Source organism: Tursiops truncatus, chromosome 16 (assembly GCF_011762595.2).
Source record: "Tursiops truncatus isolate mTurTru1 chromosome 16, mTurTru1.mat.Y, whole genome shotgun sequence".
Lineage (NCBI taxonomy): Eukaryota > Metazoa > Chordata > Mammalia > Artiodactyla > Delphinidae > Tursiops > Tursiops truncatus.
In genome coordinates this window covers 78,009,779-78,081,867 of record NC_047049.1, presented here as the reverse complement: position 1 = coordinate 78,081,867, position 72,089 = coordinate 78,009,779, and the positions used below count along the sequence as shown (strand labels likewise).

General features: G+C 48.6%; 1 long non-coding RNA gene across 1 annotated transcript; it reads left to right on the top strand.

Annotated features, from left to right (window-relative positions):
* Window positions 1–23,911: 23,911 nt before the first annotated feature.
* Window positions 23,912–42,439, top strand: LOC141276702 (uncharacterized). The gene is made up of 3 exons (XR_012326669.1): window positions 23,912–24,255; window positions 41,476–41,608; window positions 42,132–42,439. It is a non-coding gene; the product is annotated as an uncharacterized lncRNA (long non-coding RNA).
* The last annotated feature ends 29,650 nt before the right edge of the window (window positions 42,440–72,089 follow it).

The window sequence follows — 72,089 nt, the reverse complement described above, 5'->3', positions numbered from 1 at the left end:
GCCTATTGGAGCGGGAACAAAAGTACCGTGTATTTTGGGTTTGGAAGGTTGTCCTCCTGCAAAGAAAGCGGGGAAGGACAAAGTAAAGTAAGGAAACCTGAGGGCACCTGGAGAAAAAGGCAAGAAAGGCGCTCAGCAGCGGTTTCTCTCTCTGTAGAGGAGAAATAAAAAGTTCTCAAATCCAACTTTGAATCCACTTGGCTTCCCCCAATTCAATGTTGACGCTGCCCAGGTGAGAGCAACCCAGTGTCCCCCCCAGCCCAGGGGACTCAAACCCAGGGTGGGGATGGGCCACTGCACCCAGGAGGTATTGCCACAGCTCAACCTCCCGGTCCATCCACCCCTTTCTTCCAGAAATCTTCATTTCCCTGTGCTTCCCGTGGGATTTTCTGCCTCAACTCTGGGCTGCCCATTCCGCTCAGTTCTCAAGCGTGTTATCCAGGTGGATGGGTGTTAGTGACAGAAAGTTTGGCGCGGGTAGGAAGGGGAGCCTGATCCCTGATTCTCAACACCTCTTCCAGCTCCGTGCTCCACGCAGCTGTGTGTATGAGAGAGAAAAATAAGGTGTGTGTGTGTGTGTGTGCGCGTGTGCGTGTGCGTGTGCGTGTGTGTGCGTGCGTGTGTGTGTGTGTGTGTGTGTGTGCATGCTCAGGCGTACGCAAGCAGAGTGGGCCGGAGCAGAGCTTTCATCACCGAAACGAAGAGTTCCTGTTTATAAACATTTGCTCACTATTTATACATGGGGAGGGAATTAACCACAAAACATGACCCACAACTTCAGGGCCTCCATTTTCACATCCTTCGCACCACATACACTTTCTCTCTCTACCCCAAAGCCACTGAGTAGAAAATAATTTCTCTCTATCGGAACTACCAACAGGAAGAACACACTAAGGCCTATGGAGGGGGTAGGGGAGACCCTCACGCGTGGCCTGTGGGGTTACTCTTGGAAAAGTTATCAAACGGGCAGAATGTGTGCCCCTATCGGTTAAATAGTCCCTTTTGCAGACTCTCTCTTCAACCCTTTCGTCCCGCCAACCGCCACGTAAAATGCTGTGTAGGACGGGGCGGGGGGCTGGGGGCTGGGCAGCTACATGTCAGCTCTCTGATGGAGGTGGCAATGGCTCAAGGCATTGACTCTTTCCAGACCTTTCTGAAGCCCCCAAAGAGTTTGAGATCCAAACCAAAAGTATCTCTGTAGGATCTGAGGCACCATCTTGGGCAGGGGGGCAAAGCACCTGTTTGTAGGAAGAGTGGAGCTCCGAGTGAGGCTGCCTACCGTCCATTTGTGTCCTCAGCACCACCAGGTGATGCCACCTAAATCCAGCTTCCCCTTGGGGCCGCCCCCCTGCTCCCCCCAAACCCGCTCTTACCCCCTCACCACCGCCACTCCCCAGACATCTTCTGTGGAAACGGGCCAAGGACCGGGCCTCACACCCACGTCAGCAGACCGTGGTGCATCTGACCAAATAATCCCAAACCCGGGCTGCTTTTGTAGAAACTTTTATCGATGGGACACTCCTTAGATCAGGGCCGTTTCATTGGGACATACTAAAAGTAATACAAGGCAATGGACATTGAGTGTTTAATATATGCCAAATTTGGTGCTAAACGTTTGACATACATGACCTCATCTTGTCCTTAAAACAGCCCTGGGAGGGAGACACTATTATTCTCCCCATTTTGTGATTGAGAAAACTGAGGCTTGGAGAAGTTAAGTAACTTGCCCAAAGTCACACAGTCAGCAGCAGGGCCAGGACCCGAGTCTGTCTGATTCCAAAGCTTCTTCTCCTACTCTCTCCATTTGTACACAAAACGATCGTTTTCTGGAAGGTTCTAAACCTCTCTTGCATTCAGTCCTAGACAGAATTAGCAGAAAAGCGTCTTCCATGGCAGAGGGAACCTGGGAGACAAAGCAGCAGGAAATGCACAGCAAACAGAAGGTTGGTGCTGTGGGTGAAGGTCCGCAACCTCAAAACATTCAGCAGGACCGCCCCTCACATGCGGCCCCGCCCACAAGCAGCATCCTCTCTAGACGGTATGTGGATCTGATGATGGTCCCCAGGTTGGAGCACGATCGCTTCTCCGACAGGTTTCCAGCAAATGCCTCTAGGCTGTCCTCTTCCTTCCATCTTTCCTGTCTGCCTCCTTCCTTCCTCCCCTCTGCTAGTCCTGAGGGACAGGGCTCTGCTGGGTGACCTGGAGACACGACCCCTTCTGCATCTATTTCCTCATCTGGTTTGTAAAATGAGCAGAGTAGTTCCACTCCCGAGAGAGGCTGTGTGAATTAAATATGGTACAAAAATGAGCGACACGCACTAGCACGTAGCAGGTGATCAGAAGATGCTGGTGACCTCATTCCGGTCCTTTTCTTTCCTTCTCTCCTCGCTTTATGTTTTCCTTTCCTTCTTTTGGCATTGGACCATAATGGCAACTTTTTCACCCCCAGGATCCCCCAATCACTCCCGCCATGTGTGAGTCACGCGTGGAGGGATTAACCGTGACCACCTTTCGTTTGCAACTAACGAATCTTGTGATCTGGGTGCTAAACTCAGCGTGGCCGCCGATGGAACACATGTGCTGTAAACAGGTAGAATATTTGAACTATCTTCTAAAATAATTTTAGATTTTGGATTGGAAGGTAACCTCTGAGGCTCCATCTTCTTCAGGCACCACTGGGAAGGGCGATGAATTAATGCAGCCGTGCCAGGAGCTGCCGCAAAGTCGCAGTCTGCATCCCTGGAAAGGGTCCTTCTGGGCTGGATGGCACAGTTCACTCACCCCGGCTGCATCCTTGGGAGATGGGCGGGCCCTCAGCCCCCCTCCCCTGGACCTTCTCAGCCTTGTCATTGGTGGCAGCAAGTTCTATATCACAACGGTGACTGCCCTGGTGCTTGGCCGGTCTCTGGAGACTGGGATGACCCAGGAGAAGGGGACTTGCCACGTCAACCACAAGAAGCAGAAAGAGGCTGAGACCTGGGAGTGGACCAGGTGAGGGACTTCCAGGCACCCAGCTGGGGAGGGTTCTGGCTGAAAGATGATTTGAGGAGAAGGGCTCTATAGGGATGGTGGTGGTTTTGCTTGTTTTTTTTGGGTCATCCTTTGAACTAGTAAGACGGTTCTTTCTGATGAGGGACTGAGCTCGTACTCCCTTCCAGCTGGTTTGGGGGCACTCCAACGGCAGGGATGTAAGCGCTTTGCAAACCATATTCCAAAGAGCACATCTAACCATAATTCCGTGTTCTCCTGTGGGAACGGTCCCCATCACGGCTTTTCAGCTCTTGCTTGGATGGCTAAGGAGTCGGGCTGGGGGCAGGGGACCCACTTTGGGTTCAGATCTACCGAGGCTGAAGAGAAGAAGTGTGTCCAGGCTCGGAGGGGGAATCTCAGAACCAGGGAGAGACTGCTCCAGGACACGAAGGCCCCGGATGGCACTCCAGGGTCACTGGGCCCCGGCGTCCTGCTTCCTGAGGTTCACCCTGAGTCCCGTCCAGAGTGCCATGCGTTAGCATAACCAGAAACACAACCGCGGCCAGCTCTGTGCCCAGGGCTGCACGCAGCAGCACGGAGAGAGCGGCCACTGCCCGTGAAAGGCGATCACCCCCCCCAAAGCAAACTCCCTTTCGCTCTCCAGGGCCCCCAGAGATTGCGATGCCCCAGCTGCTCAGCCCCCCAAGTGTTCTCTCTCTTCCGGCCTCATCCATGTCAGTCTTTTGAAGCTCTGCTCTTATTCTGTGAGCATCCCAGATCTTAAGACACTTCTCTCCCATGTCCCTTCCTTCCTCCCAAAGGAGAAGCAGGTGTAAATGCTGCATACCCGTTTTTCAAAACCAGGTGGAAGGTGGGGTGCAGGTCTGGGAGGATGAGTAAGGGCGAAAGAGAGACAGAGAGAGAGTGAATGGCATTACGGGACTGGAACTTGACTTCTAATTTGCAGGACAGGGGAGGGAGGAGGTGTGCTGGGCTCATAAGGCTAAGGCAGTGGCGATATGGGGCTGGGGTCCCTGCACGTTCCCCAGGCCAGGGCACTGTCATGAGGGCTGCTCAGAGGCTCCCCATACTGGAACACAGTCACCAGCTTCCTTCACTTGACATTTACCAGCAACTTGGGGATGTCTTCCATCTCTCCAATTACTTCTTCATGGTAAATACATGTGTATATATTGTATCATGAGTGCACTCGTGTGTGTGTGTGTGTGTGTGTGTGTGTGTGTGTGTGTGCGTGTGTGTCTGTGTGCATCCTTACAAGGAAAACTTATGCTCCCTAGTAAAACAACAACAACAACAACAAAAACCCAGTATTAATTATGTTTTGGATTGACTTCACAGAGATCTGGGAACATAATTTAAGTAAAAAGCTATACTCCTGATTCCAGCGCTATTATTCTTATTTGAATTGTAACCCTAGGAATTTTCCAGCCCGTCAGCCAAACCCACACTTGGGCAGATTGACAGTTTCAAAAGCTAAAATCATTCCAGTCTTCCCCTACCTCCTGGGAGAGGCCTGAAGTGCTGGAGCCCTAGCGGGACTGTGTCCCTGCTCCCATGGCCCCACCCACTTCCTGGGGCTTCCTGACTTACTTTAGCCCTCAGGGGGGTGAGATGCTCTTGAACACGTCAGTAGATCTGCCTTCGAGTGTACTGGGGTGCTGCCTGCTTCTCGCTCTGTTCAGTGTGCCCCGGCCCAGGACCTGCTCACAGAGCTCCGAGCAAACCTCACCCCAGTCTTCTACCCTCGCTGCTCACCTGGGGCAGGTGGAGGGCTGTCCTGTGTGGGCAGTCAACAAGAGGGCCTCCCTCTTGCCCTCACTTGTGAGCCCCTTCCTGACACCGAGGGATGACAGAATGGTACCTGAACCCCGCCTGCCGAGGGATTTGAACCAAGAATCCCAAATTCTACAGCTTCTGTGCCAATCGAACCATCCGGCTTCCTTTGGTTCCCATGTTTCTACAACACGTTCCTTCAGTGTCGTGGAACGTAATTCATTATACATCCATTAGGGATACAGATCCTCACTTATACATGTGGCAGACATAGGTACCTATAGGTTGCATAGCACAGACACATACGTATACGTACAAAATGTGGAAGGTGTGTTCCAACTCGGAGACCTGCACGCTCACAACCGCACCACCACAATCCTCTAAGGGCTCCACAGCCAGCCACAGGCTCCCTGAGGCCCTCCTGGCCTCCGTAACTCACCTCTGTGCATTCATAATGGTACTTTGCTGCATTACAGGGCATTTTCCTAACAGGAGAGGACTTCCATTTTGTTTAGGTGTCAATGAAAACAGAACTTTCTCCGATGACTGAAAGAACTCTCCACAGATCAGATTCTGGCTCCACACATTGCAAACTCTGCTTCTGCTCCCCCACGGACCTGGTTCTGGGCCCAGAGGCCACAGGATTCATATGGTGATGTGACCCCAGGTGCTGCACCTTCACCTGTCAATGCCCTACAAGCCAGCACGGGTACCGAGAGGGAAACAACTTCTACGCCAGAACAGCTAGGAATCACTTGGTATATACTGAAGAGACGGCACACTGCATAAACATCCCACTCGGTCCAAATTCAATATCCCCCCAGTGTAATCTTCCCTTAGCCAGATCCCAAAAATGCTCAAAGCCACTTCAACACCACGAGAAACTAGTGAGGCGTGTAGAGGCAAAGTTGGGTTGGAAAGAGACAAAAGTCCTAACCTACTTATCTTGCTGCTGCAAATTTTACAAAGTACATGCCCATGTGAGCTGATTATTACGGCGTCTCCAGGTCCGAGGGAGGGATGGTGCAAGTGAGGGGCCCTGAGGTTAAACTTTATTAACCTCCTGGTAAAGTCACCTCTGAGAATAGGATTTGGCAACTGCTGATCAAAGGGATAAAGGAAATCAAGTATTCCAGCTGAAAGCAAAGCTTCAGCAGAGATGTGCAACACTCAGGACTCTGCGGTGAGCAGTTCATCTGGGGGAACAGTTGTGGGCCTGAAGTGTGGAGAGGATGTTGAGCTGAAAGGCAGGCCAAGTGCAAAATACAGAGGGCTGCAAACGCTGGGGTGAGACATCTCAATGTCAACTGTACAGTGAGAAGCTTTGAAGATTTGCCCAAGGCTCAACGCGCGGACGGCCCCTCTCAGAGCCAAGCTTTGGAAAAATGAATCCGGGATGGGTGGATGGGAGGGAGGGAGACCAGCTCAGAGGCATCAGCTGCCACGTCCTGCATTTTAGAATTCTTTGGGACAGAAACACACACTCCCTGACTCAGTAGCCCTGGGGCAGTGCCGATGCCTCTTCCTGCCCTGACCCTGTAAACCCTGGGATCTGTCCTCAACCCAGCTTTACCTGTGGGGTTGAGATCTCCAGCACTGCGCTCCACAGCCCTTCACGGTCCTCCCTGGGTACTGACTCTCAGCAGTGTGGCTCTGACTGACCCCACCTCCACCAGCGCCCTTGCTGCTGGTCTCCCCAGGCCAGGAGGCAAGAGGACACAGTGGCTTCATTCCAGGAAGAAATAAAGAGCCTCCATGGGGTGGTGGCCTTGGGACTGGCATGGTGGGGACCAAGGGAAGAGACGGCCAACCTGGCAACTAAGTGTATGCAGACAGCAAAGACGATGGAAGGAAGGATGTTTGCGTGTTTAGCTGCAGGGGCAGCCCGCAGAGTGTGAATCGATGCACTTGGTCAGGACGTGTCCACTCGGAGGAGAATGGCGTCCAGCTGCTTCATTTTTAGAGCTTCATGTGTTTGAGTGTTGGTCGTGGGGAGGTCAGAGTGCCTCCTTTACCTCTTAGCACCCCCTCTGCTCTCCCCAGGTGGTGTGACCGGTGTCCTGGCTCTAACTTCAGGGTAGCACAGGGACCTGGGCCACTGCATTGAGTTATATACTCGCTATCCAGGGCTAGCGTTCGTGGTGCGCTTGCTACAGTTGACCTTGTCCTTTACGACAAGCGCCCACGTGACTGGCCAGCACCCCTGCCACGGTGGTTGGTGACTTTTTATTGTGGTAAAATGTAGGTAACATTTACCCTTTTAACCATTTCAAACCGGCATTAAGTACATTCACGTTGTTGTGCCACCATCATCAGCCCTTTCCAGATCTTTCTCATCCTCCCAATCTGAAGCTCTGTGCCCACTAAAAATTAACCCCTCATTCCCCTCTCTCCCGACCTCCCATCCTACCTTCTGTCTCTAAATTTGACTCCTCTAGGTACCCCATATAAGTGGAATCATACAACATGGGTCCTTTCGTGACCCTGTTTCACGTGGCATAATGTCCTCAAGGTTCATCCTCGTTGGAGCAGGTATCGGAATTCCCTTCCTTTCTACGGCTGGATGATAGTCCATGGTATGGACATATCACATTTTGTGTATCTACTCATCGATCAATGGACACTTGTGTTGCTTCCACCCCTCGGCTACGGTGAAGAGTGCTGCCGTGAACATGGGTGTACAGATACCTGTTTGAGACCCTGCTTTCAATTCTTCTGGGTACATGCCCAGAAGCAGAACTGCTGGATCATATGGTCATTCTATGTTTAGTTTTTTGAGGAGCTGATGAATATTTTAAATAGAACACCTGTCATAAAATATATACAAGTGCTACTCAACATCTCCACATGGTATCTAGGTAGCAGCTCAAAGGCAAAATATTCAAGAGCAGAGTCTTGATTTTCCCTCAATCCTAACCCCCCCGCAATGCTCCCCACCTCCATAAATGGAACTGCCACATGGCCAGGGCTGAAACACTTGGCATCATTAGTGACTCCCCGCTTTTTTTCACTCTCCACATCCAACCCAGCAACAAATCCCTATAAGCTCTATTCTCACAATAGAGCCAGAACCAAATCCCTTCTCGCCACCTCTGCTGCTATCACTGGGCCCAGCCCACCACTGCTTCTCACCGCAACTGCTGCAATAATGTCCTAAGACGCCTTCACTCTTGTCCTTCCACCATCCAGTCTCCATCCAGCTGCTAGAGGGACCCTATTTAGAGGTCAGTCAGATTGCATCACTCCTCTGACCAGAACTTCTGAAGGCTTCTCATCATAATTAGAAAAAACCCACAAAAGCCCCCGGCAAGTCCTTACTCTGGCATAGGAGACAGCCCATCTCCTGGCCTCCCGTCCCACCACTGTTGTCCCACCTGCACATCTGGCCTTGACTCTTCCTCAGGCACTGATTGGCTGGTGCCTCGGGGCCTTGACCTTGGAAGACGCTTCCCACAACTCATCACATGGCTTATTCCGATGCCTCCCCCTCTGAGAGGCTCCCCCAATGATCCCATCAAAAGTAGCAGCCCAGTCTCCCAGTCTTCTAATTTGGCTTCACTCCTCCTCACACACTCAGCGCATTACCTGATTCTCTATCTCTCCTTCCAGAGTGTAAGCTCCATGAGGGCAGGGAGAGGCTTTGGTGGCTGCTGGGTGGCTTCCCTGGGTGCACGGGATAGCACCTTTCCGCCTCACCAAAGGGCTTCCCATTAGCATCAACACATTCCTGTCTCCAGGCCAGTTCACTTCTGTGGACACAGGAAAGGAGAAAAGTGCTGAAATCCACTCACTTGACACATGGGCAGGTTCAGGGCTCTGGGATTCCCAGATCCTGTGACCAGTGACTTTTAAAAATATTTTTATTGGCATATAGTTGATTTACAATGCTGTGTTAGTTTCTGCTACACAGCAAAGTAAATCGGTTATACATATACATATATATATATGTGTATATACATAAATATGTGTATATATATATATATATCCACTCTTTTTTAGATTCTTTTCCCATACAGGTTATTACAGAGTATTGAGTAGAGTTCCCTGTGCTATACAGCAGGTCCTTATTAGTTACCTGTTTTATATATAGTCGTGTGTATCTGTGAATCCCGATCTCCCAATTTATCTCTCCCACCCCTACTCCCTGGTAACCATCAGTTTGTTTTCTACATCCGTAACTCTATTTCCGTTTTGTAGATAAGTTCATTTGTACCCTTTTTTTAGATGCCACGTATAAGTGATATCATATGATATTTGTCTTTGACTTACTTCATTCAGTATGACAATCTCTAGGTCCATGCAATGCAAATGGCATTATTTCGTTCTTTTTTAGGGCTGAGTAATATTCCACTGTATATATGTACACACAGCAGTGACTTTTAACTTTCAGAATCATAGCCACCCTCATCAGCAGTGTGGAAAGTGCACACAGAGATGACTTTCAGTGCTATAGGAAGGTCTCAGGCCCACAAACAGCTCCAGCCACTAACTAACGTATCGCCATATCTTAAATTTTACCGTTAGTCATTCTTTTCTTTGTTTAGTCCTCTCACCAACCTTATGCCCATTTGACACATGAGACACCTAGGCTTTCAGTCACCCAGCCAATGTAGCAGGACTGGAGCTCTAGGGTCCGTGTCCTCTTCACCAGGTCAGGCTACCTCCCGAGGGCCCCCTGACCTCCCTGTGAATGCAGTGATTCTGGGCAGCACCTCCCTAATGGTATTCTTCAGAGCACTAAGATCACCAGATAAGGAATGGAATGGACAGATGCTTAAGGAGGGGTGGAGGGGGCAGTGGCTGGAGAAGCAAAATCAGAAACAGCTTCCAAAGTGCTCCCGGGTTATTTTGGGTTTGAAAAATCTTTGTTCTAAGGTCCAGAACATTAGTATGAACCTGGCAACGGGAAGCAGCAAGACCCGATGACAAATTGTCCTAACCGAGAAGCACTTTGAGTTTCTTGGAAAGAAATTGGTGCATTGAATGGGGCCGGAAACTGGGCATTATTCTTTCAGACCCTCATCTCCCCTAAGCTAGTCGCTGGAGCTTTCAAAATAGTCATTGGGTTCAGCTCAAGAGTGACCCTATAATATATTGTTCAAACAAGTGTGCTTTTGAGAATAAAAGGGGGAACTCTTCACAGTTATTCTGGACCACAGTGGGGACTGGACTGTCTGGGCTAACGGGACGCACAGTCTCCTAGCTGTCTCTTCTAACCATGAGGAATTGAGCGATGATCTAGCATTTTAATGCACCAGAAGGAAGTGAAATTCCCAGCCCCGCTCCTACTGGAAGGTACAGCCTCATCGTTGCCACTGGTGTCCCTGCCACCCCCTGCTCCTTCCCTGGGCCCCGGGTCTAATTAATGCCTTTCCCTAAAGGCCTCAATTCTCCTTTGAGTCTCTTGCATCATATATCAGCAGAGGAATGCCGATTTCAACCACTCTTTCCTGACCCCCAGATTTTCCCAAGCACGTCCCTTGAAATGACCGCTTCTGGGTGCTTCCAGGTACTTCCACCCGCCCACCCGCAGTGCATCGCCGTCTGGCCCTGCTGGTGTTGCCCTGGGTCCCTGACCACAGGCTTTGGAAACGTCTCTTCAGCAGGGTCCTGCTTACACTGATCTGTTTAAAGGTCCGTTCCCTCGCCCAGAACAGGAGCAGAGAGCAGCAGAGCTGCCGAATGCAACTCTGCTAAGATCAAAGTGAGAGCTGGCTGAGGCTTCACGTCTGCAACCTCCCAGCGATCCTTTGTGCTCACCCGGTGAGCAGAAGTGATGGTGAGCTAGCGTGCAGAGACCAACAAGACCTGAGCCCGAAGAAGAGTGCTTTCTGAAGCTTGATGGCTATAGCCTGTGTCAGCAGTGCTTCGACTCTACCGCAGCCCAGCACGTAGTAGGTGCTCAGTAAATATCACCTGACTCATTGAACCATCATCGCCATGGACCATGCTGAGCCCGGTTGAGTCAATGTGATGGACGGGGTCGAGGGCTTCACAGCGAATGCTGGAATGTTAGCGCTAAAAGAGATCTTAGAAATCATCCAATCCAGCCCCCCAAATGAGAGGTTTCCGATGAGAAACCCAGGAGAGGGCCCTGAGAGGTAAGATGACCTGCCCACAATTTGCTCATGTCAGGAGCCACACTAGGCTCAGCTCTCCTGACAGCTAATCCTCTGCTTCTCTGCCTACACCACATGCCCCAGGCCAGCTCGGCCTTGGCCACGATTGGCCTGATATCTCACAGCACGACCCGGACACTTAGCCTCAGAACCAGAAACCCGCACTTTGGCCTGTAACCCCAGCTCAATGTCTGACCACACTCCTGTACCCCCCTGCCCTCCCCTCAACCCCCGCAAAATGACTCTCTCCCTCCTCCTGGCGTGATTTATTCGTCTCTCATGCCGCTATCCTGTACCTCACACCGCTATCCTGTACCTTTCCCCGCTGTATTCCTATTGGGTCCAGAGGTATCTGCCTTCCTCACAATTTTACCAGGAACAATATCTTTTTCAGCTTTGATTCTCTAACACCTCCACTGCACTTAACACTCATGTATTATAGGAACAAGTGACTTGCTGTGTGACCACGAGCCAATCGTTCACCATCTCTGAGCCTTCTCTGGGATCTATAGAATAAACATGATCCTGCTGACCTGTATACAGCATGGCTGTGTTCTAATGTATATACAGTCGCACAAGGATCTTGGCAATGGTGCTCAAGAGTAGACGCCTGGTACTGAGAGCATTTCTTGGAGACTGAAAGGGGACTTTCCTGTCTGTGATGCAAGAAATGGAAGATGGTTCTGAGTGGCTCCAAGCTCATGCAAAACTCTGTGTATCTGAGCACCCGGCCTGGAGCCCAGCGTGAGCTTTTGGTGGGGGAGGAAGGAACCTGGAACCTGGTAGGGGTCTGAGGGTGCAGACGTCTTGTGGCGAGAGGGCTTGACTACACACTGGCCCTCCTCTTCGAGCCGCCCTGAGTGCTGCCCCGTCGGGTCTGTCCAGGCCGCCTGCCCGCAGCGGCAGCAGTGAGGGAAGAGCCTCCCTCGTCAGCTGGGTTCCTAGCGCTGCAGATGGAGCGGGGAGCTGCCTGCTTTTAATCAGAGGTGCTCCTTTCCTGTTTTCCGTTGGCGGCCAGCTTCTGCGTTTCCCCGCACCCCCTGCTGCTTCCCAAAAGCAACTTTTTTAAAAAAAGAATCCAAACTGTCTGGAATGAGAAAGGAGAAAGCTATCATTATGTGAGCTGCGTGGTGGCGGCTTCTGCTGGCTCTGCAGTCGTTTGGAGGTTGTCGAAGGGATGACCCTACTGTCCAGACGTGGCCTACGGGCCTGGTGTCAGTTGCCTCCTCCTAATACCATCAGCTCTTCTTGTACATACTGAGCCCCTGTGGGGAGAACACAGCCCTACCAGCCTCTGATCCCGATTAGAAGCGGCTCCCTCTCATGGCTTGTGGAGCCCATGTCCACTTAGAACAGAAGGGGCTCCAGAAGGCTGCCTGAGTGAGCAAACAAGAATACAGGGCACCCAGTTAAATGGGAACCTCACACACACGGCGCACAACTTTTACTGTAAGTCTGTCGCAAATGTTGCATGGGACATACTTTTAAAACTATAACATGTACGACATAGTTGCATTACAAAAACGATTCTTTGTTGCATTACAAAAACGATTCTTTGTTGATCTGAAATTCACAGGTAACTGGACGTCCAGTATTGCCTTGTTTTTTAATCCGGCAACTCTTTTCTGAGGTCCACAGAGAGTCCCAGACCACAAACCCGAAAAGTCCACTCCCCCAAGAGTGGGCTGTATGGGATGTTTTCCACTTGGGAGAGGTCAGCAAAACCAGGCGGAAGAGAGGGATGGCTGTCTTGCGTCACCAGGATAAAGAAGAGAGACTTCTCACACCTAAAGGCATCCACATTATAGGTGCCTAGGCTTGTTTGGAAACGTCAGCATTCAAGGGGAAGATGACAGAGACGGTCCCAGGCCACAGGGCCTGCAGATGAACCTGGTCTGCCCAGAGGCCAGTGGCCTGACCAAAGAAGGAGGAAGAAAACCATGGGCCAATTTTGGGGGGCACAAGTCGCTGGTCATTAATTCCCAGCCCTTTTGGTACCTCCACTCCTGCCGTGGTCTGCTTTGATGCCGGCTCTGGCCCTACTCCAATATGCGTCAGACGGCCTACAGCCTTAATCATTTAGCTCAAGTTTAATTTTATTTGAGAACGGCTTACAAACATAAAGAACTCTCAGACATCATAAGGAGAAGATTCAGAATCTCTGCACTGGAAACTAGAAAGTTCTAGAAGATCCGTGAAGGAGAGGCAGAATAGTAGGGCAAAGTCTCAACCCTCAGGGTCATCTACTGGAGGAAGTGGCCGAGTGGAGTCTGGAAGGAGAGAAGTGGCCTGAAAACCAGGCAGATGGGAGTGGTCTGCCCGGAGAGGAGGGAGACCCCCCAGGAGAGCCTCAGCCCTGAGGGCAGAGCAGAAAAGGAGGAAGAAGGTTCTCACAAAGAAGAACTTTGGGCTTCCCTGGTGGCGCAGTGGTTGGGAGTCCGCCTGCCGATGCAGGGGACACGGGTTCGTGCCCCGGTCCAGGAAGATCCCACATGCCGCGGAGCGGCTGGGCCCGTGAGCCATGGCCGCTGAGCCTGCGCGTCCGGAGCCTGTGCTCCGCAACGGGAGAGCACAACGGTGAGAGGCCCACGTACCGCAAAAAAAAAAAAAAAAAAAAGAAGAACGTGCAGCCTGCTGTTACTTATAAACTGCGATGGAGGTTGAGAGGCTCTCTACCAGGTTTCCCCCTTATGTAAATGAGAATTCACGATGCACCGGGCCTGATAATTTAAACCCTCTCCGTTCACGGAGCGCTTTGTGCTCCCCCTTTGTTCTCCTCTCCAATCCCCCACTTCAGGAACCGAGATCTGTGAAATTGCACGTGGTCGATAGGGAAGTACATCAGAGCTGTTCTGAACTGCCGTCCTCCTGCCTCCACCCGCCCCAGCTCTGGTTTCGTCTTGGATATCAATTACGGGCTTTTCCATAAGCCGGCTAACGCGTTTTCAAAGCAGGCACATCCCCTTCCCATGTTTTGACAGTTTGGCTTGAGTTGAAATACAATTAAAGTTTTCGAAAACAAGGCTTTGAAACACAATCTCCACACTGTGTACATGTTGGTTGTTGGGTTTTTTTGTTGTTTTTTTCCCCTTAAGGGTTGGGTTTTTGCTTGCTGCGGTGCAATGACTTTGCCCTTCACTTTCTGCACTCCAAACAAACACTGGTTCTAGGCCTTCAGCTTTTCTAGCGCTGCATAGCTGAGAGCAGAAAAAATAACATCTGAAACAGGATGGGCTTTTGATGCGACCTCCTTATGACAGACACATCTGAAACCCACCGCTGGTGAGTCACTCGCATTCTGTGCATACCCTCTCTGAGGAGCAGGAAGTGTGGGTATTTTAAAGCCCGAGGCCAGGAGAAGTTTTCAGCTGCATCTTGGCCGGCACCCCTCCCGTGACGAGCACAGTGGCCTGGCTAAGCGTGGCCCCGTCTCCTGCCAGCCTCTCTTTGTTCTCTTTGCCCTGGTTTTGCCTGTGGGCTAGGAAGCCAAGTCGAAAAAGCACAGAGCTAGCGAATTTACAAAACCAACAAGAACTTCAAAAAAAAAAAAAAAAAAAAACAGCAACAACAACAACGGGGGCCCGGCGGTTGGTAGGGGCGGCTCTGTGGCCAAAGAAGAAATGAAGAAGTCGGGTCCCCGCCAGCGTGACTCCTAACCCAAGTCGTTAGCTGTGGGAGTGGCCTGACTCTTCCCTTCCACTGTCTCCAAAGGCCAAAGAAGAACAAGGAGGGGGAAAAAGAAATAAAGACACAGAATCGAACCCAAATGACTCTGGATGAAAGATTTTTTAAAAAAAGAAGGACTTGGTGGAAATGGGCCAGATGTTTCCATGAAAGAAGTTATAAATCCTCAACTTGTTTGGGAAAGCAGGTCCAGGGAGGGGGCACCGGGAGCTTCTGAAGATGCCGCCCGGCGGGGCTGGGGGCAGCCCAACCGGCCTCGTCATCCTGAGCCAGTGGGAGACCTCAGCTTCCTCTGTGGAAGGAGGAAGTCCTTCCAGAACATCGGCCTCTGATGATATGGAGAGGCAGTGGATTCATGCGAGAATCCATGTCGCGCTCATGTTTTTGTCGTTGTTGACAGTTTTCTTAAAGACGTGGAGTCGTTTGGGAAACGCATGCCCGGCCTTCCGCATTTTTAGTCCAAGAACGTGGTACGACCCCTGAACCGCTTGGGAGCTGTGTGAGCCCCAGAAGCACCCCAACTGTGATGCAGTACCTCTATTGTCACAAATGCCAGCTGCCTCCTTGTCCTAATGGAACCTAAAGGTTTTGTGGGTGGAAGAAAATCCCTGAGTGGCCCCAAGCAGCTCCAGAAGAGGTCAGATTACACAGAGCATCACGGATTCTTGGAGGGGTGTATCACGACGTGCACCCTCCTCAGAACGGCTTTGTGGGAGGACTGGGGTGGTGGTGGAGGGCGTCTGGGACACTCACAGAGGCAGCCCACGGGACACACAAGGCACAACCACGTGGATTAGTCTCCTGCCGCTGCTATAACTAAATGACCACGAACTTGGTGGCTTGAGTAACACACGGTTATCACCTCACCATTCTATAGAAGTCTGCCACGGGTCTCATTACACTAAGACCGAGGGACAGCAGGGCTGCGGACCTTCTGGAAGCTCCAGGAGAGCCTATGTGTCCATCCCCTTCCAGCTTTTAGAGGTATCTCGTGGTACCTTTCTCCCCATCTTTCACATCTCCTCTGACTCTCCTCTTCTCCCCCACACCATCTTCCACTTTCGAGGATTCCTGTGATTACACTGGGTCCGCTTGGAGAATCCAGGATAGGCTCCGTGTCTTCAAGTCAGCCGATGAGCACACGTAATTCCCTCCGCAACCTTCATTCTCCTTCACCATGTAACCTAACACCTTCCCAGGTTCTGGGGATGCGGCTGGGGACATCTTTGGGGGCCACGATTCTGGGAGGGTGTCTGTAGTATCCTCTGTGAGTCTCACCGAGCATGAGACAGTTTCTCATTCATAATAATGTAATTGATATAATACACATATACTATCTGCCAGGCATGGTTCTAAGCATATCATGTGTATTTAAGCTTCATGACAGTTCTGTGATGTTAATGTTTGCCCCGCTGTACACATGAGGAGACCGTACAATGTCCACGGCCGGTAAAGGGTGGAGACAGGGTTAGCACCCAGATTCCAGGTGCTCTAGATAAATAAAGGGGTATCACCTTCTAAATCCGCAGGACAAGCCCACCTAGCCCCTTGTTCCCGTAAGTCCTCCTGCAGAGAGAGCGGGCTCCCTGTTATGTCAGAGGCCCTGCCCAGCAGGCAAGGGTGAGTTCTAAAGTTCAGTTCATCCTGCTGGCCTCACACCGTCTGTGTCCTGACCACATGAAGCTGCGTTTCCAGCTAAGAATTTGGAGGAGCCAGAAACACAGGCAGCCTGGCCTGCTCGGCTTCGACCGTGACAAGACAAGCTGGTGACAGCTGACGCATGGAAATTGTCTTGCTGCTTTTTTCCCTGAGTGGAGAGGGCCTTCTGCAGAGGAGAGGAAACTGGCATAAATTAGAATGTGGTCCCACCCTTCAGGGGACCCTGGAGTCATCTGATTGGACGGGAGAGCGTGCACGTCCACACGGGGAGGTTGCCTACTCATTTGTGTCCCCTCCTCAGCCTGGCCCTGTGACCCCTCTCTGTGGAGGGGCCCCTGCCCACCAATGTCTTCTTGACCTGCCCACAATGACGGAGGAAAGTCAGAACTGGACACCCAGACTGGGGGTTGCCCCCAGCCCCTCAATATTTTCATAATTTGGTCCAAGATGCAACGGCCGGGCCCCAGTTGGCAAGATCGACCCTAAACCAGAGAGAATTGAGAGCCAATGTGAAGGTCCTCAGGGCCCCAGGGAAATCGGCCGAGGGAACCTCCACCGCCAAGTTCCGCAAATTTCACAAGTTTGTTACAAACCCCACAAGTGTTGTTCAGTTGCTTAAAAACGATTTAATTTTTGCAATCTCTCAGAGAGAGGGTGCCCCAAATTAAAACTGATGTTTGAAAAACAGCAGCTATGGGGGGTGAAAGATGGTTCTTCTCTAAGGAGGAAAGCCGGCAGGAACGGGGAAGCGGCCCAGTGCCAAAGTGAAGGGAACCTTAATTCCAGCTCCTGAGACATGAGATGCCAGGCGATGGAGCCTGTTCCCCCGTTAAATAGCTAGAAGAGCCATCTTCGTGTGAGTCACCTGGCAATGTGATTGCCATCAGAACCCTGAGCTCTGGGGGAGAAAGGAGGACCCCCACCCCCGTCACAGTGGAGCTGAGGCCTCAGACAAGCCTGGGTTGGAATCAGAACTCAGACGCTCACTTCACGGCTCTGACAAGATGCTCAGCTTAGCAGGACCACACACCCCCCGCCCCCCATCATGGTGGAGCTGAGGCCTCAGACAAGCCTGGGCTGGAATCAGAACTCAGACGCTCACTTCACGGCTCTGACAAGATGGTCAGCGTAGCTGAGCCTCAGTTTCCTCGACTGCAGAGGGAAGGTGAGCGGCTGGGCCCGGGCATTGCGGGGATGCTGGGATGAGACCGTGGTGCCGTGAAGTTCGCGACCGCTGGTGCTCTGGGGGCCCTTGATCACGGTCGTTGCTATCACTGTCACCTTCCATGTCATTACTCCTGGCATTGGGGTCCTCATCAAGATGGCCTTCTTAAGAGGTCATTTACAGGCCAGGACCCTGTGTGACCTCTCACGCTTCTCACACAATCGCCATGAGGCCAGAGGGCGAAGGGACGACCTGCGTGAACTTGGATGAGAGAGGTCTGCCTGGCCCAGCAGCAGGCACGACGCGGCCTCGGTTCAGCACAGGTGTCCCGAGCACACGGTCCCGACAGACGGTACAGCTGCAGCTGCGGCACCCGTGTCGCCTGAAGCCTGTCCCTCCCCTGCGCCTCTCACACCCCTGGATCAGCAGCGAGCACATCTGAGGGCTCCGCGTTCACAGCCGGGGCCGGAGTGCCCAGAAGGGAGGCGCCTGTGTCGTGGAGAGACGGTCGGCGCTGGTGACCCTCCAAGAGGCGGCCACTGCCACGCAGGCGTCGGGGGAGGGACACGTGCCAGGGCTGCAGCTTTCCAACCTCTTTGCTTGAATGCGATGCTGACGGCATATAACCCGGCCCACATTTTATAGCTGAGCACCAGATGGCTGTGTCCACGGTGTCGCTCTTGATACCTTTCAAGTGCCTCGCTGCCTGACGTCCTTCAAGTCACCTGGCTTTCCCCAGCACCGGCCTGGCACACGGGCAGGTTTGGTTGTTCTCTACAGGATGCCCACCCTGGCCCGCACGAGTGGCCAGGGACAGCTGAGTGGTGGGCTCCGGGGACTGACTCACCCGCAGTGGCCACACAGGGTGCCTAAAAGGCGGGAACGCCAGGGAGCTCCGGGTCTCCCCGGGGAAACTTTCCTCGCAGGGTGCTAGGCATGCTGACCTTCCACCTGGGCAGCAAACGGGATGGCTGCAGGGACCCACGACGTGGCCCTGTGACAAACAGCAAGTGACCACGCCCTCTCCTGCGAGTACAAACCACATGCGGCTTTGTGGCTTCGAGGGTCTCGGGAATTCCCTTCTGTTTGCTAATTGCCTCTCTCCTGGGGGTAGGGGGTTAAGATGCTGCATGCGCTCCGAGTGGACAAACCTGGGGGATGTCAGTTCCGGAAAGAAGAAGAGGCACCATACACACACACACCGCAGGTGAATCAGCCTGCCTGGCTCGTGGGGATCCGACGACCTCCCTCAAATGTCCGACGGTCATGCACAGGGGACACCAACTGAAAGAAAAGCCAGGCGGACAGCAGTGAGAGCAAGTGGCGCAAGGCTGTGTTTTCAGAGCTTCACGTGCGTTAACTCGTTTAATCCTCGTAACAACCCGACGGGCTAAGTGCTGTCCTTACTCTCATTTTACAATGAGGAAACCAAGGCAGGTTAAAGAACACGCCCGAGGTGACAAATGTCGTAAGCGATGCTGCTGGGCTTTGACCACTTAGTCTGACCCACGATGGGAACACTTCTGACTCCAGGGACTGTGTTCTGGATCTGGACACCAAGCTGGATAATGACAGGACACACCTTGCAAAGCAAAGAAAGAGGATCTAAAGATGCCCAGAGCCTCCTTTTGGCAGAGGGGAAAGACAGGTGAATGAGACAGGCCAGGTTTCTAAGCTGGCTTCTCTCCGGGTTGGAGAGGACCTGGCAAGAACTTCTTACTCCACCAGAATGAATCTCACAAGTGCTGGAAAAGCACAGCTACCCCCAAACCCTGTCCCCAGCCCCACTGTGCAAGGAAGTGCCCCTTGTAGTGGGCTGTGGCAGTCACTTGCGTGGTCAGGGCTTCCAACTGCAAACAGAAGAGGAAACCGCGCCAGGAAGAAGCGCACTTGACCAACGCCATGTGCAAGCATGTAGGGGACCCCAATGCATATGGGGTCTCGGGAGGACCGGAAGCCCGGGCTGGGTGGGGCTGCCTCCCCAGAGGATGCCGTGTGCTCGGGGCTGAGCTGCTCTGGGAGAACCAGGGGGAAGGGCCGGCGAGGAGCAAGGAAGGGATGCTGGTCCAGAACCCTACTCTGAAGACGAGGGCACTTCCTGAGAGCCGGCCTGAGGCCGCTGGAGCAGTTCTAGGAGACGCCCAGGGGCACTGCCCAGATCTCGTCCGTGGGCCTCCACCAGCCTGCGGCCAGTGCGGCAGCCTGTCGCCCCTCCCTCCTGCAGGTGACCTCTGGCCCGGCCCCAGTGAGCTGAGCCAGCCTCTACCCACACGGAACACAGCAGGCGGGTTCCCTGGAATCGCAGGCATTCCTCGCGGCTGTTTCACAAGGCCCTCAGGATCTGCCGTGTGTCTTTGGACTTGAGGCATGTCAGGGGCAAGGTGGCCAGGAATGCATCTGGGTCCTTGTGGAGCCAACGGGCATTTGAGCTGATGCCTCCGACACGGGCAGGGCGGGGAAGGGGGAGCAATCTGATCAGAAAGCAGAAATCTTAGTTTGATTCCCATCTCTGCCACGTGCAGGCTGCCGACCGGAAGCATGTCACCCTCCTCAGAAAAACGCGGATAATCATACCCATCCCACAGAATTGTACGGCTGTGACCTGAGTTACTGGGTCACTTATTTGCTGAGCACTTGAGCACCCATTGTACGTGGAGCACTGGCAGTGAAAGGGCTTTGAAGTCAGAAGAGTACCCCATGGGCTGGAAGGAGGAAGGGCTGCCTGTCTCAGGAGCAGAGCTCCTGGGGTGAAAGGTAGGCCGAGGAGGGGGCCTCCAGGGGCCTCTGCCCAAGCATCGAGAAGTGCAGGAATCAGGGGCCTCCCACACACTTGGGGTGCCAGGTAGCGTCTGCACCTGGGACCACCGCTTACCTGGCCTACAGGTGACTCCCTACAGCCAACCCCCAGGATGGCACAGTGCACCCTGTCTCTGCCTGGGCAACGGCAGCAGGCAGAGAGGGGACGAACCCTGCTCCAGCCAGCACGCAGCCTGGTCCAGCGGCTGTCCTGGGAGTCCCAGCCACCAGCCCTGGAGAGGTCCCTGCCAGGAGTGGGTCCACACTGAGAGCAGCCCACGGGGCGTCTCAGGAAGTTCCCTGGCTGCATTGATGCGCCTCACGGTCCTGGGAGGATGCTCCAACTAGCCCACAGCTGCAGTCCCAAGACAGCCTCGGCAGAAAGCCATCTGGTCTGGAAGACTTTCCGCTTGCCCGAATGTCACCTCACACGCTGCCACCTTCTTGGACGCCCGTTGGAGCGATGGATGCTTGAGGATACTGCTAATTGCATCCTTAAATGATGCTGACAGAGATCATCGCTCAGCCCAGGCAGCGGCTCTCTCTTCTCCAACCCTGCTCCACCCCACTGCATAATGGCCGACCAGGCATCTTCAGATGACCTGGCATATGAGTCCCCAGAAGAAGCCACCTCTTCTCTGGAGGCTACGCCCGTTCCTGGATCGGGGGTGTGGTGTCTGAGCATCAAGCTAAACTCTGAAGCACCAGGTCTGCTCAGGCAGAGGCAAATTTCCAGGCCCGTGGAACTAACAAGGCTCCTCAAAAAATCACATCCACTCTTTGTCCCTTTAGGGAGAACCTGGGTAGCGAAAGAAATAACTTCGGAGCTGATGGAAAGAGTGCTGGGTGTGACATCTGCAGATCTGAGCCTGTCATGTCCATGACTTACTGGCCCTCATCCTCCTGATGCCTCCATTCCCCATCTATAAAATGGAACAATAATACTTGCGGGTCGAAGCAGAGTTCCGTGTGTACGTATGTTGTGCAATTTATAAAGAGAGCTACGAACGTCTGTTATTAGCAGTATTAGGTAGAACCTTCTTGAAGGAAGGAGAGGAGATGGTAGAAATATTTATACCTGTTTACGATTCTGAAATCCTGGAATCTTAGCTTGTTTCTGTATCTTCCAGCTGGTCTGTGACAAGATGTTGGCTTGTGAACATTTAATCTCTGAAAACTAATTTCCCTCTGGAATATAAGACCGTGGCTGACCTCAACCGTGGGTCCACTTCACACATCCAGGATGGGTTGGAGTGGCCTGTGTCAGGACGGCCACATTAAACACCTCTGGTCTCTACGTTTAGAGGCTGAAAAGAAATTAGTTGGAACCTAAAATGAACTGCACCTTGGCCAGTGGATGTTTCAGAGTAAACTGAGACTCCAATCCACACCATTAGCCCGGTGCCTCCTCACGCCAGTGATAGTTACCCGCTGGATGCAATGAATCAGGTACCCTGGAAGGCGTAGGGCATTTAACGTGCTGGTGACTTCGGGCGGGCTGGTGAAATGCTGGAACCGGGCTCCATTAGGAGACTCCTCCACTGATTGATTGGCTCTTCTGGGTAAGGCTTTCCAGAAAATAAAGGTCTTCTTGGTAGGAATCTAAGAGAACAGGCATCCTGGTTGTGCTGGGATGGCTTTGGAGGCAGACAAATCTAGCTGCAGTGTGGACTCCAGGATGTCAGCGTAGACAGGGCTTGGGGAGCAATCCCATCGAAAGGGAGGTGGCAGGCAGGGCAACATATATCAAACTTTGATTCTGTCCGCTGCGTGCTCCTTTTACTTAGATTGTGTGTTTATTTGGTGAGGGCGGGAGGGAGAGGTGTGCCCTCCCAAACCATCCCTTGAGGGTGTCACTGTCTTGATCCAAATTCAGAAGCTACCACGTCCCATCTATGTGACCTTGGGCAAGTAACTCAGCCTCTCTGAGCTTCTGTTTTCTCATTTGTGTAATGGGAACAGTAATGCCACTCTGGCAGCGTTCTCTGAGATAACATATGGGAAAGGGCTTAGCACAGCGCAGCATCTAACAGGCCCTCAACATCAGCAAGTTCCTTCCATAGCTGGTCCCCAGATGTCTTAGGATCCTAACGAAGGAACCAGATGGGTACTCAGATCTGGAAATCTGAAAACGAGAAGACGTTGGTAAGGTTTTGTGGGGTTTGCCTTTGGATTTCGTGGCTCGCCAACAAGTGTGTTCCAAGAGGATACCACATCTGCCCTCCACATTGTCAGTCGGGAACGCCAAGCAGCCGGTCTACTTGAAAGGGAGCCTTCACAGACTGAGCTATACAGGCAGCGCCAGTCCTGCGGATGAAACAGTCACCATGGCGAATGAATTAGACCAGCGGTTTTCCTAATGTCTGGAGGCAGCAGAATCTTCCTACAGTGGGTTTTTTCTCTGAGTGTTTTCTTCCCCCTCCCTCACTCACAGAGCTCCTAGAGTCTGGACAAGACACAGGATGACAGAGGGAAACATTATAAGCATACGTCCAGTACCATGTTCTTTGCAAGGAATCTCCAGAGGCGCCTTATGGAAGTGGCCGGGTGGCGGGAAACTACTGAATTTGCTCGTGATCAACACAACGAGCCCATTCATTCATTCATTCATTCATGCAAGCATCCGTTCAAGAAGGATTTACGGAAGAGGGCCCCATGGCTTCGTTGTTAAGATAAACTGACACACTTCCCAGGCCCCGCATGTCAATGATGTATCCCAAGCAACAAACAATGCTGGCTCAGTAAGAAATGGAAAGTTGCAAAATCAGCTGCCTCGAGACCTGGGCCAGTGGATTGCAGAGCCCCGCACCTGCATATTGTGTTTCTTTGCAGGGAATCAGACATCTGACTTCTGGTCTACCACACCCCCGATGGCGTGCAAGTGTCGGCCCCGTGTCTGGCTCACAACACACTTACTGAATGGATCTCGGGGAGCCCTCTTTATTGCCTGCAAGTTGTAGCTTCCCAAGGGTTAGGAGTAAGAGGAATAAGCCATTTAAACGAAATTGCTTTTGAAACGCAGAGGAGTTTGAAATCTAGAAGAAAGGGTGCTTGGCCAGACACATTTGGGATCTGGAGGATTCCACAGCTCACGCTGTTTGATGCTTCCATAAACCAGCTGCTTCCACTCTTCCCTAAACATCAGCTCCCGAGGTGGCAAGTCAGCCCAGGGCTCTCTGGGCAACAACAGCTTCCCGAATAATATGCAACCTCTTCTGGAGGGCCCAGCCAATCAGCACGCAGCACACAGACTCCAGGGGAACACAGCTCCCATCTAAAGCGTTCTGCTTCTCTTCTCTCCATGGTTTCCATAACAACAGCTCACACACACACACACACACACACACACACACGCACACACACGCACGCACGCACACACACACACACGCTCAGCAGCAGAGTGTCAGTTCAACTAAGCATGTTTCCCAGCACTTAACACAATAAATTCCTCACCAGGCAGCAGAGATGTCTTCTTACCTGGAATCTCTGGGAGCCCCTGCCTCCAGAGGGCCACAGGGGCTGTGACACTAGCAGCCCGTCCCAGGGACCCTCCCTCTTGTCTCCCCAAGGGCCATCCTTCAGCAATCTGTCCCCTCTCTCCAAGCACACCATACTTGCCTTAAGGTGCCCAGAGGCCCCCAAGCCAAGAAGATAATCTCCTGCATCTTCTCTGATTCCAGGGTCCCTTACGACCCCTTCCCCCAACCCTTCCCCCCACCTCAACTTTATAAGCAGCTCAAAAGAAAACACAACCAAGACTCTGCCTTTGACGGCCTGCAACACAGCAGCCAGATGAGTGAACCCACTGGGATTTGGATTTCATTAGTCAAACCTGGATCAGAGGGTTCTGGGTAAAAGTTTGTCAGGCTCAAGGAGACCTAGCCAAGACCGTGGGAGGAGAGAGGCTGCCTGTGGCTGTAGGGCCACTTCTGGAGGTCTGCATCAGAATGAGAAAAGGAAGCCTCCCCTCTGCAGTCTGCAGACCCATGCTGTGTGGTCCTAAAGCCTCAGGATCAGAGAGGAAGCCCCAGGCCAAAATTTCAGGCTTGGGATTATGGCCCCAAATGGGTAAGCTTCCATCATGATGAAAAATGTATAACGTTGAGTGGATGGTTTTTTGTTTGTTTTGGTCTTTAGAATATGGATAGGATTTAATCCAGCTGTCTGGAGGCTTCAGAGGAGAAAGACATACCTAGCATAGCTCTCGGCACCTAGCAGGAACTCAGCACACGAGGGCTATTGGTTTTTGCCCCTCTCTGCACAGCGAAAGGCCCAGCCCTGCCCAGTCTGGCCTGATTCCTCCTGGGGAGCTGCTGCTACCTTTTACAGGGAAAGCTGCCCTCCCCCCAGCTCAGTGGGCTGTGAGTGTTGGTTTTGCTCCTGTCACCTGTAACTGGGTCATGTCTTACTTACCCGTCTTGTACCCAGCAGAGGAAGTCAAATGAGAGTGTTAACTGAGGACTGGGTTAGTCAACACTGCTGCTCTTTTCTGGTGCGCTTTATGGAAGTGTAAGGCAATCCCAGCTTACGGCAGGGTTTCGGTGTCACCGAGAGTTCCCGGAGCTCTGTGACAGCCTCACACTGAGTCCAGGCAAAGCGTAACAAGCAGCATCTCAAGTTACCTAATCACATGGCGGCAACACCCCATCCCAAGGCCGCACGGGGCCTTGCCGTGGCGCTCCATCTGAGGAGCTCACGGGGCATAAAGAAAACCCTTTCTGTATTTGGGAAATACTATTACCTGGGTTTGACCGAGAGAGGTACCGGGACGTGAAGTGACCTGCTTTAAGACCACACGGTAAGAAGGGGTTGGGCTGAGCGTGCGGCCCAGGCAGCTGAGTGGAGCTCCGTGGCTGGGAGATGACGCACAGAAAGCATCTTACACAGAGCCTGCCCTGGCCAGGCCCTGGGTGGACTTGCTGGGACACTGAACTCGATAACAAAGGCCAAGGCAAATGAAATTTTACAGCATCAGCCTGAGGAACCATGTGCAGAGAACTGCCTTATCCTTGAGAAAGCAGAATGCAGGACACAGGATGCAGAGATGGAGCATCAGGACGCCAGAACACAGGTTAGCAGCTATTTCTTCAGCCCTTACCGGGTGCCCAGTGGCAGGCCTCATGGACTGACCCCCAGGCAAGACACTGCATCGCCCCTGCTCCTATATGACAACATTATTTTTATTAATAATCATAAGTGCAGCAACAATGATAATGGTTAGAAAAGAAAAGTGGAGAGTCTTTTTCTGACCTTTCTGCAGATGGTTATGCCAATCAGAAAAATTTAAAAATACAGTAAATATTCTAGTACCGAACAAATGTAATGGATTAGTACCTATAATTACATTAATTACACTTTAGTTACATGAATATACTTTTTGGAAAAAAGGAAAAACACATAGCATTTCCATACTGGTCTATTGCAAAAATGAGTAGTAACATTATAGTTTCTGGTTTTGATGTGTAAATGCTTTTTTGTTTTTTAAGATTTTTCTTTTTGACGTGGACCATATTTAAAGTCTTTATTGAATTCGTTACAGTATTGTTTCTGTTTTGTGTTTTAGTTTTTTGGCCGCAAGGCATGTGGGATCTTAGTTCCCCAACCAGGGATCGAACCCATGCTCCCTGCATTGGAAGCATGGAGTCTTAACCACTGGACCACCAGGGAAGTCCCTGTAAATTCTTTAATTTGTCCATGCACTTGAAAAATTGATCTTCAAGTTTTCATGCTTGGTGGACAGGATGGACAGATTCATCCATCTACCTTTACTCCTGGTTAATCAGAGAACACTGTTTATTAATTTTAATTTTGAAAAGTGTCTTTCCCATAAATCAAGAGATATAGAGTTATGAAAACTCTTAAAATACATATGGCAAAGAGTCATGAAAATTCAATTTTACCATAAATTCTAGAAATTGCAATACTGTCCATATCTTTGTTTCTCCAAGATCCATTCTACTGTCTATCAAATGCCTCCAGACTTGAACATTTTAAAACACAAATAAAAACTCCAAGTTTGACAGAAGAGGTTGGCAGAACTGACGTGACTCAAGTTTCATATAAAGGCACACAGGAAGAAACAATCACAGGATAAATATAGAGAAATAAAGAAAATTCAGAGCAAGGGGAAGAAAGAAATAAGAAGGGAAAGTCCAGCCAGGGAGGAAAAGTCACATTCAGTGTCAGTGCATTGATGTAGTTGCTAGCGTTGAACCGTAAATTTCACTCTACACTCTGGGCTTCCTGGCAGCCAAAGAGAAACGGGGATGTAGCTGGTCATGGCACTCACATCCACAGAAAAGAAACCGCTGTGGGAGAGTCTTAAGAACAGCTCCTTGGGAACCTGTGCAGGAGATCCCATGCAGGGGCCAGCCAAGTCTACTGAGGGAGGTAAAGAGTTCCAGGACAATCTGATTCTACTTCTGTTTCCCTCCTATACTGGTTTCAGACCAGGAAAGGATGAACTTGGGAAAGAGGTAGCAGGGGCCCCAGAGGCCCTGTGAACAAACATTAGAAAGTGAGTAACCAAGAAAGATGAATTCTATTAAGACATCAGAAAATTTGTGTTTAGCACATTTTAAAACTGAGGTTAGATAAATGGCAATGCTTAATCCAAAGGACTAGATCAATAATAATGAGGAAGGTCAAGGAGAGCAGCAAGGATGGCTTAACGTTGCCTTTGAACTCCGCGTTTCCCCTCCCCCAGCCGCTCCACCTGCCAGGAGGCAGCTTCAGCTCTGGGTCTGGGCACGCAGGGACCCGCACCCAAATCCTGCCTCTAGGGCATCTTCCCTGGTGGTAACGGCAGGCTGACTTGTCACAGAATACCCTCCTGCCGAAAACACTGGCAAACATCGACAAGATGTATTTTTTCAATCTAGTTGAAGCCATCAAAAAATCACCAGGGCAGTGAGAAACTAAGGAGCTAAAAATCTCAGAAAGAAAGCATGAGCTGAGAGAGGAGTCCCAGCTGCTTTTCTCCTCAGCATTTGTCAGTTCCCAAGCAGTGGCTGAGAAGTTGAGCAGAGCTTCTAGGAGTCTATGGGGCTGGGGTCACAAAAAAGGAATTCAGGGTCCAGCAAGGGGGGAGGGCCAAGGGAAATATCTCAGACTTTCAGTTGAAAGTCCCCAAGAAAGCATGATCCAGAAAGAGGTCAGCCTGCAGAAAGTCCGAATCTTCTTTAAAGAGCTCAGTCCTTGATTAGATCAACGGGATGTACAACAAAGCAATACATTTCTAAATAACCCATGAATCAACGTAGAAATCACGATGGAAATTAGAAAATATTTTAATGAAAAGATAATACAGTAAGTCCCCTACATACGAACCTTCAAGTTGCTAACTTTCAAAGATGTGAACATGCCCCAGTGTGCCAGCTGTTGTACTGTACTACTGTACCTTTCAAGGTACTGTACTATAAGATTACAAATGTTTTATTTTTTGTGTTTGTTTGTTTTTTATGTATTATTTGTGTGAAAAGTATTATAAATCTATTACAGTACAGTACCATATAGCCGATTGTGTTAGTTGGGTACCTAGGCTAACGTTGTTGGACTTATGAACATGCTCTCAGAATGGAACTCGTTCATATGTAGGGGACTTACTGTAAAACTAAAACATCAAAACTTATGGGATGCACCCAAAGCACACTTAAGAGAAATTTGTAGCCTTAAATGCATCACTGGAGAAGACGAAAGTTTGAAGAAACAATGAACCAAGTTCCTATCTTACGATTTTACTAAAAGAACAACAAATTAAATCCTAAGATAATACAGGATGGAAATAGTCAACAGCAGGAATGAATGAAGTAGAAAACACTAATGCAACAAAGAAAAACAACAAAGCCAAAAATTGTCTTTTAAAAAGACTAACGAAATTGATAAGCTCCTGACAAGACTAATTTCTTTAAAAAAGGATGAGGAACAAATAATCAATATCAGGAATGAAAAAGAAGACATCACACTATAGCCTACAGCTATTAAATAAGAGGCTGTTCTGAACCAATTTATAGTCTTATATCTTTTAAATAAATGAAATCCATAATAACAAAATCTTTCTACAAAGAAAACTCCAGGACCAGATGGCTTCACCAGTGAATTCTTCTAAATACTTATGGACAAAATGACATTCATCTTACACAAACTCTTTCAAAGAATAGAAAACAAGTGACCTCTCAACTCATTTTTGAGAGCAATATCAAAGACTTAATATCAAAGTCTGACTGGGAAAGAAAATGACAGGTCATTTCTTTCTCCTGAACATGAATGCTAATACTAAACAAAATATTATCAAATTGGCTTTAACAGTGTATGAAAAAGATAATACATCACAACCAAGATAGATTTTATTTCAGGAATGCAAGATTGTCTCAATGTTCAAAAATCAATTAATATAATTTACTATAGTAACAGAATAAGGAAGAAAATCATTGATCAACTCAATAGATTCTGAAAAAATCATTTGCTAAAATTAATCTCAGTGACAGTAAAAGGAAACAAGAACTCTTTTAAGAAACTAGGAATAGAGAGGTGATAACTTAGTAAGATGGAGAAGCTACAAAAATATCTCTAGTAAATATCATACTTAACATTCAAATATTGATACCTTTTCCCAGTATTGAGAACAAAAGAAGGAGGATCCCTGTCTTCATTTCTATTCGTTATTGAACTGGGGGTCTTAGCCTTTGCAATAAAGCAAGGCAAAGAAATAAAATTTTATGAATTGGAAAGAAAAAAAATAAAATTGACATCATTTATAGACTACATGATTACATATGTAGAAAATAAAAAATAGTTTGTAGAAAAACTGTCAGAATTAATAAGTAAATAAAACAAAGTTGTTCAATAAAAGAAGTCAACCTTGCTTGATTTACTTATGAACTCTGACAGTTTTTCCACAAACTGTTGTGTATTTCCTACATATGTAGTCATGTAGTCCCTATTTTTATACAACAGAAACAAAAAGCAGACTCCAAAAAAGAAAACATCAATAAATTAGACTACATTAAAATTTGGATCTTCTTTTCATCAAAAAAATTAAGAGTGAGAAGGGCAGCCACAGAGAAGAAGATAATTGTAATTCATATGACTGACAGAGAACTCATATCCAGAAAATACAAAAAACTCCTATGTATCACCAAGAAAGACACACAACCCAATAGAGAAACGGGGAAAAGACCCAAACAGGCCAGTAATGACCAATAACATTTGAAAATGTATTCAATTATATTAGTCATCAGGGAAATGCAAGGTAAAATGCACTCATCAGAATGGCAAAAATAAAAAGACCAACAATATCAAGTGTTGGTGAGAAGGCAGATCCCCCCCACCCCCCCGCCAAAAAAATCTCATAGCTGTTAGGGGATGGCCAAAAAGTTCGTTCAGGTTTTTCTGGAAAGATGTTAGGGAAAAACTCAAACGAACTTTTTGGCCAACCCAATATTTGTTAGGAGTATGAACTGGTACAGCCACGTTGCAAAACTATCAGGATCTACTAAAGCTGACCATATGCGCACACACACACTATGACCCAGCAATTCCATTCCTTGGTCTACACCACACAGAAATGTATACACCAACATACGTATACAAGAATGTTCCAAGCAGCCTTATTTGTAATAGGCCCAAATTAAAATCTACCCAATGACCAGCAGCAGATGAATGTATAAATAAATCGTGGTAGATGTATACTAAGGAAATTTTTACAGCATTAAAAATGAGAAAACGACTTGCATCCTTAACAACATTAGATCAACTTTACAGACATAATACTGAGTTGGGGGTGGGGGAAGCCAGATAAAAAGAATGCATGATGTACAATTCCATTTTTACAAAATCAACAGACAAGCAATCTAATCTTTGGTGACCAAAATGGTTGCCATCGGGGAAGAGGTGACTATTGGAGTAGGCGTGGAGGGATTTCTCCGATGCTGGTAATATTCTAACTCCTGTTTTGGATGATGGTTACACAGGTGGGTTCACATTTGTGATAATCCATTAAGTAGCACACTACAGCTTTCTTTATGTCCATTCTACTTCAATCTTAAAAAGTTTATTTACTAGCTAGCTGTGTGACAGTGGCAAGTTACTTAACTATGCTGAGCTTGTCCTCATCTATAAAATGGGTATAATAACAACCACCTCAAAGGATTGCTCTGAGATACAAATGAAATAATGTATGTGAAAAGGACAGCAGAGACAGACTTCCCTGGTGGCGCAGTGGTAAAGAATCCACCTGCCAATGCAGGGGACACGGGTTCGAGCCCTGGTCCGGGAAGATCTCACATGCCACGGAGCAACTAAGCCCGCAAGCCACAGCTACTGAGCCTGCAAGCCACAACGACTGAAGCCCGCGTGCCTAGAGCCCATGCTCCACAGCAAGAAGAGCCACTGCAATGAGAAGCCCATGCACCGCAACGAAGAGTAGCCCCCGCTCTCCGCAACTAGAGAGAGCCTGCGCGCAGCAACCGACCCAGCCAAAAATAAATAAACAGACAGCCAAAAATAAATAAATAAATTTACAAAGAAAAAAAAAAAGAAAGCAGAGGGTGGCTGAATAAATGGTAGCTGCTTTGTTCTCACTCTAAAGGATTTCAGCTATTTCACTGTTTACTTCTGGGATTATCTGGGCTTGGCTGCTTGCAGAAGCAGCCAGTCCCCTTCTTGGGCACACTGTTCAGCAGCAAACCTGGGAATTTTCGAGGTTAGTGGTCCTCACTCCTACAGAGGGATTAGCTGCTGGGGCATGTGGTCAGGATGAGGACACAGACGCAGCTTCTGTCATCCCAGACAAGCTCATGCCTCTGACTTCCCCACAGGAGACCCAGAGGCAGGTCCCCAGGAGGACCCAAGACAGGGAAATGTAGTCATTTGATCCAGAGGAGGTCGGTAGAGCCGGGACTTTAATGAAAAAGGGATGCAGGGCAGGCAGCAGCCCTTGCAGACTGTCAGTCCCCGAGCAGGGAGAGTCCAAGGGAAACCCTACCTGAGACTCCGGGTGATGGGGGAATGGCTCACTGGGGCACCTGGGTAATAATGTGGGTGCTGTGATGGCCTGGAGCACACAGACCACCCATCCTGCTTATGAAGAGGGATCTGCAGTCGCGGCTGTTTTCTGGAAGTCATCATGCAATATGGACTACAGCTGCTTTTTGTCAATTCCCATTTTCTAAAAGGCTTGGTTGTGGTTTGTGCCTTTTGGGGGCAGACCCCCACCCCCTCTGAGACCTGGCTTTGTCAAGTTGCTTCTTCACTTTGAGAGGCGACACCTTCAAACCCAGAGTTTACCTAAATCTTTCCTGATTAGAAAAAAAATAGCTGGGGGGGTCTGGCTAAAAATGCCGATTCCTTGGCCTCAACCCAGATCCACTGAGTAAAATCTTTAAGGAGAGGGGCCTAGGAATCTATAGCTGTAAAAAGAACCCCAAGGGATTCTGATGGTCATTCAAATTGGGAAAACCATCCTTCAACCTGGTAGCATCTCTGGTAACTCTTCCCACTTGGGATAACCCCCTGCTTTTTTACCCAAGTTTCTCTTTTTCTGTGGGATAAGCTCTCCTGATGGTAGTTCCAAGCTCTGTCCACCCCAAGTTATCAAGCCTCTACTTTGTTCAGGCCCAGAGCCTGGAAATTTGTAGCCGTGGGCCCTACCTGCCTGCCCATGATGCTGAGACAATGTCCTCTACCGCAGCTTCATACCCCTACCTGGGGGAAATCCAGCTAAATGATATATTATGCAATTCAAACTAAAATGCATTTTTTGGAGAATTTTGGAATGATTGGTAACACCATGAGGTAACTCAAAGCCACCCTGCAAAATCACTGCACACTTCCATAGTAGTATCTTGAGAGTTATAAACTAAAATAACATTACCTGCCAGGTAACAGTACTTTTCCTAATCAGTATTTCTCAATAATTACTTGTGCAGGAGCTACTGCTCAGAACTAAGAGTTAGAATATCTGATGTGGTACATATGTACACAATAGAATACTACTCAGCCATAAAAAAGAACGAAATAATGCCATTTGCAACAACATGGATGGACCTAGAGATCATCATACTAAGTGAACTACGTCAGACTGAGAAAGACGAACATCATATGATATCACTTATATGTGGAATCTAAAAAAAAAAAGATGATACAAATAAACTTATTTACAAAACAGAAACAGACTCACAGACATAGAACACAAACTTATGGTTACCAAAGGGGGAAGGAGGAAGAGGGATAAATTAGGAGTTTGGGATAAACATATACACAATACTATATATAAAATAGATAAACAAGGTTCTACTGTATAACACAGGGAACTATATGCAATACCCTGCAATAAACCATAATGGAAGAGAATATGAAAGAGAATACATATATATAAAATTGAATCACTTTGCTGTACACCAGAAACTAAAACAACATTGTAAATCAACTATATTTCAATTTAAGAAAAGAATTAGAATATGCGTCTTAGTCTAAGTTCTGATATCAATGAGCCAGGGGAGATGGCTCTATCTAATTGGGTTTCTTCGTCTTTTGTATGCAAAGGTGAGAAGGGTTTACCTGCTTTCCAGAGTTCTTGTCATCAACTGGGGCCAGAGAAAGGGCCCAGCACATAGATGACAAAGGTTTCATTGAACGAAGGAAAAAATGAACGAATAAGTGAGTGAGTGAATAAATGGTGCTACACTTAGTTATTTATTAAGAATAACTAAGAACAAATGTTAGATCTTTGAAAAAAATAAATCCCATAAGGTATGAGGCTGAGGTTCTCTGAAGTGGTGCCTAATTTGGAGATGGAGTCCTGCCGGGAGAATGTTCTTCTCTGCCGGTGTCTGTGCTGACCCTCTGTGCAAGCTGCTGGCTGCCCGAAAAGACACGTTGGCGATCTCCACTTGGGTTTCTCCTTCTTTTGTCTCTCAGCACATTGTTGCATCGGGACTGCCAGGGACCAGAATTTGGTGACAGCTTTCAGGTTTGGTTTGCCAATGACAACGTCTGGCTGAGTGTGGGGCTTCCGTGGTGTAGCTGGCCCATGGCCTTGAATTTCTTCCGGATTCAGTGGGCCCGCTGCATTACCCAAATGGCCTCTTGCAAATGGTGTCTCAGAAATGAGAATGCACGCATGTGTGAGTGTGTAAATGTGCACGCATGTGCACATAGAGAAGACAGTCCTTGAACACCCAACCTCTCAGGTGCCTGGCCTTGAAAATGATATTAGAGCATCTTCATCACCATCTGCAAACATGCCTTGTCATTATTTGCAAAGCACCGTTCTACAGGATAATGAGATATGGTACCGTCCATAAGTTTACAGTCTAAGTTAGATAAAATGTATATACATGGTTAATCAACCCTATCCAATTAATATCCATCAGGTTTCTAGGTTGCATGCCTCAGAAACCAACTCTGGATAACTCAAGCAGAAAATGGAACTGTTGGGGAGGTTAAAGGAGCAGGCTTAGTAAATGGTCTTCAACCAAGGGATCCAGGAAGGAGAGACAAACTTATGCCATCAATGGACACAGCTGTGATTACTGGGCTGTCCCCACCACGCTGGCCACTCTCAGTTCTAATCTCATCATCCTTGCATTGTTAGCTTATTCACTGAATAAATAATCTAGGAGGAGGCTGGCACTGTTCTAGAACAGCAGATTCAGGCATGAACCCAAAAGACAAAACCATCTGCCTTCACGGAGCTGGCATCCTAGTGGGGTCATCTCGCACTCACTCAGGTTGGGCCAAGCTCAGTCCTATGCTTTTGCCCAGGCTGCTCTGTGCCCCACAGTGAATTCCTTCAAGGAAGAGGATGTAGATACCGGGCAGTTAAAAAATGACAGTTTTGGGGACTTCCCTGGTGGTGCAGTGGTTAAGATCCCGCCTGCCAATGCAGGGGACACGGGTTCGAGCCCTGGTCCGGGAAGATCCCACATGCCGCGGAGCAACTAAGCCCATGCACCACAACTACTGAGCCTGTGCTCTAGAGTCCGCAAGCCACAACTACTGAAGCCCGCGCGCCTAGAGCCCGTGCTCCGCAACAAGAGAAGCCACCGCAACGAGGGGCATGTGCATCACAGTGAACAGTAGCACCCGCTCACCGCAACTAGGGAAAGCTCACGCGCAGTGACGAAGACACAACGCAGCCAAAAATGAATAAATAAATACATCTATTTTTTTAAAAATAAATTAAAATGACAGTTTCCTACTACAACCTAAGTTCCAATCAAAGTCTAAACAATAAATGGAGAGATGTTCAGAGGAGGTCAAACTCTCTTCTGGGTGGGGAAGAGAATGTGCCTTGGAGAAATTAAATACTTGGGGGGGAGCAGTGTGTCTAAGGGCCCAATTGGGAAAGTGCGCTCTCAGCTCACTGGATTAGAAGAATTTCACAGAATGAGACTTTGTTCAGAAAGACCTAGAACAAAAATCCCATCCTTGAAGGACTGGGAAGGAGAGTGTTTTGCCAGCAGGGCCTTGAGATCATGAAGTTGAAAGAGCAATTTTAAGTAGATGCAAAGGAACTGTCCAATTGCTTCCTCCTCCCAGCCCAAAAGTAGCCAGCGTAAGCCCCTGTTGGATGCAGAGGCCACATTGGAGCCAAATGACCACCATGGTAGTGACAGTGACTGTGGAGGTTCTGGACTCTGAGAGCAGAAAGTAGTCCGCAAAAGAATTCCTCGCCCTTCAACAAGAAACGGACATAATGCCATCAGAAAAAGAGAGGCAGAGCCCCAAAATTTAAGTACATCTTTGTGTCAATTTGTTCTTCTTACAAAATGGAGATACTAGACCCTTTCTTGCCAAAATCAAATGGATGTTGATGATAAACTGAGAGTGATATAGTGAAAGGGATACAGGATATGAGACGCCATGGGAGCTGGTCTTACATCCAAGATTTACGAGCTGTGTGACCTTGGGCAAGTCACTCAGTTTTTCTGAATCTGTTTGCACATCAACAATATAAGCATAGTAATTCTTGACAGGTGTGTAAAGGATAAACAAATAAGATAATGTATGTGAAAGTCTTTTAGAAGTTACAAAGCGCACCACCACTATAAGGAGCTATAAGTATTATCCTTTAATAAATACCTGTGGCTGTTATCAGTAAACTACCATGAAGAGTTTTGAAGATGTTTATTAAATAACTGATCCCCACTGTTCCTTCCCCTGCATTACCCTTAGGCTGCCGGCCTGCCCGGCAAAGCACCTGCTCGCCTCCAAAATCAGCCAGTGGCCAGAGGCACTGGAACCCTTTGAGCCACATGCTTCCCAAGCGGGCATGGGAGTGATAAATCTTGTGTATTGACCCAGGAAGAAGCCTCGACAACAAAGCCCAATTTATTATCTTAATAAATCACAAATTGTTCCTGCAGCAACTTCCTAAGACTGTGCAAAACATCACAGACTCTAGGAAGAAAAAAGGAGAGCCTGGCTGGACGGGAGCTGAGCTGGGCCCATCAGGCCCAGGCAAAGTTAGAGTGCGCCCAGCCGACCCCGTGAAACAGTCCCCATGAAAGGCAGACGTTTGGTAGGAGTGGGCTGTTTTCCCCCCATAATTTACAAGCCGTCCATGCCTGCTGCTAATATGTAGACGCTTGCCTCCCCAGACTGGCTCAGTGGGTTAGAGAAGGTGTTTCGGGGTGTTTGGGCACCAGCTCACCATGGCGGCTTAATTTTTTAACATCAGCCATTCTCCTGCACTTCTGCAAAGTACTGCCTGTACAGTCCATATTTAATGTCTAAATGAAAGCGAACTAAAATTTATTTTGTTTGGGGAATTCCACAGCTCCCTCTTGAGATAAGTGGAAACACCCTGGGGTGATATAAAATTGAGGCTGGGAATTGCTGTGTTGGAGTGCCATGTGAATGAGGTGAAGGTCAGGGGTTCAATCCCCATGTGAAGGGAGCAGTTAATTTCACTCCAACTCATGGCCTCAGATTCCACCCTTAACCCTGGCCATCTGCCTCAAAGATGAGCCACTGGTCCCCAGCAGGACGGAATGAGATAGAAGGGCCAGATCCATGCAAATCCATCAACCCTGTAGAAAGACAGCCCAAAGCCTGACCCACGCGTAATGTGCCAGGATCTTTAATTTTGCAGATGACAGCACTATTACATTATTACTTTATGTTAGAGTGTAAACACACGAAAATATGGAAGGGTCCCATGAATGAGATGTCATGGGGCCCATGATGTCTGAGGCATGACTCTTCGTTCCCAAGAGTTTAGCTAACTTGCTAGGGAGACAGCTTAATAAATGTGATGTATGTAGGATGGTCACACAGCCGATTTTTGTTTATCCTTAAGAGGGGGAGAAGAGGTGTGGACACCTACAGACAAAAGGTAATACAAATATCACTCATCTTTAGTTTGGAATAGACGATACAATTTAGGGACAACAGATTGCCCTTCTCAATTACGCTTTCCTTTAGCTAATAGTAATATTACTTTGCATTCACTGGACATGCAAGAAAAAAGAGCCCAAATGCTCAGCTGGATGAAGAAAGGGCATTTATCCCAGAGAAATGAAAACTTATCTTCACGCAAAAACCTGTACATGAATGTTTATAGCAGCTTCATTTGTAATCATCCCAGACTGGAAACGTCCAGACGTCAAGGTGACTGGTTTAACAGACTGTGGTCCGTCTGCATCATGGCATACTGCTCAGCAGTAAAAAGGAAAAACTATCTTTTTATATATATTTTACTGAAGTATAGTTGGTTTACAGTGCTGTGCTCATTTCTGCTGCACAGCAAAGTGACTCAGTTATACATATATATATTCTTTTTCATACTCTTTCCCATTATGGTTTATCACGGGATATTGAATATAGTCCCCTGTGTTATACAGCAGGACCTTATTGTTTATCCATCCTATATATGCTAGTTTGCATCTGCTAGTCCCAAACTCCCAATCAAAAGGAACAAACTGTTGATACACGGAGCAGCTTGGTTGAATCTCCAGATAATTATGCTGAGTGAAAAAGTCAAGGTTACACGCCATATGGCTCACTTTTAACAAAATTCTTGAAATGACAAAATCATAGATGTGGAGGGCAGGTTAGCAGTTGTCGGGAGTTAAAGATGGGGGGTGGCTGGGTGTGAGTAAAAGGAGTATCGCTTATATGTGGAATCTAAAAGAAAAAATGATACAAAGGAACTTATATACAGAACAGAAATAGACCCACAGACATGGAAAACAAACCTGTGGTTACCAAAGGGGAAAGCGGGGAGGGATAAATGAGGAGTTCGGGATTAATAGATACACACTATTCTACATAAAATAGATAAACGACAAGGACCTACTGTATAGCACAGGGAACTCTACTCAGTGTTTTGTAATAACCTATATGGGAAAAGAATCTGAAAAAGAATGTGTATATATATATATATATATATATAACTGAATCTCTTTACCATACACCTGAAACTAACACAACACTGTAAATCAACTATACTTCAATAAAAAATAAAATAATGTTTTAAAAAATGGAAGTAGGGGGCTTCCCTGGTGGCGCAGTTGTTGAGAGTCTGCCTGCCGATGCAGGGGACACGGGTTCGTGCCCCGGTCCGGGAAGATCCCACATGCCGCGGAGCGGCTGGGCCTGTGAGCCATGGCCGCTGAGCCTGCGTGTCCGGAGCCTGTGCTCCGCAACGGGAGAGGCCATAGCAGTGAGAGGCCCGTGTAACCACAAGAAAAAAAAAAAAAAAAGTAAGTAGGTGTGGCTATAAAAGACCAACATGAGAGACATTCGTAGACGCTCATGATGGAAACATTCTGTCTTGACTGTCTCAGTGTCAACATCCTGGTTGTGATATTGTATGATAATTGCGTAGGTGTTACCAATAAGGGAAGCTGAGTACAAGGTACACAGATCTCTCTGTATTATTTCTTACAACTGCATATGAATCTACAATAATCTCAAAATGAAAAGTTTAATTAAAAAAAGAGTCACCCGTCATCTGTGTATGATGGAGGGCGGTGTTACGCACCCAGAGATTCGGGTCTGTTGGGAATATCACAGGCTGGCCTTACTCTCGTCCTTATCAACATGCCCCCTCTTGCATTCCTCAGATAGAAACAACATGTACCTAGGAGTAGGCGGGCTGGGCCAGGAACTGCACGAAAGTGTCAGGACTCCAGGTGACGGGATTGGCCAGCGTGGAGACTCCTGGCAGTGTGACAACCAGGAGGGCGTGAATTTAGGGCAAGAAGCTGCACTGTGGTGCTGGGGGTCAGAGAGATCAGAGGACTGGATTAGGGGATGGACCAGCAAACAAGGAGATCATCAAGAGTCTAAAAGTATTTTTCGCCAATAATAAGGGCTGGGGCCACATAACAAGGGTCGCGTTAAGGTCCTACTAGGCGAGAGAGACACTTGTGTGTCTCCTCCTTTGTTCAAGAAATATTTAGTGAGAAACTCCCAGAAGACAGGCACCAAGGTAAGTGACCAGGACACAGACCTGGTCCCTGGAGCTCACTAACAAAGGAAACAGTAGCAAGGATGCTTGAAAGCACTTTGAAGGGAGACCCACTCCTGATAAGGCAAGGAAGTGACAGGGAAGCAAGATCTGACAGGTTAAGTGTGGGACTGAGGGGGCAGGGGCAGGATTCATGCAGAGGGGACAGGATCGCATGGCCCTGAGGTGAAAGCACTATCGCCACAGGTTGGGCTAGTCTGCAGAGGCTGAAGAGGTTACTCGTGGTTCCTCTAATCTGGGCATCGGGATACATGGCTGGTGTTCATGGGCTGGCCCAGTCGGAAGTAAAGGCTCACGGCAGGAAAATCCTGCAGAATGGGCCATTAGTCACCACACTCAATCAGCGGATCAAAAAGAACCTCAGGCCGAGAGAGGTTCTCAAACTCTGGATTGCTGTCCCCTGGGAAGGTCAGAGCTTTGAAAAATCTATAAGGCCCTAGTGGATGCTTTGATCCTCACAGCTCAAGGTGTACCTGGTGGGCCTCCTACCTCTGCTGGAACTCTCTGACTGCCAGACGGGCCTCCCGCATGGAGGAGGCATCATCTCTATGGAGCTGAGAGGTCATGTGGACCCCAGGGAGTGAGGAGTCACGAGTCCTCAGCAGAAAGGAAGGTGACACCTTCTAGCTTGATTAGAGGTTCACACTCCCAAAGAGTCCTTCAGCAGGACGGGGGCTCTTCTCTGACTTTTCATTTCCTGGGGACGTTCCCTACTTGGCCTGTGAGAGAGGCCATTGTCGTCCAAGTGAGCAATGGGCCAAGAGCCTCCCAGTCTTCGGAAAGCAGAATTCAGGATGCTGGAATAGAACAATAACTCCTTCATACTTTCAACAACTATTTATTGAGCATATACTATAAGCCAGGCCCTAGTGCCAGTCCCAGTGACCCAACAGTGAGCAAACCATGCTTTCTGTCCCCAGGGAGCCTACAATCCACTGCGTCAGTCAAAGAGAAGGTAGGTTCATCAAACTCTCAAAATAATAGGGTTTAAATAAGCTAGAACCTCGCGCTTCTCTCACATATCTGTGTAAGTGTAAAGCAGTCCAGAGTTCTTACGCCAAGACATGGGCGCCTTCCATCTTGTGGCTTTGTCATCTCAAGGATGTTGCCCTCATCCATTTAGTCCAAGATGGTTCACCACTAGGACGCATTCCAACAAGCAGGAAGGAAGTGGTGGGTAGAAGAATGAGAGGCACAAACCTCTCCCCTGAAAGGCCCAGAAGTTGCACACACTGCTTTAGCACAAACTCTATTTACAGGAATTAATCCTATGACCCTATCATGATGCAAGGGATCCTAGGAAGTGGGGTCTTTAACTAGACAGCCGTGTGCCCAGCCCACTTTCAGTTATCGTGGAAGAAGGTGAGCGTGGATATGGCGGGTAAGCAGTCATCTCGAATTAAGCAGGGAGGTGAGTAGCAACAGGACACACCTCTTCCGGAACAAAAGCAAATGAATGGTCCAAAGCTGGGCAGAAAAGGAAAAATCTACAAATGCACAGGACCTAAAGGGCAGTAGCAAAAAAAAAAAGGGAACACTGACGTTCACACAAAGCTTCGGAACATCTAGGAATGTTATCTGTATTTCTTTCGGAGGCCGGCATCACCCCACACACTACTATAGGTGGGAAAGGGGTGAAGGGGGTGCAGCCTGAGGCAGATCTGATGAAGTGAGCTTCTCAAGGGTGGATGCTTTTGGTTCCAGAACTGTCCATCATGAAAAGGCATCAAGAGGACTAATGGTGCTACCCGTTAGTGGTGCCAACCCGTTGCCTTGCCAACCATCCTGATGGCCACAGTGATGCTGGTGGTGATGGCAATGTAGATGCTTTGTTTCACTGGAGCAGCAGTGAATTACCTTAGCATCCTTTATGAAAGGACCAGTGAAGTACACACCTTAGTTGGAGCTATGCTGGTAAGCAAGGGAGAAATTGACATTTGTGGGCATCCTAAGCCCTTCCTCTGTAGAATAGGAGCTGGACCAATAGCAAGTCTCCCAGGGGTGGACAAGTCCAGACTCGTAAGATGGACTCACCACCCCTCACCACCCATCATCCCTCCCCAGCGTGTTTCAGATTTATCGTGCTTTTCATAGTCTCACATAAAATGCACAAGAATAGTGGAGAATAGCTTCCAGTGACTGCACCCTACTACGTTCCAGGCACGGAGCTCAGCATTCAACAGCATTTACGTGGGTTTCCCACTTTACACAATGCTTTTGCAATATATTAACTGGGTCCTTTCTCTGTGGAGTAAGTGTAGTGAGAATCAGAGTTATTCCCATTTAACAGATGAACAAAATGTGGTCCATGATGTACCTAAGATCACGTGGCCAATCCGGAGCCAAGGCTGGCCCAGAATCCCTCCTCTCCGGTGGTCACTTCCACCGAACCCGCCCTTGTTCAGGCCACCTTATTTGGGGATTTCTCTTCCAGTACCACGCGCTGGGCTGTGCAGTGATGTTCTAATATAGGTCAAATCCCACGGTAGGTAAACTCCACGCACTGTCTGTAAACCCTAAATTATAAAACAGAGGAATTAGAGAGTCATGGTTTTCTTTAAAAAGGGGGGAGGTTTGCAAAAGTCTTCCTTGAAGGTCCTCTAGGGCAATTATGATATAACAGCCTCTGGAATAATTCCTTTTCCATTCCACTCTCAGGAAGGCACCTGCTTCGGGGCGGGAAGCCCGTCAGTTCAAGAACTTGAAGGGAGTCCTGCGGGGCCTGGGGAGCGCAGGGGTGGTTTAGGGGAAACCCAATGTTAAGTAACTAGACTGTGGGCTGGGGCTTGTGATTTTTTTTTTTTTTCCAGTTTTTAGCCTCCATCATCCGTCAAGTTCTGAGGGACCAAGCAGTGCACAGTATGTCGGGTCTACTGTGAGATTCAGCCAGCACGGAGCCGGGCTGAAACTCAGTCCTCATCTTACGTGACCTCCTGGCATCACGTGAGCCAGCTGATCACCCCTTCCTCCTGAAACAGCCCCTCTCCCTCTCCCCCGCCACCTCCTTCCTCACCTCCTCCTTCTCCTGGTTGCAACGCACCTGCCAGGTTTTCCTCCTGCCTTGATGATCTCCTCCAGGGTCCTGACTGTAAATACCTTTCTTCCACTGATGATACCAAAGTCTTATCTCCAGCCCAGATCTCCCCCCTCAGCTCCAGACTCAGAGCTCCAACCGCCTTGACGTCTGACTGGCATCTCCAGCGTATCCTGTCCAAAAGAGAGCTCCTGATTTCCTCTCTCAGACCCGGGTTCCCCAATCACCCCAGCTCAGGGAACAGCAGCTTCATTCTCCCAGTTGCTCAGGACAGCTCTTCCTCTGACACCTTAGATCGCATCTGTCAGGAGGTCCCACTGGCTCCCTGTTCAGAATATCCAGAGCCTGACCCTGCTTCAGCCCCGATGCAAGCCACCATCCCCCTCCCCCGGGTTATTTCCACAGCCTCCTAATCAGTCTCCTTGCCTCCAGCCTCGTCCCCTCAGTGTGGCCTCAGTCCAGCGGCCAGAAGGACACTGCTAAAACCTAAACTGGATTGGGTCACCTCGCCGCTCCAAACCCTGCTGCGGCTCGCACCTCCCTCGGAGAACAGCAAAATCCTCGGGACAGCCTCCAGGGCACACTGTGATCTGTTCCCCACACACCTACTACTGTCACTTCATCTCGTCTCCTCCTGATTCCCCAACCCTGCAGCACTGACCTTGCTATGCCTAGAACACCCTGGGCACACTTGTGCTTTGGGGCCTTGGAATTCACTCTTCCCTCCAGCTGGGACCCTGCCCTCTCTGGTAGTTCTCCCCCATCCTTCAACAGTACCTACCCTGCAATGTCTTTATAAGGATTAGAAAGAGCATGGGCAATCAATAAATCAATCAAAATCTTTAAAAAAAGAAAGCGCATGTGCAAAACTAAATAAATAAAAATTAAAAGAAAAAAGAGCATGGGCAAAAAATTAAAATTTAAAAACAGTGCATGTCCAAAAATAAATAAATAAATAAAAATTTAAAAAAGAAAGAGCATGTGTCAAAAATAAATTAATTAAAAGTCAAAAAAAAAGAGAGAGAAAGCGCATGTGCAGAAAGCCAGTGCAGGGCCTGGCACGGGGTAATTCGCTGCTATTATTATTGCTATTTAGAGGAAAATCGGAAAATCTAACCCAGTAGGTCTCCACACCCTGCTGACCTGGCTGACCTCCAGATAGGTCATCGGCGCTCCTCTACTCGCCGTGCCGTGGGAGGGGACGCAAGCTAGTGCGGAGTCCCCATCACCCCTCTGTTCAACAGCTTCACTGTAAGCCATCCACCGTGCAGTCAACAATATTTATGGATATTTGGGGTGTGGCAGGAGCTGGGGAATCCAAGGAAAAATAAGACCCTGGCCTCTCTCCTCACGGCACTCGTCGTCCTTCACAGGGGATGAGCGGGTAGACCACTGATGTCAGAGGGGGTGGTAAGTTCTAGGAAGTTCCGGGGTCCATCTGTTGCCTGCCCAGCGCCTCCCGTTTCCTCCCATCCCACACCCTCACACACACATTACGCCCAAGGTTCCAGACAATCACAAGCAAGACAAACTGAGCCCTCGGCACATCCAGTTCTGCTAACCGTGTAGCAGCCGCTGTAACACAAACTCCCGAGGATTCCTGCTGAGGCCCGGGGGTGAGTATCTCCGCCTCAGCTTCGTCATACTGCAGTTTGGTACTGACGTAAGCTGGTCCACCATGGGATGCAGGGCAGTGAGGAGAGAGGCCAAAGGGGCCTCTCTGGACCAGCCCAGGAACCGAAGGGAGCTTAAACAAAGGCCAGGGAAGCTCCTGCCTGGTGGTAGAGGAAGGTTTTTCGGGCTGATGAAGTCCAGGCTGGGGGTGGCGCCCAGCCCACATTCCTTAGCCTAGCTCCAAAGCAGACCCCCAGCCCTTTACCTCCCAGCTGCCGTTTGCCCTTAGGGCCAAGGTCTTCCCTCAAATGGGTACCCCGGGGGGAATGATTCACCAGAAGGGTGCGGGAGGGCCTTCAGGAGGAGGGTGTTTGTCTCCCCTGTCAAAGCTTGAGCATGAACTGCTGTCATGAGGCGGTAACCAGGAGCTAAATAACTCTGCCCTCTGCGCCCAAGCTCCGAGAGCCTTTGTTTGACTAAGGTGTTGTCTCCACGGTTGCTGAGCTGCCAGCCATTCCTACGAGATCCCATTTGATAAGGCAGGACTGGGAGGGTAGGCGAAGGGGAGCTCGGGGTTTCTGGTTGGCAGGTGGCAAGTGGCAGCCCGCAGAATCTTCTGGCACCCCAGGCCTCCTGCTGCCATGCTCGAGTAGCTTTGCTCCCAATGCAGGGTTCCAGGAGCACATCCGGAGAGCACGTGTCTGGCCTCACAGCAGAGGAAGGGGGTGAGCTCTCTGTGGTCAGCAGGGGCTGGCTTAACCTTGGAAGCTCTGCTGGGTGTTGCCTAAAATGGACAGTCTAGGTCCTGTGATCCCAGGCACCCAGTTGCACTCAGGGCCAGTTCTGAGCCTGCCCGGGCTTGGCTCCCTTCTGAGCCAGGAAACACACCTCCAGGAAATGTTAGGTGTGGATGAGTTGTGTGGGGGCCCGAGGAGGAGCCCCGATCACTATCTTTCCCACAAATCTACCATCCACGCCGTGGGAAGAGCCTGGGTGTGAATGTAAATAGATGGTGCGCAGATCTTAGCAGCTGTTAAGATTGCATGAGTAGTGATTGCGCCTCTGAGACGCATCTGAAAAGATGGGGGTGATGATAGTGATGGGATGATGTTGTTTTGAGGATGGAGGGATGTTGTGTGTCCAGCTTCTCTTTTGTACTTTTTTTCTTTGGCCGCACGACATGTGGGATCTTGGTTCCCCGACGAGGGGTTGAAACGTGCCCCACCACCACCGTGGAAGCACGGAGTCCTAACCACTGGACCACCAGGGAAGTCCCTGTGTGTCCAGCTTCTAACCACATAGGAAAGGCTCAGGAAACGGTAGCTGTTGGGCTTCCCTGGTGGCGCAGTGGTTGAGAGTCCGCCTGCCGATGCAGGGGACGCGGGTTCGTGCCCCGGTCCGGGAGGATCCCACATGCCGCAGAGCGGCTGGGCCCGTGAGCCATGGCCGCTGAGCCTGCGCGTCCGGAGCCTGTGCTCCGCAACGGGAGAGGCCACAACAGTGAGAGGCCCACGTACCGCAAAAAAAAAAAAATGGTAGCTGCTGCCCTCCTTCCAGACCCCGACCCGCCCCCCCACCCCGTGTCCCCCTGAGGTGCTCGGGCCGAGTTTGCTGTGTCTCACTTCATGCTTCTACAATAACCCTCCAGGGTTCGTATTCTGTGCGTTTGCATTCACCTCTCCGGCACATCACTAATGCTTGGATGTAGGGATTCTGCCTTGTTTGGTGTCATCTCCCCAGCTCTGTCCCCTTCCCTGGTGCAGAGGTGCCCAATGAGCGTTCATCTACCCCTGGGCTCCAGCTCCGCTTCAGAAAGTGCCCGCAGCTCCAACAGCCCAATCAAGGCCTGAGACCCAGGAAGGCGGTGGGGACGGGGCAGCGGTCCCTCCTCCCAACCTCGTCATCCTCACTTGGTTCCCGTCCCTGCAGAGTGCCGATGAGGCCACCGTACATCGGCCGGAGAGCAAATGCCACGTGGGGAGGCCAGGAAATGGATCAAGAGGCGCTCACTGCATCGGCCCCAGAATGAAGATGGAAATGTATCACCCCCTCGAGCTCGGAGCCAGGCTTAGCCTACTCCACCGTCCTTCCATGAACAAACAACAACCTCACAGCATTACAAAAATGATGGACACCAGGAGAGCTCCAATCAGGTCACCTCTTGGTGCAGAGAAAGTTTCTGTCTTTGCAACTGGAATCAAGAGACGGTATGTTCGGTCCTCATTTCAACTGTGCACCCAGGCGGCTTTGCCTGACCCCCAGGATCTAAGTTAGGTCCCCTCGCTCTCTCTGTCATCATTCCCCGGTGCTCTCTGTCATAGCTCTCACCACACAATCTATGCATTCTTTATTTGTACAAGTATTTGTTTAATATCCACTTCATCTCTGTATTCACAGGTATAAAGGCAGTCATGTATCCCGGGTCTAGCATCCTACTGAGTATATAATATAATCAGCTCTCAATGTATTCATCCAACAAATAGTTCCTAAGTGTCTTCCACATGCAACATACTATTCTAGATGTTAGTCAGCAGAAACAGCAGACAGATGGATAGCTTGTTAAATTAATACAAGACACTGAACTGGGCTATGTGCCTGTGGTAGTCTTCTATGGCTGCTGTTACAAATTACCACAAACCCAGTGGCTTAAAACAAGATAAATGTATTCATCAGAAGTGAAAAATCAGTCTCACGGGGGTAGGATGAGGGTGTCGGCAAGGCTGTTTCTTTCTGGGGTCTCTGTCTACACAGAGACAGAGGAAAGAATCTATCTCCTTGCTTCTCCCAGCTTCTGGAGGCCATCCACATTACCTGGCTCCTGGCCCCTTCCTCCATCTCCAAGGCCGGCAATGTATCATCCTCAGATCCCTCCATTTCTGACCTCTGCTCTTATGGTCACATCTCCTTCTCTGACTCTGGCCCACCTGCTTCCCTCTTGTAAGAACCCTTGTGATGACGCCGGACCAACTCGGATAATCCAGGGTAATCTGCTCACTTCAAAATCTTTAACTTAATCACATCGGCAAATTCCCTTTCACCATGTAAAGGACCATTCAGAGGTTCCGGGGATTCATGGACATCTTTGAGGATCCATTATTTAGCCCGTCGTGGTAACCTAGGTAACACATATTTGGAAATCTTTGAATGAAGAAGTTTTCCTAAGTTTCAGCAATCTCTTACTGCAAACCTCGAGAGGTTTTTACAAGGTACACATTCTATACTGTGAAATCACATCTTACTCAAACTGGAGGTGATGTTTTCTCATCAGCTCCGAACGTCTGTGACATGTACGTGTGCTGTGACCACCTGCCTAGGAGCAAGGGGACCCCTTCTATGGTGGGTTGAATGTGTCCCCCACAAAAGATATGCCAATGTCCAAACCCCGGTACCTGGGAATGGGGCCCTATTTGGAAATAGGGTCTCTGCAGATGTAATCAAGTTAAGACAAGGTTCTACTGGATGGGATGGGCCCTAAACCCAATGACTTGTGTCCACATAAGGAGAGTGACATTTGCACACAGAGACAGAGGAAGGAAGGTCATGTGACAAAGAAGACAGAGATTGGAGTGACGCAGCTGCAAGCCACGTAATGCCCAGGACTGCCCACATCCCACGCCTCCTTCCCAGGCTGGGGCCCATTTCTTCCCCGTCGCACACACTGGGCCACAAGGAAAGGCTTTGCCGTTGGTAATGAACCACTGATTCCCCTCCGCTCAGACAGCCTTCTCCAGAATCAAAGTCACCACTGTGAATTCATTTTTTCCCTTGTTTCTTGGAAAGCACCTCTCAGGACTATTTCAAGAAAAACAAATTGTGAGGTTTGCTTAGGATCTATTTAAAGGGAATCATCAGGGCAACTTCCAATAACAAACCAGAGGCCAGTCAGAGCTTTAGGACAAGACTGGAGCCACTGTGAGTGTGTGTGCGCTGCCGGCCAGGCTGGACCAAGGCTGCCACACACCCATTGCCTGGCACGCCCCTCGCTCACTGGCAGCTCGGTTGCTTCTTCTGAGCCCTCCGCCCAAATGGACACAAAACTGCACGGTCACCAAAAAAGAATTGCCAAGCAGTATTGCTGTAAGGTTTCCCACCTTGGAGAGTTTGACAGGAACATCTTGAAGCCATAGAGCTCCTTTCACCCAGAAATCCCAAACCACTTGGTTATAACTGGCTCTGTGTGTACAGAGCTTTTTGCCAGCCCTCCAGGGTGAGGTGAGTAGAAACTGTCCCCTGCTACCGCAAGAAGGGTACACTCCAGCTGAGACCTCAAGGAAATGAGGGAGCCATGGAAAGATTCAGAAAACAGTGTCCCTGGCAGCAGCAAGAGTGTGTGCAAAGGTCCTGAGGCAGCAGAAAGTTTGGCCAGTATTCAAGGAACTGAACACAGTGTGGCAGGAGTGGTGTGAGCATAGAGAAGTGGAGCAAGATGGGGCTGGAGAGGAGGGGCTGGGGCCAGGTCATGCAGCGCTTTACTCCAGGTCTGGATTTTACTCTAAGTACAAAGGGAGGCTGCTGAAGGGTTTTAATGATGGGGCTGGAAAGGGAGAGTAGATAGAGACAACTCAGGGGAGAGTGATGAGGCTCGGTGACTGGATGGGTGTGGGAAATGCAGACAAATGAGGACTCCAAGATGGCGCCCAAGCCATGAGCCCATGCCACGTGCAACATCTTTCAGATTCTCTAGATGCAAAATTATGTTCAGTGACTCTGCACCTTCCAAAGCTGATGAAGAACTTCCTAGAATGTCCCCCAGTGTCCCTCCTCTGAGGTGGTACCAACACAGCTCTGTGGGCTGTAGGGGGACCACAAAGGGATGCGTGCACCCTCCACTCACCCAAGGTCGCTGGACCAACCCTCAGAGACAAACTCTCCATCCCCCATTCATTCCACGTCCTCCCCAGGCGCATCCTGAAAATGCCTCATTCCATTATCAGCACACCTAACATCCTCCTCTACTCCAACCTGAGTTCTCTCTCTTCAAAGCCACAGAAGTGAAAGTCATGAAGAGGTCAAAAGAGGGAACTGGGAGGTGTCTGAACACTTCTAGGGAGCAAGGACTGAGCCTTTTCCTTCCTTTCTCGTTCTCAAACTTTTCTGCACATACCGGGAACATTGGCTGGTGATGCCGCAATATTGAGGCAACTTTGTTTATGTTCTTGGCACTTTATTTGGCTGAATGTGCCTTTTCAAAATCAAGATGTTCTGGGAATTTTTTTTTCAATAAAAATATGAAAATATTCCAAAACAGAAAGGAGTACTGAGGGTAACCATACAAAAACAATTTAAGCTGAGAAAAATAACCCAGTCCCGCTGAGTTCCAAAGAGAACCTTGGTTTCCATGGGATGTGAACAAAGTACAGAGCTCCTAGCAGTGGGCGGGATGGGACGCTTGCTCTCAAACCAAATAAGCAAACATCCTCCCCGAACCCAGCATCCTTGTCCCACAAGCTGTGGTTCCAATTTGCGTCCTGTTTTTGGCCCTCCCCAAAATACATCTCACAATCTTTCTTATTTTCATCTCCTCACCTTGAAAAGCACAGATTTGCAAGTGCGAGTATCTTAGCAGGGAGACAAATCCAGCAGGCATTCAAGACACTCAGGCGAGAAGAAGTGCATCTCATCGAAAAATTTCCATTGCCAGCACTTTTTTAAAATTCCCAAGATAAATGGGTTTTTACTTATAGGACTATGGGCTCCATTATTCTTCAAACACTTTGCTGCTTCCAAGGGGCCAAGAAAATTGGTCATGCACCCGGCCAGCTGATCCAACCTCAAAAATCTTAATGAAAAGGCCCTAATTTTCCCTCCCCTTTAATAAATGTGTCTTCTCTCCTTCCCAGCAGTATGTGGGGTGGGCAGGCAAGGTGCCCAGTTTATGCAAATGGGCAGAAACACCTGATTTACCAGGATTTTTCCCACTGCCTTCAATCTAGGGGGTCCCTGCTCCAGAGGGCCTGGGAAGGGGAGCAGATGACTCATGGACCATGACTCCAGGGGACTCAAAAAAAAAAAAATCCACATTCTGATGTGGATTTTAATGTTTACATATATATATGTGTGAATGTACGGGGTTGGGGGAGGGTGTTAAAAGACCAGAATCTTAGAGACGGCTTGAAGGTGTCATGAAAGCTAATTCAGGTGGAAAACTTTCCCGGGAAAAAAAAAATTCCCCTGCTCTACAGATGCCTCTAATCTGTCTTTCAGAACCTGGAAGAGAGCAGCAAGGATTTGGACCGTGGCCTGGAGACACAATTTGCAGCTGTCTTTCCTGTACCCTGAGGCTGGTACAGCAGGTGCTGTGAAATCTGGCTGACAGGTCAACTTCAAGGTGATCCGTTTGCCGAGGCTTCTCTCTGTTCAACTAATCTCCCATCACACCTCTGGTGCCTGGTAAAGGTAAATAATTATGACTAAGTGCATAAAGTAGGGGGGTCTTTGCACACCTGTCATTATTACCTGGCAAGTCTCTGCGGAACCTGGGAGTTTCCCAGAGGGCTGGGGGCGGGGGCGGGGGGGTGGCATTTCGGCAGAGGATAAATCAGGGTGGGTCCTTCCAGGCAACATCTGGCTGGAGGAAACAAAATTCAAACAAACACTGGATGCCTGTTTTGTGGCATGGATGGAAGTCTCAGAGTCAAAGTTCTCAGGCCCCTAAGCTGTGATGAACCTGGCCGAGATGCTCACTTACATCTGTAAGTGTCTCAAAGTAAACAAAGTATCATTCCCTTCAAGCTGCACTGTCCCACAGAAATATCATGGGAGCCACAGGTGTCATTTTTAATTTCCAGTAGCCACGTTTAAAAAAAGAAACAGGTAAGATTCACTGTAATAACTCAATTGACCAAAAATATTATTTTATCATTAAATATAAAAAATTTCAGCTAAATATAAACATTATTGGTGAGACCTTTTTTTTTCCACACGAAGTCTTCAAAGTCCACGGTCTGCTGTGTATCTGGCACGTTTCAAGTTTCCCATGTACCATATTAGACAGGGCAGTCTCTGAAGGTGACATTTCCACCTCATAACATTTTGACTTCCCATGAGCATTTCACATAGAATAAATGAAATCGTGATAGCTGACTTTTACTTGATTTAAAATGCTCGCATTCTTAATAAGATAAGAATTTCTAAACAATGAGCTCCAAGCGGGTCTGAAGGCCAGCCTTGGTTGGCACTTTCCTTCAAGCGCTAAGAACTGCAACCAAAGTGTTTTGACTTAGGCTAATCAGTTTTTGCCTCCTCAGAATGGAAAAACAAATACAGCCGGATTCTTGACTACTCCGCCCCTTAGGGCCGCTCACCAACCTCTGGGTTACACCCACACGTGTGTTCACGTGATGTTTGCCAGGGACCCTAGGCACAGAGGCTGCCCTGGAGGACAGCAGGGCCTAGTGACAGCCGAGCAGACTGAGAATACAGAGGCAGGGATGGCCGTGCAGCCGGCGGCCGCCCCATCGAGAGGCCACCTGGGTAGGAGCCTCTAGGCCTGGATCCAGGACTATGGCTACAAGTTCTGCAGGAAGGCAGGAAGGAGGAGACAGGAAGGGTGCAGTAGGTACAGAGCCTGCAGCCACCCAGCTGTCAGGGAAATACAGGCTATTAGTTAAGCACGGAAGGAACCATCCACAGAGGGATGGTCGAGAGCAGTGCAGTCCAACCCCAATATAATGCGGGTCTCATGTGTGGCATTTTTTAGTAGCCACATTAACAGAGGTGACAAGAAACAGGTACAATTCACTTTAAAAACATATTTTATTTAACCCACTTTTTCCAAAATCTGATCATGTCGACACGTGTGATACGTTACGTTCTCTTGTCACATAAGTCCTCGAGATCCGGTGTGTGACTTAAAATCACAGCACATCTCAGTTAGGAGCAGCCCTGTTTCCACCCCGCTCCAGAGCTACACACGCCGGTGGCTACCATATATGGCTGCGCAACTCTCTCGCTGTGGGTGTGTGTAGAAGGATGCATCGCTTCTGCTCTGCTCCGATTGAGTCCAAAAGAGAAGTCAGAGCAGCTGAGAGGGAGAGGGCTAGGGATGCACAGGGAGATCAGGTCATCCAGCCCATTGGAGGGGTCAGCACGCCTCGCTGGGCGCTATAACCAGCGCGTGAATGAGAGGCACCGGCTCTTCTCACGCGTCCCCAAGGGTGTCTGTGCAAACAGCATCAAGATGATACAAAGCACCGAGGAACGTTCGCTAAATTCTGCCAAGTGCCTGGACACCCGATCACAAGGGTGACCCAGAAAACAGCGAGTGCACCTGTGATGGGGGGCTTGGCGAGGAGCCCGGCGCGGAGGTCACCGGAGGTCACTGCTGGAGGCGGGGAACCCGGCGGCAAAGCCGCCTAATGTGGAAATGTTTGGATCCGAGCGCGGGGGCAGGCGCAGCGGGCAGCCTCGAGGCCGGCCGGGGAGGAGGCCTGGGCGGCGGGGCCGGGAGCGCAGCGCTGACAGTAACCAGGAGCGCACAGGACCATGTGGCCCACAGCGCGCGCTGGCCAAGACCCCGTCTTTTTTAAGAAGTCGGCCGGTGCCTGCGTCCTCTCTGGGCAGAACGGCCTCTCCCCTGCTCCCAGGTCTTATTTAAGGAGAGGGGGCGGGGTGTCGCAGGGAGAAAAGCAAGCCTAACTCAGCAAGGATGTGGAGAGCAGCCTTCCTTTCCCCCTGGCCTCCCCTCTCTGCAACAGATGCCGGCGTTGTAATGAATGAAGGGGGCGCTTTCTCCAAGATGGCTCTCTACCCCTCGGGCACACATCACGCTCCACTTGTTAAGCTGGTCTCATCTGCTCCCGCCCTTCTCTTAGGGCTGAGGAGGGGGCGCCCAGAGCGTCCCTCGGTTCCCCTTCCTGCCCCTCTCCCCGCCCCCCCCGCAAAGGCACCGCCTACCTAACTTCAGAAGGAGGTCCACCCTCCCAGCATCTGGGTCTGGCTTGGGGATCTACGCTTCCCAGTTGCCCCCCAGCACCACGCAAGGGAGGGCAGGATTACAACACGCGTGTGTTTGGGTCAGAAGCACTTCTGAACTATGGCTCTAAGGAAGAACAGCCTGTACACCCACGCCGAGTCTCCCAGCAACAAAGAACGTACAACAAGGAACTGATTAGCCCTCACGAGCAAAACAATTTTTTTTAAAGAGGTGCAGCGTGGTCTCTTCATAGGGTCCTGGAAGGAGGGTAGCTGGATTGAAAGGCGCCCTCCCTGGACGGCGGACCATCAGCGTCATTCCCCGCTCAGGGCTTTATGACTTGGCTTTACTCATAAGCCCTTGTAACACGATTCCCGTCGGGGTTTTGCAAGCTTCCAGACCCAGGTGTGGTTGAAGGTCAGCTGCTAGCGAACAAGGGGCTCTCCTGCCGTTGGGAGAAGGTTACAAAGAATAATATTCCTACCCAAGGGCTTGTAGATGATTAACATGTTTCTTTCTGTTAACCAGAGAGTTAATAGTTATTCCAAGCACTCTTTGATAGTGCAGGCAGGGGGAGAAAAGGACTACGTTAACCATTAATTGAGGGAAATGCCATAAAAGTTAGGGTGGAAAACACTCAGTTTGGGAGAGGAATTCACAGGCGATCCTGGTGTGGAAAGAGGAGGCGAGGCAGCAGAGTGAGGCCATAAGTTCATGCATACTTACAGCAGGGGGATTTTTTTTTTTTTTTAAATCCTTTTCCTTGTTACATTGCTCGGAGGAAACAGAGTAGGGATAACAAAATAATAAACACGGGAACATTATAAATAAAGCCGGTTTTATTGGCTATTTTCCTCCCCCCTCTCACAGCCTAGCTTGTCCTCTGTATGACTTCTTCTTTGGGCCTCTTTGGGGAGAAGAAAAGGAGCCCAGGCACCCCGCAATCAGAGAAAGCCAGGGCGTCCAGGAGGCCCACAACGAGAGGCCTCTCCTGGAGGAGAGGCTGTCTGTTTGCTGCCCTGGAGAAAAGCAGCGTTAGCCTGTTTCTTGCAGCCAGGTTGTGGCACCAGGTCCTGGTGCCCATGAGTGCTTTCACAGCAGGCCTGGGCCAGGAAACAGGAGGACGCAGGGGGCGAAACCCTTGCCTTGCACAGACAAGTCCCAGCTACCCCACCATCACCACCAAAAACATGTCTGCGTGCAGCACACAAGCATGTGTATTTTTTTAAAGGCTAAGTCTCATGCAGAGCCAGAGCGGAATTGCTGTCAGCCGGGAGACCGGGTGGGAAGAGTGAGCTGGGTGCAGGACTCACTGGGTAAGGTGAGGTATGAGTTGGTGGCCCCAAGGATGACAGCAAAGATGAAGAGTGTGTGATAAACGTGGATGCTCAAGAGGTTCCGGGCAGTGTTGGAGCAAATGCCCAGTGGAGGGACACCCGCCCCTCCTCCCCTCCCAGACATTTAGAAAGACATGGGCGATGGTATAGGTGTCTTTGGACCCACCCCCTCCATCTGGCTCCTGGAGGGGCACAGACCAGGGAAAGCTGACTTCAGGAAGGCACGTCCCAAGAGCATGTGACAGCAGACACTCGTATGGTAACTCAGCTACTTGTACCGGGCAGAGAGAGATGGCTTCTCTGCTGAGCTGTGTTCTCGACTTGCTCTGTGAATGAGGGCCTCAGATTTTCCATCTGTTAAATGGAACAATAATTCTTGACGTCCGCTTGCCTCACTTGGACACTATGAATAGAACATTTTCCCCAAGTGCTTTGGGCTGATGTTAAAAGGAACTACCCAAACATTAGCACACTCACTGCTGGATTTTCTTGGACACGGATCGATTTAAACGGATAATAATAAATTCCTCTGCCTATCTTTGTTGAGAGATTATAAGAGAGAGAATCCCACAAGACCTTGGTTCTAGAATCTTCTGCTCTCTAAAATCTCTTTTGGGAAAAGGGTCTAATGTTATACCCAGGGCTGACAGATGGCAAGAGTTGTCTCTAAAATAGTGTGGTTTTAAAAGTCCCCTTCACTGAACCATCCTAGACAAAAGCATTCTGCACTGAAGGATGAGAATGGAGTTGAGTTATTACTGGACTTTGGGACCATGTATAGACATTGGGCGGGTTCCGGATACATTCACACTCATTCACTTATTCATTTGTTCCATAGCAACTTACAGAGCGTTTATCATGGGCTCCCTACAAAGCCAGACCCAGGTGGTTTGCCACTATCTCACCTCAGAACCCACTCTCCCTGGCTGGACCCCCCTCAGTGTCAGGCTGCCTGTCTTGCACCCCAACGTCTGCTCACATCTCCCCTCACTCTCTTTGTCTGCGGGGTGAGGGAGCTGCCAGGCAAAAGGAAGTTGTTCTGGTTTGTGTGTGTATGTGTGTATGACACCCAAAGACTAAAGAAGAGAAGAAGAATAGAGACCTCTACAACCACTGTTCTCCTCTAATATCCTGAGATGGGACTTCCTGGGGGTGAGGTATACAGGGATCCTGTCCAGGTAAAATTTCCCATCTCCCTAAGGAGTTCGTAAGCTTCTCAAGCAGAAGGATCTAAATTCCCTTCAATCCAGCAGGGCTGTTTACACAATGGGCTTTTGTTGAATGGCAACCGAAGAAGTGATGGACGCAGTGGATTTGAGAACGAGATCATTCACTTTAGACTCCTGCTAGTGTGGACAGATGCTGAAGGGGCTTCCCTTGTTCTTGCATAACATGGGGGCCTGCCGTTCCTTATCTAAACTAAAAGTGGGAGGCTCAGAATCAGAACAGCAACAAAGACACTGCCCCTGAAGATTCCATCCCTATAAATTAACCCTAGGCATTGTACAGGAACTGAGCACAGGAAGAACCTGGCTGGAACTGCCCCTTGGACCCTGCACTGCTTTTGTTCCTGCCCAGGGGCTTAAAATCTTTCTCAGCCTTTCCTGTGTCTTCCATGGCCAGCTGGGAAACCAGTCCATCCTGGACTCACCTGAGAACAGCCAACGTGTCTGTTTGCCTTAAGGAAGGGCATTTTACAACCAGATCCATCCAACGATAGATGGGAAGTCTCCCAACACAGGGAGGGTGGGTCCCATGTTTGCGAGCAAAGACTGTGCCACCACTTGCCTGGGATGCCATGACAGGGACTCCCACCTTGGGTGAACAGTTACACCCGCCGACCAACCTCTAGGGTCTTCTCCAACTTGAGATCTTTTAATCCTGTGGTTTCAGGTCACGGGACTCTAGAAAGAGCAGTGATGAGATATGGACTCTGACCCCACAGGAAAGGACAATGGGTCGAGAAACACAATTGCTTTGGTGTTTGGGCCATCCTAACTGACAGATCAAACACGTATCAGCTAATCCACTCCATGGGGCGGAAGCTGGACATGTGGGCGGCTAAAAAGCTCGACCACCGACAGCCTGGGTGACGGTGTGTCGTAATGGCTCCCATCCAGCTGGTGTCCTTGTTCTGAAAGGCTCCACCCCGTCCTCCTGAGCACCTTCCACGTTATCTGAAAGGTGCAGTTGGTACACAATGTGTGTGAAAGGCGCTCACATAAAAGTGATTTTATGGCTCTGGCTTGGGTTTGTAAGCCAAGCAAACAGAAAGGTCTCAGGAATAAAAGGGCCAATAAAATCATCACGTGATGCTTTGAACTCATATTAACTGCCATCTTTATTCCAAGGTTCTCAACGTGTCTTACCCAAAAGCTTAGAACTGTCTTTGTTGCCCCCTTTAATTGGTGGGGAAACTGAGTCACGGCTGGGCGAGGGCTGGAGAACGTGCAGGGTTTGTTTCAAGGGCGCGTTCTGTGGTGGGCTGGTGGGAGGGCACCCCGGACCACACCTTTTTTCTGAGTGTCAATGATTCTGAGCCATCGATGTAAATTCTACCCACACAACACAGATCCAGAGGGTGGCTCACGGCCTCTGGAGTTAAACATAACAATAACAGCACAGATCAGTTTTCACGCTTCCTGTACATCGGGTGCCACCTCCCCTACTTCTCACCACAGTCACGCGAGGTTTGTATTATTATCTTCCTGTGTAAATTGGGACAACGAGGTGTAAGGAGGTGAATGCATCTGGAAGGACCCCCGCTGGAGGGTGAGGTGCTGAGGTCTGATCCCACAGCCTTCCCTTTAATGACCAGGGATGCTCACTTCTGAGACAAAGGACCCAGGCCACCATTTTTACTCAGAGGCCAGAAACTTTAATTCATCCCTCCAGTCTTCACCTCAGAATATGGAGAAGGCCAGAGACAGATTCAGTAAGATTTGCCTTAGAGATCAAGGGGAAATCCCTGGCAGTTCAGTGGTCGGGACGCCACGCTTTTACTGCCAAGGGCCTGGGTTCAATCCCTGGTCAGGGAACGAAGGTCCTGCAAGCTGTGCGGTGCAACCGAAAAAAAAAAAAAGAACAAGTCCAATCCCTTAGAGATCAAGGAAGCAGGCTGGGGGACGAACACTAACAGACAAAACTGTGAGATGAGCCAGACAGGCATTTCTAAAATCATAAATATGAAGAACTCAAAAAAAAAAAAAAGACACGAGATTGTTAAGATGATGATGGAGAAAATTCTACAGTACTCATTGTTCTTGTTATTTTACTATTTAAAATTTGAAAATTGTCCCCTTGAATGTATTTTAATTGCCCAATAGGGGAACGACTCAGGAGTTACAAAATGAGATACCACTGGCCCAAGCTGCACCCACTCTGGATGCCGTGGTGCCCCATTGCTCCCTCCTGGGGTGCCCACAGCCCCTCCTGGCTCACAGGGGAAATCTGGCTAGCTGCTCACCTAACCCGGCATCCCGTTCCTCCTGGGCAAGCTGGACTGGATTTCCCAGCCTCCCTTGCAGTTAAGTAAAGCCACGTGACTGGGTTGTGGCCAATGCCATGTATTCAGGCCAATGTGACTTCTGACTGGTGGGCATTTCTCCATTGTCTTTTGTCTTTTACCGTCAGTCTCCTGGATGTGAATACCTAAGTGACTGATCTTGGAAGCCACATCTTGAGGATGGCTGAGGCTCCACCAGCCTGGATTCTGAAGGCCTGGGTGGAACAGAACCCCTTCCCCATGTCCTGCCACTGACCGAACACAACTGATTTGGTGTTTAGAGCCATCCTAACATGTGCAAGCTATTCCAGTTCATGGGGCAGAAACTGGTATCACATGGATGGCTAAAAAAAAAAAAAAAAAATTGAACTTGGAACAGTTTCAGTGACAGTTATGTTATAAAATGTCATAAAATGTTAAAATAGCTTGCTTTACCTTAACTAGTAGAGCAATTTAGAGATAAGAATCCACCCTCTTCGGGCTAAAAAATAAAAATTCTCTAACCATCACCCCTGACACAGTAGAAAGGAACCCGAGGCACAGAAACACCCCGTCATTCTCCTCCTTTGCTGCGTTAGTGGCCTGGCATAAGACTTCTCCAGTTCCCTTCCTGGATACTCTGGGCTGCGAAGGACAAATTGGTTTTGTCCTGATGCCACCTCCAAATGGCTGATGGTCACTACCTGCACCGAGGAGGATTCCGGGGCCAAGTCGGGAAAGAGCACAGTGGTCAGGAGACGTTCTCTGCCAAGTGCACAGAAAGGGGAGAGGCTGCCTGTGCACTTGTATCCGCCGATGGCTCCCAAATACCTGTCCATGGGCAGATTCCCTCAGAATCATTTGGGATGCTTGTTTGCAACTCAGTCTCCAAGCCTCCACGCTCATCCTCCCAAGATTTACTGAATTAAACTCTCTGGGTGTGGACCCTGGAAAGCTATATTTTTTTATAATCTTTCCATGGAGTTGAGATGAGTTAGTTAGCTTTGGCAGCCAGGCACCTACACAAGGTACCGTAGCTCTTGGCAACGAGCACCAGACGGTCGTCACCACCTGGAACAGGGTGACCCTGGGAGAGTCATTGAACCTCTCTGCGCTTCAGCTGCCTCATATTCAATTTAGGGATAATAATAACACCCTCCTCAAAGGGATATTAGGAAGATTTTGCATAATAAACACTCAACAAATATTAGGTTTTGTTATATTATCTTCCTCTAAGTGTTTATAGGAGGCTTTTTGCCCACTGGCACTGCCACAGGTAAAAACACTGCTTTCCAAGACTTCCAGATGCCCTGGACAGCACCACCATCCCCAAATAGTGTGAAAGACAAAAGCATGCAGGGCTCTGGGGCAGTCGTGACCTTCCCTCTCCACTCACTGCTGCCCCAACTCTACATCCAAGCTTGGATGGGACCTTGGATGGGGAACAACCTGTTGAGAGGAGACTAGGGGAGACGGGAGGTGAGTACAGGCGGATGCTGTCTTGGTCATGACCGTGGTGATTAATAGGGCCTGGGACAGTAACGCCAGTGACGATGCCGCTTACGGTGATGAAGGGAAGAGTGGTCACAGTGGGACATGATGGCAGTGTGCCAACTGACTGTGTTCACGTGGGATCGGGGCTGTCGGAGAATGAACTCCTGACCTTTAAGCTCATCTATATCACGGCATACTTACTGCCTCTGCTTTATCAGTAGTCAAATCCCAGATCCTGGAATTCATCTTTCAATAATACGATGAGGGAGAAAGAAAAAGGGAAACCTCGCTCACGCCCCGTCTTGTACACATTAAGAGACAAACAGACAAAACTCTCGACTCTAGTTAACTTCCTCAGGAAAGGAATTCATTGAAGGATCACTGGTAACTCACAAATCTATCCAGAAGTTTCCAGAAATGAGCAGGAGGCAGAGTACACCAGCGAGTCAGCTGGTGGTCAAGGTCAGACATGGCGGCAATCTGGTGACAAAGGGGACTCCTCAGGACCCTGGAGGTCCCATTGGCATCTCAGCACCACCGGTGACAGATGCTGGAGGCTTGGACCTCCACGCATCCCACCCACCCCAGTGAAGTCTACGAAGCCCCTGTGCTGTCCCCAGTTCCCACTCAGGGTCCCAGGCAGGCTTGGTTCATGTGCTGGTACCCTGCTGCCAGAGGTCTAGGAGAGCAAGTAGCCAGCGTTTTCTGTTTCCCGGGTCGATGGTGGAGCCCAAATATCAGAAAGTGGGTTCCAGCGCAAGGCAGCTAAAAACCGGTGAATGTTCACTAGACCCAGCTAATGCTGGCCCCTTTCAGCCGATCAATACATGGAAGAGCAGAAAACCAACATCTTACTGATCTATAAGCCCCTCCGTCTGTGCGTCCTGGGAAGCAGGATGAGAGCAACAGGTGAGAAGAGGCTGCTGGGGAGGAAAGGGTCTGGGTGGTGTTGGGTGCGTGTTCTGACTGCCTTTTCAAAGTGGAACCTTTTGCCCCTTGGACAGTGGTGTCTCGGGAGCTCAGGGGACCTCAGCCGATCCCAGGCAATGGGCTTGAGTAAAGAGTTGCCAACGGGGAGGGGAGGGAGCCAGCGGCACTGCAGGACCTTGGGTGGTCAGGAGCCTGGGCGTGCGCCATCCCAGCACATCCCGGGAAACCGCTCAGCAGACCGGAACCAGGAAGTCTGAGCTCTGGCCCAGCCCTGCCTTTGCTCCTGGCACAGCTTTGAGTAGCTCTTTCAACTTTTGTGACTCAGTTTACTCAACTGCCAAATGGAGATAATTACGTGGTGCTCAAAGGACTTTTGTAATACTCTAATGAGTGTTTATCAAGCACTTTGTAAGAGTTTATGGTTATTGGAGCTGGGAAAGGAATGACAGATTACCCCCGAGTAAACAGTATTTAGAATCTGTATTTTCACCAGTCAACAGGTTTGCCTGGATGCCTATAAGACCAATGTAACAGGACACCCTGAGGTCCCATCAGTGCAAATGGGTTTCCCTCGAAGCACCTCTCCTCTCTGAAAAGCGTCCTGTATACTTCAGGCAGGGGGTCATTTGTGTATACATCGTGCATTTCGTGATTCATGAGCTAACAGGACAACTGGCTTCAGACATGGAAGCCAGAGGTTCATCTTTCTTTTTGATTAAAAAAATTATTTTTTCTTTTCTTTTTTTTTAGGATGGGGGTTGAAAAGCGCTACACACTTCTGCCAGAATTTGCACTGCATGTGATGTGAATAGATAATCACTCACAAAGAAATATACATGTATTTCCTTCGGAAGTTTGGAATAAACAAATAGAGTACTTGCGTGGAGGGAGAAAAAGGATAAAATATGGCCCCTGTACCAAGGTATATGCTTCCACTTGCCCTGTCTCTCCCTCATTTGCACAACTCTATGAGGGTAGATGTTCTAAACTGTCTAGTAGCAAAGTCACCCACGGTCGGTGCATGGTGGAGTTCACGTTCATGCCCAGCTGTGTCCATTTCGCCTCTGTGTTGTTAACTGGTGGCGTTGCTGCTAAAACACCATCAACTACACGTTGTTACGAAGTACACAAGCGCTGTACAAGTATCCCAAACTCTGTCCTATTCCCTTACCCCGCAGTCGACGCCCTCAGCCACCAAGCAGAAGAAAACAGGCAGGATGTGAAGGATGAGTGAGAAAGGAAGTGCTCTGGGGCAGAAGGTGCGGCTCTCTGGCTGGCCAGAGGAGAAGGGCGCGGGGTGGCAGGAAAAGAGCGACTCTCTGAACGTTTAATATTGGGAGAAGAGCCAAACTCAGCTCTTGTTTTGCTCTCTGTTTCAAAGACCGACCTGGTTCTGCAGAACCAGTTGCCGTCCGTTTCCCCAGTTAACATGAGCCAGGAAGCCAGAAGCATCTGAGATTTTTTTCCCAACTCATTGCCATGAGGAGGGGCTGGGCTTCCTACCCTGACCCACGGTTAGGAGAATGAAGATGAGAAAATGGGACCCATCATCTCAGAAGCTCGTGTCCTGTCCACAAAGCATTTTTATATCTGTGATTCCATTTAAACCTAAAGGAGAGAGAGCACATGAACAGAAGGAGTCAGGTCCAGAGAATTTCCCACAAACCACTCAGCCTGGCCCTCAAGACCCACCACGATCTGACAGCGAATTTCCATTCCCATCAGAGGGTGTCCGTTCAAATCCACTCAACAAACTTTCATTGGAATCCCTCCCCTATGCTACGTGTGATGTTTATAAAAGGATGTGAAGGAACCATCCCTGGCCTCAAGGAATTCCAGAGGGGAGACAGAAAAATGATATTATTCCAGGCAACTGCTTTAAAGGGGAGATGAGTAAAATGCCCTGCGAGAACATTCCATTCTGCTCAGCTCTACCAGACTCTTCACTGCTCAAGAAACTCCCATAAGTTCTCAGCTTAAGGCACTGGCTCTTGCCATCCTCTCTGCCCGAGATGTCTGCCAGGCTCCCAGCTCCCCTTGGTTTAAGGCTTTACCCCCTGGCATATCCTAGATGCTCTTTCCTCCAGGAAGTCTTGCTAATGCCCTACAATCTGTCTCCTTGGAACTTTTAAAGCTCTTACTTATCGCCTTTATGACACCTCTTATCTCCTGCCCAGTTATTTCCACATGTGTCTTAAAGCCCACATAGCACTGTACGCCCTTCAAAGGCAGGGACTATATCTTGCACAGGGTAGGCGCGCAATAAATCTTTGTGGGTTTCCATTAAACCCTATGGAAAACCTTATCAAGTAGAGTCACGAGGAAGTGTAATTATATCTACCGGCATTAAAAGATTCCTCGAAGCGAGTATTAACTTCAAAAAAGCTGGTAGAATGGACAGTACGGTACCATTTCTGTAACTATAGGTGCGTATTGTTTCAGTCTGGGTCCCGGCAGGAAGCACGATGCATCCCGTGAGCTTCAGTGCAGGGACCTCGTCAAGAGCTGTGGGCAGATTTAAGTGAGCCGCCGGGACGGTGACACCCAGACTAGCCCTGCTGGGAAGTCCTTATGGCCCCAAGTGCCGGAGGAACGAGGAGGGGGACGGCATGTCCCGGGCCCCTCGCCGGAGGGGCCGGAAGTAGAATGTGAGATCAGCAAGGACGGAAGACCCCTGGGAAATCGTAGGAAAGGAGCGGCGTCCTGAGTTCTCTGCCTCCTACTGGCTGAATATAACAGGATGCCAGGGTGGGGTGTGCAAAGGAGCCTGGGTTCTGCCACGATGGGCCAGCCTCCTGGGCACACAGCAGGGCGGAGAAGGGCGGAGAAGGTCTGAGGGCTCCGTGGAGACCGCACGGGACACACCTAACAAAGTGTAGAAACGCGTGCTCTAGGCAGTGTGATTATGAAGGACGGTCAGCTTTTCCCTTTTCTTTTATGCAATTAATTTTTTTACAATGAGCGTGTGTTGTCTCTATTATCAAGGGGAAAAACAGGATTTTTTATTTAACACTCTGACCTTCTAGAAATCCATGCGGGCAAAAAAAAAAGAAAAAGAAAAAGAAAGAAAGAAATGAAAGGCATATTTCATAAATAGTGATCTGGACTTTTGAAATCCCCTTCAAATGTTTTCAATCTCTAAATTGTAAAGTCGAAGTCACACCCAGCCATTCATGCATTCATCCACGCACTGATTTATTCATTCAACAAATATGTCCCGTGCTGGATCCAGGCAGACACGGCCCTGGATGCACAAAGCAGAGAAAATGGAACATGAAACTACATGCCAGAGAGGGAGGGTCCCAGGTGACAGGCGAGAGGGTGCTGTGAGGGCCTCACCCCCCTGGGAAACATGTAGGGGTGCCCAGACCCCAACAGGGCCTCCTCCCTGGTCCAGAGAAGGGCCATGGGGGGGGGGGTCCCTTCCTGCCATCGCACTAGGTAATATCACTCTTTTCCTGCCAGAAAGCCAGGGGCACTAAATAAGTCAGTGCCTCCATTTCTATTGGGCTAACATCCACACTCAGACTGGGTGTACGCAACATGACAATGAATTTAGGTAAAAACTCATTTTAAAAATCTACAAATACCAAAGGAAATACTGTTGGGGTATGCGGAGATAAATTAGGAGTTTGGGATTAACAGATACACACTACTGTATATAAAACAGATAAACAAGGACCTACTGTATAGCCCAGGGAACTATATTCAGTATCTTTTAATGACCTATAATGGAAAAGAACCTGAAAAAGAATATGTATATATATGTATAATGGAATCACTTTGCTGCACATGTGAAACTAACACAACATTGTAAATTAACTGTACTTCAATTTTAAAATGGTTTAATAAAAAAAATCAAAAAATTAAGTGGGAATTTCATAAACATGATGCCAAGCCCCTGACCTCGATGAGTGGGCTGTTTGCAGGTGTCATTAGATATAAGCTCATCCTTATTTCTGTCCTTTTGCTCTGCAGCCCCACCCGGGATGCAGGCCTCTGCTCCATTGGGCCTGATGTTTAAAGGGTCATCACCTTATTGGCCTCGGCTGGTCTCTTTCTTAGCATGTCTGTATTCTCTAATCTGGGGACCCTTTCTAAACCCCCCAAATATGGCAGAATAGTGGTTGTATGTTCAATATTTCTTGATTAAGAAAATACATAATGACCAAAGAATATAATGAATTTAGGTATGGTTTCAAATAAATAAATGTGCTTTTTGCTAACTATAACCATCTAGATATATTTAAAAAATAAGAGCTCACATGGGTGGATGGTGTTAGTTATTCAGACACACCAATGCTGACCCTCATCTGCAAAGCCCCTTCCAGGGAAGCGTCCACAAACCCTGAGGCCTTGGGCATTTCCCTCCTCCATTCTTAAGCTCCTTTATCCCCCATATGACAAAGGAAATGGCCTGCCGAGACAGTGAGGTTCAACTAGGGGTGGAGACCTTTGGTCAGCATGAGACATTCTTTAATCAAAATTTGATGTCATGGGAGGGGGGACCATCAAGTCACCTTGTTAGTTAAGAAACTCAATTCCAACAGCTGATGGAAGGAAGGATGGGTGTGGAAGAAAGAGGGATGCCCTTTCCATTTCAAATAAACGGAAGCCAATTGTGAGCTTTAAAAAACCTTTTAAGGATAACTGACAGGAATTGAGCGTATCATTCAACATTTATAAATCAGTCATGAAACTCCATCCCCACTGTCACGTCACCTCTTTCCTCCTAACTAGTGCCAACCCAGGTTAACTATCATTCTCAAGCCAGTAAACTCTCAAAATCATGTGCCAGAAGAAGAAAACATTCCTTTATCGGCAGAGATTGGAAATCCCCTAACGAGACTAAACCACAAAATATTAGCCTATTAAATGTCATCATCTAGAGCTGATGAGAACCTGAGTGACTTCCTAGTCTTGTTGTAGGACTTCAGAGATAGTGGTGGCTGGAGTGAATTAAGATGAGCAAACAGGGTTTTCTGATAGCCATCTGTCCAAAAGTCACTTGATACTTAAGTGTTGGGCACCCCAATAGTTTAATTCAGGATGAATGAAAATCACTGTTTGTTTCTTGGTGTGGACCCTGCATTTCCTTAGGTAAAAGGTTCTATAATAGTCAAGACCATTAGAAGTGGGCTTGGAAGCCCCAAGAAAGAAGCAGGGAGAGTGGCTGGCTCTTCCGTGCATGTCATCTGCACCATCCCCAAGGAGCAGTGAACTGTCCCCCAGCAAGGATGACCTGTCCCCCAGACTAGAACAACCTCAGACACCATTTCCCATGTATCTATTCAACTCAAAGCCAGCGAGATTCATTACTAACGGGCTTTGTCCAATCTGTCAGTTTGGAGATGTGGTAAGAGATCAAGTGAATTGTAAGGCAGCTGAGGTTCGGTCCTTTCTGAAGGGATATCCCAGAACGTATTTGGGAACATGAGTTCTTAACTCCAAAAGTCAAAATTCCCTGAGTTTGATATTGTTGTTGAACTCCATACATGGAAATCATAAAGGTAAGTCTTGGGTGAAGGGAATGAAAAGATACAAACTCCCAGCTGTAAAATAAGTAAGTCTTGGGGATGTAATGTACAGTGTGGCAACTACAGTTACTAACACTATATTGAATATTCGGAAGTTGCTGAGAGGGTAGATCTCGAAAGTTCTCATCCCAAGAAAAAAAATCTGTAACTATGTCTGGTGACGGACGTTAACTAGACTTATCGTGGTGATCATTTCACAATATATATTAGTATCAAATCATTATATATTTGAATGAAATACATAACAAATAAGTTATGTATTATATCTGAAACGAACATAATGTTGTATGTCAATTATACCTTCATTTTTTTTTTTTTTTTTTTTTGCGGTACACGGGCCTCTCACTGCTGTGGCCTCTCCCGTTGCGGAGCACAGGCTCCGGACGCGCAGGCTCAGCGGCCATGGCTCACGGGCCCAGCCGCTCCGCGGCATGTGGGATCCTCCCAGACCAGGGCACGAACCCGTGTCCCCTGCATCGGCAGGTGGACTCCCAACCACTGTGCCACCAGGGAAGCCCTACCTTAATGTTTTTTTAAAAAAGCTAACTTTCTGTAATCTTATTGATGAATAGAAGCTCAAATAACCCAAAGGGCAGATAATAATAGTAAAACTGGTCTGACCTGAAAATGAAGTTACAGTATTTTATGCAGAAACTTCAGCTTTCAAATTACACTTTGATCTGGATAAACACATATATTGCCTTGTGTCCTGGTACAAAGCATCTGATGTGGAAAGGATGTGGCCACACGCATCCTGGGTGACAGTGAGACTCTTGCTGCAGAGGGAAAAGTTGGCTCCCTGGATAATGCAGCACGCTGGAGAGAACATGGATAAATCCCAGCTGTCTAACTGGCAAGATTTAGATTTACTCAACTTGAGTAAGTGAGTAACTCACCAGGAAATGGGCAGATGTTTGTTTGCAGTATGAACATGGCTAAAGTTCTGTCTTCTCTTTTCATCATTCCACTTGATCCTCTGCATCAGGTAAGTGAGTAATGCCCAGCTGACTTGGTCACTTCCTCTGCCATGTAAGGATGGCCGCAATTCTTTATAAGGATGTCAGCAACATCTGTGGATCCCTGAGGTCTGGATGGACAGTGCCTTGCATTGCTGTGTATGCAAACTCATGTTCCCGTTGTTTTATATTAAGTCCCCACTCCCACTAGTGCTTGTCACACTGAGGAAACTGGTCCCAGGTTTCACACGGGGGCCAAAGGGAAAAAGAGAGCCTCTTAAGGCAGAGTCTGTGGAACGTAAAATTAAAATGCCTTTGGCGTCCCAGACATATGGCTATCCTTCAAGATGTGGCCAAGAGAGGGGAAAGGGTTGGCTACTCCTGGAATAATGGAGCTTGTGAGTAGATGTTAATATGTGGAGCTAATGTTTCTAAATGTCATCCAGTAATGCAGCTCTTTACTCCAAACACCAAGATAATACCAATCAGCATCTCCATGTAACTGAATGCATGGCCACCAAGATCTCCGAATTCTCAGTGTAACTGCCAAGGACGCTGAACGTGCATCCAAGCGCTTCAGTAAGTCCTTCTAGAATAGTCTATCCTCTGATGTCCAAGCCAAAGAGAAAACCTGTTCCCAGACCTAGCAGAGGTTTTAGAAACTACATAACTATTCACCAAGGAGACATTGAGTACATTTGCTTGCGTGTGAAATAATGGTGATGGAAAGGAATCAATTATGGACCCATCTGCAGGTCATTAATATGATCTGTTGAAAAGGAGGCCAAATTCAGCAAGTCAACCCGAAAGTCTAAAAATAGCTCTAATGCGAGCCTGGCCCAGTGCATGTGAAGCAACAAAAAGATCCGTACATCTGCTACAGCAAGGGTCCTTTAGCGTTTCCTCACACTTGACTACTAATCCTCAGTGGTCATTGAGAATGGAGGCATTTATTTTCTTTCCAGAAAAAAGAGAAAAGCATTCCATGAGGATCACTGTGGCCAAAAATATCATCCTGTGCTGGTGCAGGAGAATACACAGAGGTTTTTGTCTTATAACATAAATCCTACATGTTCTAAAGATCTATAAAGGGCCACCTCTTACGTGGTTCAAAGGGATACGTCTCCCTTGAAGAGATGTGGTAGTTACTAGGGCAGCATTTGCTAAGGGACAGCATAGGCAATGATTTTAGGTGGTACACAGATGAATAATTTTTTTAAGAGCTGTATTTATTGTGATGTGTGTTAGAAAAAATATAACCAATCTGTAACTCTGAGATGTTCCTTACGATTAAGGTAGATCTAAATTCGACTGTAAATTTATAAGTGCAATTCTTCAAATACATAAATACTAAATAAATTGGTAAAGGTGGTATGCAAAGATGCAAAAAAGGAAATCAGAAGGTGGTCCACAGATGGCTAAAACTTGGAAAATACTATTCTAGGGCTGAAGCCAGATGGGTTCCCATGGCTTGGGCCAGTCATATGGCGCACAGAATCATTTTCACAGCCTTACAGAATGCAGAACCACCAAGATCTCGGAGTTCCCCGTGGCCTTACTGCCCGTCTGGGACCTCAGCAAAGTTGCAAGAACCACTTGGTTTTCTCACTACCTTAGGAAGTCTTCATTCAAACGGACTGAGCAATAGACAGGAATTCCTTTCCTGATCTACCATCTCTGGGCCCAAATCCCTGAACTTGAAGCAAGTGTCCCCAGTGCCCTGGAGGTAAAACAAAGACTGTTTTACTTTTTTTTTTTTTCAAATTATTCCAATGAGAATTTTATTTTTTTCATTGAAGTATACCTAATTTACAATTGTTGCGTTAGTTTCAAGTGTGCAGCAAAGTGATTCAGTTATATATATACATTCTTTTCAGAATCTTTTCCATTATAGGTTATTACAAGACATTGAGTAGAGTTCCCTGTGCTATGCAGCAGGTCTTTGTTGTTTACCTATTTTATGTATAGTAGTTGTGTATGTGTTGATCCCAAACTCCCAATTTATCTACCCCCCGCCACTGGCCCCCGCTATCCCCTTTGGCGACCATAATTTTGTTTTCTATATCTGTGAGTCTATTTCTGTTTTGTAAATAAGTTCATTTGTATCATTTTTTTAGATTCCACATATAAGTGATATCATAGGATATTTGTCCTTCTCTGGTGTACTTCGCTTAATATGATAATCTCTAGGTCCATCCATGTTGCTGCAAATGACATTATTTCATTCTTTTTCATGGCTGAGTAGTATTCCACTGTATGTATATATGTGTGTGTGTGTGTGTGTGTATATATATATATATACATATATATATATATATATATATACACCACATCTTCTTTATCCATTCATCTGTCGATGGACATTTAGGTTGCTTCCATGTCTTGGCTATTATAAGTAGTGCTGCAGTGAACATTGGGGTGCATGTATCCTTTTGGACCATGTTTTTCTCTGGGTATATGCCCAGGAGTGGGATTGCTGGATCATGTGGCAACTCTATTTTCAGTTTTTTGAGGAACCTCCATACTGTTTTCCATAATGGCTGCACCAATTTACATTCCCACCAACAGTGTAGGAGGTTCTGCTTTGCTATTTTGAAAGAGCCTGAGGCTACAGCCGCAGGGAAGGGGTTCCTCCAGGCTTTTGACACCTTGTTCCCCCACGGCCTCAGCTCTGACAAAATAAGCAGGAGCTCTGGAACCAGCTTGTCCTTTCCTGGGACGGTGAAGGTTGCCCAGGAGGAAGCACGACGACTCTGGATACACCCATATGAGATTATGATTTTGGAGAAAAGGGGCGAGGTGGGGAGAAGGGTAGGGGGGACTGCAATTTAATGGGGAGGAAACTTGGGGAGTTAGCCAGCTGACACAGAGAACAGAAGAGTCTGACGTCTTTTTACTTACCGCTAAATCTCTCGTCTCTGGTTAAATAAACTGTGGCCACGATGGAGTACCACGTGGCTGTTAATGGGAATGAGTTCGGGCAGGGTTGAAGCATAATTTGGCTTTTGGGTAAGAAGAAAGGATTTCTACATGCTTGTAAATAAACCTACAGTATTTCTGAAAGGATTTACCCAAACCATTAAAGATGGTTTCTTATCCAAATTGGGCTGGGAGGGGGGAAGGGACACTCAGTAGGGAGAGGAGGCTTTGAAGCTCCACGTTAGAGCTGTCTGTGTGTTGGCAGTTTTTGCAATGACCTATTGCTTTGATGACAAAAGCCTTTCAAATGGTGGCAGACAATGGGAAAATATTTTGAAGCTGGTGTCAGTGCCCCAGGAATATTAGTCCACGAGACATATGTTAGAGTGATATGTTCATTTGCATTTACATAATAAGCACAATACATAATCCGTATTACGTAATAATCATGATGACATATACTTGCATTTACATAATAATTATCATACAGAAGGCACATTGCGTAATAATCATTATGAAACCTTCGGCAGAAGCCCAGGCGTGGACAAAGCATTCCCAGTATCCGGGCAGGGACTAGACTGGATCACCCTTGCTCCCGCCATGAGACAGGGCCCCACTCCCACTAGCTGTAATCATGGCCAAGACTTGTGTCAGGTGCTACGCTAATCCCATCACAGACATTAGCTCTGATCCTCACAAGAGCTCTTGGAGATAGTCTCTGTTTTACAGATGAGGAAACTGAGGCGTTGAAAGTTTACCCCGTCATTGTGATAGAGAAACTAAGTGTCCAGAAGCTCCCATGCTCTCCCATCCCTACTACAGAAACCTCACCGGGATTACCTTTCCCAGGCCTCTAGCTCAACGAAGTATAAGTGGAAGCGATTTCAGGCTAATGTGAGATGTACCCCCTCCCTCACCTTCTACCTCCGTGCAGAGGTCTCCAAGGTCCTGGGGATGGGACAGCCATAGCTGGAAGAAGCCCAGCTTCTCAAAACAGCACGTGAGGGGAATTGCCCACTGCCCTGAACAGGATGTAAATGTCAGTGTTAAGGCCCTGGAACCTGAGGGTTTATTTGTTACCTCTGCAATGTTCCCCGAAGTAATGCAACAACTAAAAGGTAGCGTCAGACACCATTACAAAGGATTACAAAGGATAAAGGGCAGGGCCAGGACACCAGGGCCATTAGCTTTCAAAGCCCATGCCCTTACTTCCATGCTGAAATGCCCCTCCTAAACAAAACTGTCAATCTCCTAGGGCCTTACCCAGCCCAGACTGGGGCCCCGGATGGAAGCTGAGTGGAGAAACAACAGTGCGGGTAGCACTCCTGGCCGTGCGGTGCCCCCTCAGAAGATGATCTGAAGGCGGCAATGGCTTCCCACTGCCAGCAGCTCATGTCTCTGCCGGGGAAGGCTCTGATCCCAGCTTTACCACCAATCCCTCTCCCAGCAACCAGCTCAGGATGCGCCCTGCGTAACCAAACACGAAACCTACCACATTCCAACCAATCCACCGCTGCGTGGGCCTGGTGGGTGGCAGTCTTCTCGTGCACCACCTCTCCTACCCCAACTCACACCCCTGTCCTTTGTCTAGTCACTCCGCTGATGGAGGGGTGTGATGAGCCCCCCGAGAACCCAAAGAAGTGGCTGTCTAATCCAAAGGGGGCTGGGGGTGGGGGTCAGGACAGGAGCTATAAAATACTCTGTTCTATCCCCTACAAGGCTCCCAGTGTTTTGTAGATTTGACCACGTCATAGTGATTGATAGAATTGGATCTGATCTAAAAAAAAAAAATTTTTTTTTAGCCACTCCAATACACTGTGGCCCATCTTTTTCACTCTGTGAGCACAAGGCATGTAGACATACTGGTCTGCCATTCATTCATTTGCCAGGTGTAGGCTCCTTAGGAACAGAGACAAAGTCTGGGTTTGTATACCATTGCACCACTTAGATCTCAAAGGGCTCTCTGGGACATGGTGGGTGCACCGGAAAGATCTGTCATCAAGCAAGGGGCTCTCTTAATGAGCTTCGGGTAACTGGAGAGCCATAATCTTCGAGGAACATTGAATGTTGCTTCAGTCATAGGTGTGGTCTTGGACTAATTTGTACAGAGATGGTCCCTGTAAATTAAAAAGGGATGTGTACTGATAACCCTCCAAATAAGGGGAAAGACGCAAGGAGAGAGGATGCGAGTGGTCCCAGGTGACTCTGGGGGCACACTGAGAGGAGCATTCATCCTCGAGCTGTTCATTCATCCCTGCTCTGCTGGACCGCACAGCTTCCCAATGCCTCATCTGGGAGAACAGTGTGCCGGTGACGGACTTTACATCTGAGTGAGGGCCCAGGAAGGGAGTGAGGACCAAGCCACCTCCCACTGCATGGCTTCTGTGAAGACAGGAGGGCTGGCCTGTGGTCAGAAAACAGAAGAGAGGCCCACACCCGAGAGACAGATGAGGAACTGCCCAGTCAAAACCAGCCACAGTCCACTGGGGAATGAAAGCCGTGTGCTTATGTGGTAAGCCTGCAGAGAGGCACTTTTCTAATATTTTCCAAGACCTAAGGTTTTTGGGGTTTTTTTCAAAATCCTATACAAGGAAATGTTACACAGAGGCCCTGTTACAGCGATTGCTTCACAAAAGTTGCGTCAGTTTTCCGTGGTAATATTAGCATTTAACTATACTAGAGAACCGACAGACACAAACATCCTGAAATCTCAAGCGATTGATTTCCTTTTTCAATTCTACATATTTCATTGATGCATCCGTAAGACTCTATGAAATCTGTTATGAAGAAAGGTAATCGGCAGTATTATATTATTTTAGGATAAAACAACTACTTAAAAAATTTTCAGGAAAAAGAATTGTTTTCCTATTCTAGTTTTTGAAAGAGCTAGAATAGGTGGGAACATTTCTTGATGAAGTAGCATGAATGCTTTTATCAGTGGTATCGTTTTCTGGTTTCTAACGACATTATTTTCTATATGTTGATGTTGTCAACATCCTGACAACAGGATCTGTTGGGGATATTCACACTTTGTGCCAGGCTGTCTTCTATGCTGAGGTTACAGCAGTGATCAGACCAGCCCTCATGGAACTTAATATTCTAGTGGAATAAGAAATGGACCCCACCGGGGAGGGCTGGATTGGGAGTTTGGGATGAGCAGATAAACAACAAGGTCCTACTGTAGAGCACAGGGAACTGTATTCAA